The sequence below is a fragment of the Magnolia sinica genome, chromosome 3 (assembly GCF_029962835.1).
Source record: "Magnolia sinica isolate HGM2019 chromosome 3, MsV1, whole genome shotgun sequence".
In the NCBI taxonomy this organism is placed as follows: Eukaryota; Viridiplantae; Streptophyta; class Magnoliopsida; order Magnoliales; family Magnoliaceae; genus Magnolia; species Magnolia sinica.
In genome coordinates this window covers 77,213,948-77,286,036 of record NC_080575.1, presented here as the reverse complement: position 1 = coordinate 77,286,036, position 72,089 = coordinate 77,213,948, and the positions used below count along the sequence as shown (strand labels likewise).

Below are 72,089 nucleotides of genomic sequence, written 5' to 3'. Positions count from 1 at the left end.
TGCATGAGAGCTTCCACAGGTGGTCCTGCTAATCTCACCAAACTAATCAGGTAAATGGGCCTCCTAAGCTCGGCCCAACCCACTATTTAATAATCAGATGGCGCATTAATTGGACAAGGCTCTCTTGTATGGCTGGCCCACTGGGCCCTAGGCAAATAACAAACCCTTTCTTTTGTAGGGCTGGCCCACTGGGCCCTAGGGACAGAACAAAAATTTATGGCTGTCAATGGGCTGAGATAGCACTAAGGCTTGTGGGCCCAGATCAACGTTAAAAGGCCTCAATTTATTGATGTGGCCCACCAAAGAAATAAATGAGGCAGGTGCCATGTACCAAGCTTGTGTGACGTCCAGCTCCATAGGTCAGGCTGACGCCTTAATTTCAGACCCGCAAAATAAGGGGGAGTTATTTGATACTCTGGCATGGCAAAGTATGTTGCTTAATACACATGCACTCATAAATTGCACACGTGGCACATACAGCTAAGTCACAGTCCTCACGTTGGTTGAACAATCGTAACCTCTAATTAATGGACATTTGTTTGTTGAAACAGACCATATGTTTTTTTTTTTTTAAACGTCCAATAAATATCCACCAATCCAATATTTATATAATTAAATAAACTTAATTTTTAGTTCATGATCCATCTACATTAGGACGTAATTTTTGAATTAGTTGAGTGCTACCTGTGCAATTTCCAAGTAGTTTGTAAGTGGTGCATCGTCTATCATAGCCTACCAGATTATCAAAGATTGGGCAAGCCTATGGCTGATGGTTCCAGCAACTTGGCCCATCTAGACAGCCTCAACAAAATTAAATCTCACCAGATTGGAAGATCTTGCCATCAAGTCTTTTGCCTTTCTCCATTGAATATGTAGCGTTCCTTTATTTCCTTTTAAAAAAAAAATAAATAATAAAAAAAAAACCTGTTTTAGGTAACCAAATGGACCGTTTTGAGACTCTCTAATCTGGAAGATTTTGGTGAGGTGCCCATCTAGAGGAGGAAAATCATATTAGCGATTTGGAACGCTTAAACATGGATCCCACCTTATAAACTTTCTCGTTCATCATTCTACATTGAGCCCAGTTCCTATTATAATAAGCTTATTATACAGTTCATCATCCACTCCTTCAGTAAGAAGTGGCCCATTCAAGTTCACCCCATGACAACACTCAGGCAGATCCAAAACAAGGGTAGGTCACACCAATAGTTCAAAACTCAACTCGACTCAATGTCTATCAGGTCAGGTTGACTCGAGAGACTCGGATTAATCTTTACTTTGACTCCAATCAATATTTTAATGAATTCGGATCCTTTGTTTGCCACAAAATCCTACTTGTTGCAATCTAATTGGACCAAATCATCACACGCTGCATTTACCGTAGTAATAATGTGAACCAATCACAATGTATGAAAGTAGAATTTTCCTGGCTATGGCAAGCAGAGGATCCTAATTCTATTTTAATAACCTTAGGGGTTGTTGGGCACCGCGGATTTGAGGGGGTTTCAAACCCCCTGGTTGTTTAGCAGCATAAAGTAACCCGGGTTTCAATTTCAGAGGGGGTTCAAATCCCCGCTTTGAGGGGGTTTCAAATCCACAGTGAGAGCTTAGATTACACCTAAAATCATTTCAATAGTTGCAGGTGTAACATGTGGGTCACTATACCATCATTCTATTGGGCACATGACCTACTAATGATGACCAGCACCATCTAAACATTGTCCAGCACTGTCCAAACATTGTTCATGTAATCCCGAGATATCTTATTGTAAAAGGTGTGGGCAAACCTGAAAAAAAAACGTCATGACTCGGATCTCATAATCCATTGAGGCCGGGTCCACCAAAAAGCTTCCTGGGTTAAGCTTAACCTGCAATTCTATTTGTGGGGCCCACCGTGATGTGTTCACGAAATCTAATCATTCCATCATATGCGACCCTGATCTTCTCCTTGTTTCCAAAAGTCAGGCCGACTCAAGACTCAAGTGTGCCGTACCAAAGGTAACAAATTGGAATGGTACACCTACCTTAAAATTCCTTTAAGATTGTGTGTGGGGCCATGTGTTTTGTATATACGTTTTCACTTTTAACGGTCCAATAAATGTTCGCAAATCCAACAGCCAGATTATTAAATTAAATAAGAGAAATTTTTTGTTCATGATACATCCAAACTTGAAATCATAGTTTGGACAGTTTAATTTAACTTATATGCCACATAAGCAATTTCTAAATGCCTGCATATCATCCATTACATTATGCCACAGTACCCAAGATTCCCATTTGCTGTTGTCACTCATTACTACTACTCTCAATCATGTCCAAAAAATATTCTTTCATTTTAAATCCATGTCTGGGTCTCATGGTTCTTGTTTGTACGGCATCACGTGAGGTTAGGTTGATCTGCATGCTCTCTGGAGTACATAGCTTAGGTGGACCGTACTACACGATACCATCCAAGAAATTAGGGTTGATGAGGTGGGTCATCTTCATCCACCTCAAAAGGGAAACTAAAACTAGGTGGACTTTGGAGCTTTTATTTACTTTGGATGCACATGGTAGATGATACCATAAATAGTGCTAGAGACCCAGATATTAACTAGTATGTCAATGTACTGAAGTCTTCCCACGCACCTAGTTGTATTTGGATGTGTTCTTCAACCACGTTGCCCATCTCGAACGTCCATTTTGTCTGGAGATCTTTTCTTAGGCTGATTAGATGATCCAAACCATTCAGTCATCTTTTCATAGGCTGATTAGATGATCCAAACCATTCAGTCAGTTGCATGCCAAAGTGAATGGACAGGATCGTTCATAAAAAATAGGTCATTCTCGGATGTTTAGATCTAGGTTTGGTGTGATCTTGCACAATAAGGGACCCAACAGACAGTTCAGATCGGGGAGATACATCCAAGTGCTTGGATGGGAAGATTTACATACACCAAGGGACTATTTGGGAGTGGATTTGGAACCCCTAAATTGGAACCCCTGGATTTGAAATCCTCTTGTTGTGTTTGGCACCGCCTCAGAATCCCTTGTAATCCAAATGTAGGTATGTGTAATATATTTACAGAGTTTGAATTTAATTACTAAATCAACTTTAATATCTCTAATTAGTTTATGTATATAATGTTTGACATAATTTTTATTTTTGTACACACTCACACACAGCCCCACACACTCACGCCGCAGTGGAGTTTCACCACCTATGGATGCTTGAACCCTTGATCCGGTGTTGAAACTCCCGAGAGTCTACCACCGGAGCAAGTGTAAGGATCCGCATGTTTGACATAATGATTGTAATAAGCCAGTTGAAATATATACTTTGCCCGAAAATGATGAAATTCTAAGTTTGGGATGGACCATAAGCACAAGATCACATCCAAGTGACTAACCAAAGATTTTTAACCGTTGATTTACATAGACAATGTTTAGATGGCATAGATCATTGTATTAAAGTAATTATGATGATGCAATTGATAATCCAATTGTTTTGAGATATCATCAGTGGACCATCTATCCAATAGATTAATAGCCTATTGACACACATGTTACACATGCAACTCTTGGAAGGATTTTAAATGTAATCCAAGCTTTGACCTTGTATTTCAAACCACCTCTTTGAGGGAATTAAAAACCACTGTATTTGTAAACCCATATTACTTTCTGTGCCAAGCATACTACGGGATTTGAAATCCCCTCAAAACCCCCCAAATCCATGGTGCCAAACGACCCAGAGCCTACTTGATCATTTCTCTTGTAAACAAGATGTTGATGCATTAGAGCTTCCACAGGTCCTGGTTAATCTCCCCACATTGATTGTGTAAATGGAATAGCTGGGCTCAACCTGGCCCACTAGTTAACGATCAGACCTAGGCTAGAGCCCATCTGTAGTGTTGAATAGTTTGGATAAGGCTTGCTCAAAGTGGGCTAGGACATTTAAGCATGGCCTACTTGGGCCACCCCACACAGTCAAGTCCCATCATGTCTGGCACTATGAGTTGTCGAAAATATGCTTAACTCAGCTGAGTCATTCCAAGTTGCCAAATCCAGTCCATGTATTGCCCATGCCGGGGATTAGCAAGGGATTCTTGACTCAGAGCTTTTGTAGTTTTGCAATAGGCCCAGTTTGGATTGGGGTTGGGGGGCCCGAGTTTGACCATTTCACTAAAAAGACCAAGATTTTTGGCCCAAATCTGATGTCACTCCCTGAAATACGGCACCTGGGTATATCCGACCCTGATTCCGTACCCGCAGGCATGACTTATGTTTTATATGTTTACATTTCATATTCCACGCATATATTGACAAAATAACCTCATTCATAAAATATAACAATCCAAAAATTTAATAATTAAACATTTATTTAAAGAAAAATGTCCATGTTCTGACTATTCAAGATTATCATCAAACACATATCATCATAATGTTGTCATACTAAATGTTCATTACACTTATTTAGAAAATAGTAAAGAAATAAAAATAAATAAAAGAAAATCTCTTTAAGCTCCTCCATGTGATCCTGATCCTAAAATTTTAAAATCCCAACAGGGTAAGCTGTGAAGCCTAGTGAGTAATCTCAACACAGGTGTCAAAATAACCTCATATAACATGAATAAAAGTATTAAAAGATACAATACCTATTTAGGTAAAACAACAAATGAGGAGATTTAATAAACAAAATGTTTCAATGTAAATTCAAAGAAAAATGGATGAATAAAATCAACATATGTTATACTCCATAATAAAGGTGTGGTTTATTCTTTTTAACACCAGGGCCAGTTTAGACCGGTTGGCCAACACCCGCGCCAATACAACACCTAGCCTAGTAATGGGAACCTCTTGTATGACATGCTCACCCATCCAAAGGGCACTTGGTGAGGGACCCATTTGTACGTTAGCTGGTCAAACTACTACCCTACCGAACCTGGTAGTGGGAACCTTTTGCAATCCTGACATGCTCACCCACTCAAAGGGTACGGTAGATGTTCCAAAAGGTACCAGCTGGGTTTCTGGGACTTTCAACCCAAGGGTCTTGATCGCCCCACCTATTTACGCTTTAGGGATTTTCAACCTAGAGGACTTGATCGCCTCACCTATTTTCTAGTGTTTCATAACTGTTTTAATGATGCATGATTTTAATATTGCATAAGTCAAATATTTCTAAATATCTTCAATGACTACTATTCTTCGGTCAATCCATAATACTTGATGTACATGATTTAATAAATTAAAAACAAAATTTTCAATCAATGTAAATTGTATGTAGATAATTAAAATTTTACATAAAAATAAAATAAACATTCAACATAATCTATTAGATCGTGGTTATAATACAATGAAAAAAATAAACATGCAACGTGATTTATTAAATCTTGATTAAAAAGATAAGCATGCAACATGATTTATACGATTTAAGATCTATATAAAAAATATATATAAACTCAAGATTTTGTAATAACTTTTAACAAAACAAAATCTAAATACAAATAAATAATTTTTTTTTTGATAGGATTAACAATAAGACTATAAAAATTCAATGAAATCATATTAAAGTAATGACAACAAAAATAATAATTTAAACAACATTTTAAGAAGCAGGGTAAGTAATTACGTCAAATTAAAAAGTACATCCAAGATGGCAATTTTGTATTATAAGTACAATTGAATTAACAAATAAAATGAATTAAATTAAATTATATAAACTTTTCATAAATATCAAGTGAGAGAAAACTCACTTTTTCTTAAAAGTAATTTCTTTTTCTTTTTTTTCTTTTCTTTTCTTCCTCTCTCTTCCTTTCTCTCTCTTATTTTCTTTCTTCCTTTCTCTCTCTTCTCTCTCTCCCTCTCTTTCCAACGTGAATGTCCAGCAATCTACTTCTCTTTTGTAAGAGTCACACCACAAGAGTCACACCACATCCCACTTCTCTTCCTTTGCTCCATATTTATAAGGATAGCATCTCACGTGTGCTATTAATGTCTTTTAAAATTTCAGTTTTCTTTCGGTTTTTTTTTTCTTTCTTTCTTTCTTTCTTTTGGTTTACACCATGTGCACAAATCTAAATGCTTCACATGCTTTTATGTTTCCGTTTTGCAATTCTTTTCATAACGTTTCTTTTTTTTTTCTTTTACAACATGGGCTGGTTAAATGCACACATTCACCATGCATCTTATGTGCACCACATGCATGTGCCACATGTATGTGTAAGCTATGATGCATGCATGGCTACTTGTGTGTGCGTGAGAGGTATGTATGTGATGTGTTTGGTGTATTTGTGAAGTATTCATTGGTGCATAAGTGTGTGATGTAGATGGATGGACGGATTAATGTATGCATAGATGGACGGATAGATATATGTAAATGAGTTATTGTACGATCAATGGCTAGACTCCAAGGTATAGTTGTGGATGGACGGGTAGGATTGTGGGTGGCCATATGACCGATATTATGGGTGGTCAGTTCAGATGCAAAGGCAAGTGTTCCAATGATTTTCAACATATGGATGGTTAGATGGTTGTATTGTTGGGTGGATGGTTACATATATGGTTGAATTTATTAGTTAATGAATAGTTGGATTAAATATGTCTAAATCAATGGTTGAGATTGAATCAGTTGATCTTATAGATCATCGGTCATATCGGACTAAATGGGTATGTCGATCAATGGTTAAAATTTGACGGTTAAGATTTATTTGGGTTATTACATTCTACCCTCCTTAAAAGAAATTTCGCCCTCGAAATTTACATACCTATAATACGAATAGGTGAGGGTATTTCTCTTGGATCTCGGTCTCTCGTTCCCATGAAGCCTCTTCCTCAGTATGGTGACTCCACTGAACCTTGATTAACGGTATAACCCTGGATCGAAGCAATTGGTCCTTCTGGTCAAGAATACATACTGGGTGTTTGATGTATGAAGCGTCTTCTTGGATCTCTAATGGTTGCCAGTCTATAACATGCGAAATGTCCCGCTCATATTTCCTTAACATCGACACATAGAAAACATCATGAATACCAGACAACTGAGGCGGTAAAGCAAGCCTATATGCGACAACACCAACCCTCTCTAGAATCTCAAACGGACCTATATACCTTAGAGCCAACTTTCCCTTTTTACCAAACCTCATAACGCCCTTCATAGGAGAAATCTTTAAGAAGACATGATATCCAACTACAAACTCTAGATCTCTTCTGCGATTGTCTGCATAACTCTTCTGACGACTTTAGGCTGCGCGCAAACGGTTTCTAATGATAAAAATCTTCTTCATTGTCTCTTGCACAATCTCTGGTCCAAGCAAACTACCTTCTCCAACTTCTGTCCAACAATTTGGAGATCTACAAGGCCTCCCGTTCAAAGCCTCATATGGCGCCATGCCGATACTTGTCTGGTAGCTATTATTATAAGCGAACTCGATCAATGGTAAATGATCATCCCAACTCCCTTTGAAATTAAACACACAAGCTCAGAGCATGTCTTCAAGGAACTGATTCACTCTTTCAGTCTGCCCGTCAGTCTGAGGGTGAAAAGCGGTGCTAAAATCAAGAGTGGTTCCCAGTGCCTTCTATAAACTTCTCTAAAAATGAGATGTAAACCTAGAATCCCGATCGGATACGATGGATACAGGCACTCCGTGCAGTCTAACTATTTCTTTAATATATAGTTTACATAATTCTTCTAGGGGATAGGTAGCATGTATAGGAAGAAAATGTGTGGACTTAGTTAACCGGTCGACGATGACCCAAACTGCATCATGATTATTACGTGTCCGTGGCAATCCCATAATGAAATCCATGGATATGTGCTCCCACTTCTACTCGAAAATCGGTAGTGGCTGTAACATCCTCGACGGCTTTTGATGCTCTGCTTTCACCTGTTGACACGTGAGACATTTGGCTACAAAATCAGTGATCTCCCTCTTCATATTATTCCACCAATATTGCCTACGCATATCATGATACATCTTCGTACCTCCAAGGTGGATTGTGAATTTAGTGCGGTGTGCCTCGTCCATAATTTCCTTCTTTAATTCAGCCACATTTGGTATACATAATCTTCCTTGGAACCTTAATCCACCATTAGTACTAACTTTCCATTCTGACTTACCACCTTTTTCAGCTTCTATTACCTTAGCTTGTATCCATGAATCTTGTTGTTGAGCTTCTATAACCTTACTAATTAAGGAAGGTTGAGCGGCTAGGTTCAAGAGACGAGCTACAGACGTTTGCGGATTCAATTGGATGTCAAAATCCTTCACTGTATCTAACATTTTCCATTGCTGAATCATGAGGTGAGCGATTACTCCGTGTGGCTTACGACTTAAGGCATCTGCTACTACATTGGCTTTACCTGGATGATATTGAAGGATGAAGTCATAGTCCTTCAAGAATTCCATCCACCGACGCTGCCTCATATTTAATTCTTTCTGAGAGAAAAGATACTTCAGACTCCTATGGTCTGAAAATAGCTCGAACTTCTCCCCATATAGATAATGCCTCCATACTTTGAGAGTGAAAACCACGGCTGCCAACTCCAAGTCATGAGTAGGGTAATTCTGCTCATGCACTTTCAGTTGCCTAGAGGCGTAAGCTACAACCTTACCTTGTTGCATAAGGACGCAACCTAAACCTCTATATGAAGCATCACTGAAGATTACAAACTTTTCACCACTCGAAGGAATGATGAGGACAGGCGCTGTCGTCAACCTAATCTTTAACTCTGAAAATTCCTGATCACAAGTATCATCCCAAATGAACTTTACACCCTTCCTGGTCAATCGAGTTAACGGTGGCGCAATTCGAGAGAAGTCTTTGATAAATCTTCGATAATACCCTGCTAAACCAAGAAAACTACGTATTTCGGTCACACTCGTGGGCTGTTCCCACTTTAATACTGCTTCTACCTTTGATGGGTCTACTGATACACCCTTCTTCGAAACTACATGGCCCAAAAATTTCACTTCCTCCTTCCAAAAGTCACACTTTTCAAATTTAGCATATAATTGGTGTTCCTACAGGGTTTGAAGAGTGACTCTAAGATGTTGCTCATGTTCTTCCTGGGTCTTTGAATATATAAGAATATCATCTATGAATACTATGACAAAACAATCTAGGTGTGGCTTAAATACTCTGTTCATCAGGTCCATAAATACTGTTGGCGCATTTGTTAGTCCAAACGGCATCATGAGAAACTCGTAGTGGCCATAATGAGTCCTAAAGGCCGTCTTTGGTATGTCTACTTCTTTAATTCTAAGCTAGTGATATCCTGACCGCAAATCTATTTTGGAGAAAAACTTGGCTTTTTTCAACTGATCGAAAAGATCATCTATCGTAGGAAGTGGGTATTTGTTTTTAATGGTCACCTTGTTTAGTTGGCGATAATTAATATATAATCTCATTGAGTCATCTTTCTTCCTTACAAATAAGACTGGTGCACCCCACAGTGATGTACTCGGCCGAATGAAACCCTGCTCCAATAACTTTTGAATCTGCTCCTTCAGTACCTTCAACTCTACTGGTGCCATACGGTACGGTGCCATGGAGATTGGTGAGACTCCGGGCATAAGATCTATACCAAATTCGATCTCCCTTCTTGGAGGCAACCCTAGTATGTCTTGATATGCATTGGAAAACTCACATATGATTGGAATTTGATCGATACCTACTTCATGTGGTTCTTCCTCCAAAAGTGCTAAGAAATCGCATAACAGTCCATTCTTTTGCTTTCCAAGAAACTGGAGTCTCGATCGCCTAGGAATAGAGAATGTCACGGTCTTCTCAAAACAATCCAAATTTACATGGAACGAAGCTAACCAATCCGTTCCCAGAATAACATCGAACTCTTGCATGTCCAATACGATAAGGTCGGCTAATAATACGGAATCTCCAACCATGACAGGGCAAGATCTACATATCTAATTTTACACTACGGAGCTTCCTATTGGTGTAGCAATTACTAAATTCTTATCTAGGAGTTCAGAAAATAAACCCAGTGTATGCATGAAAAGAGTCGAAATAAAAGAATGTGTAGCTCCTGAATCAAATAAAACTTGAGTGGGTGAGGAATAGATAATTATGGTACCTTCCACCACTGCTCCATTAACATTTGCATCTGATGGTATTATAGTAAACACACGACCCTGGCCTGGTTGTCGAGAAGCCTGAGCTTCCTGCCTCAGCTGGTGGTGTTGTTGTTGTGGGCATTGATGCTGCTGAGGGGGTCTTTGTTGCGAATTTCTCTGATATTGTTCTGATACTTGATGATATGGGGGTCTCTGGTATTGCGGTTGAGGTGCTTGAAACTATGGCTGAGGTCTCGGGTGCATCTGCGGGGACGCCTAATAATGTGGTTGCTGAGGTGGTTGTTTACAAAAACGCGCAGAGTGACCCTCCATTCCGCAGTTATAACATTTACCCGTAAATCGATTCATTGGCTGAGCAGGAGTTGAGGTGTTTGTTACCATCGTCTTTAGTTTCTTAGAAACATCACCCTGTGTTTGAGATGTATTCGATGCAGCCCTAGCATTGCTCTTCTCTTCTCTCTTTTGGTTACGACTCTTCCAGAATTCTTCGTTGTCTCGCTCTATCATTAGAGCCCGTTCTACTACATTGACATACAAGCTAAGCTTAAGTGGAGTCAACTTGTTACGAATTGACCCTCTCAGACCTCGCTCAAACTTCTTAGCTTTGCGAGCTTCATCCTGAATCATAAATGGGGCAAAACAGGATAATTCAATAAATTTAGACTCATACTGGCCTACAGTCATCTCCCCCTGTTCTAAGCTTATGAATTCCTCTGCTTTTTGTTCCTATACACACTCAGGAAAGTATTTCTCATTGAACTTCTCATAGAACATATCCCATGTCCATGCAGTATCTTCTTCAATTATTCTAGCAATTGTCTCCCACCAGTGGTCGGCCTCTCCCTCTAATATGAAAACTGCAAGTGTAACCTTTTACTCCTCATCACATCCTAAAACAGTGAATATCTTTTCTATTTGCTTTTTCTACTTTTCTGCCTCCATAGGGTCCGACAAACCCTCAAAAGTAGGCGGCTTCAATCTCTTAAATTTCTCTATTAAGCCCCCAATGCCATCCTGCACAACTTGGGCGGCTTCTCTATTATCACGACGAATGTGTTGTCCAAGAATGGCTGCCATGTCACTTAAAGCACGAAAGACCCCATCCAGTGATTGGCCACTTTCAGTGGTCCCCAGTGTGGCTGCCATAGGACTAGCTCGACCTCTACCTCTATTTCCACGCCGGCTCCCAGACATGTTCTAAATTAAACAATAAGCTTTAGATATCACATAAGGATGGATCACTAAAAGACAATACTACAAGTTAAGTTTTGATCACAACAACACTTGCAGGAGATATATCCTAATTTTCAAAGTGACTAAGTTTTCAAGTAAAACCCTAGGTCCTCAATGATTCTAAAATTGAGCTCTGATACCAATCTGTCATGCCCCGAAATCCGGCACCTGGGTATATCCGACCCCGATTCTGTACCCGCAGGCATGACTTATGTTTTCTATGTTTACATTTCATATTCCACGCATATATTGACAAAATAACCTCATTCATAAAATATAACAATCCAAAAATTTAATAATTAAACATTTATTTAAAGAAAAATGTCCATGTTCTGACTATTCAAGATTATCATCAAACACATATCATCGTAATGTTGTCATACTAAATGTTCATTACACTTATTTAGAAAATAGTAAAGAAATAAAAATAAATAAAAGAAAATCTCTTTAAGCTCCTTCATGTGATCCTGATCCTGAAATTTTAAAATCCCAACAGGGTAAGCTGCGAAGCCTAGTGAGTAATCTCAACACAGGTTTCAAAATAACCTCATATAATATGAATAAAAGTATTAAAAGATACAATACCTATTTAGGTAAAACAACAAATGAGGAGATTTAATAAACAAAATGTTTCAATGTAAATTCAAAGAAAAATGGATGAATAAAATCAACATATGTTATACTCCATAATAAAGGTGTGGTTTATTCTTTTTAACACCAGGGCCAGTTTAGACTGGTTGGCCAACACCCGCGTCAATACAATACCTAGCCTGGCAATGGGAACCTCTTGCATGACATGCTCACCCATCCAAAGGGCACTTGGTGAGGGACCCATTTGTACGTTAGCTGGTCAAACTACTACCCTATCGAACCTGGCAGTGGGAACCTTTTGCAATCCTGACATGCTCACCCACTCAAAGGGTACGGTAGATGTTCCAAAAGGTACCAGTTGAGTTTCTGAGACTTTCAACCCAAGAGTCTTGATCGCCCCACCTATTTACGCTTTAGGGATTTTCAACCTAGAGGACTTGATCGCCTCACATATTTTCTGGTGTTTCATAACTGTTTTAATGATGCATGATTTTAATATTGTATAAATCAAATATTTCTAAATATCTTCAATGACTACTATTCTTTGGTCAATCCATAATACTTGATGTACATGATTTAATAAACAAAAAACAAAATTTTCAATCAATGTAAATTGTATGTAGATAATTAAAATTTTACATAAAAATAAAATAAACATTCAACATAATCTATTAGATCGTAGTTATAATACAATGAAAAAAATAAACATGCGACGTGATTTATTAAATCTTGATTAAAAAGATAAGCATGCAACATGATTTATACGATTTAAGATCTATATAAAAAATATATATAAACTCAAGATTTTGCAATAACTTTTAACAAAACAAAATCTAAATGCAAATAAATAAATTTTTTTTTTTGATAGGATTAACAATAAGACTATAAAACTTCAATGAAATCATATTAAAGCAATGACAACAAAAATAATAATTTAAACAACATTTTAAGAAGCGGGGTAAGTAATTACGTCAAATTAAAAGGTACATCTAAGATGGCAATTTTGTATTATAAGTACAATTGAATTAACAAATAAAATGAATTAAATTAAATTATATAAACTTTTCATAAATATCAAGTGAGAGAAAACTCACTCTTTCTTAAAAGTATTTTCTTTTTCTTTTTTTTTTCTTTTCTTTTCTTCCTCTCTCTTCCTTTTTCTCTCTCTTCTTTTCTCTCTTCCTTTTTCTCTCTCTTCTCTCTCTCCCTCTCTTTCCAACGTGAATGTCCAGCAATCTACTTCTCTTTTGTAAGAATCACACCACAAGAGTCACACCACATCCCACTTCTCTTCCTTTGCTCCTTATTTATAAGGATAGCATCTCACGTGTGCTATTAATGTCTTTTAAAATTTCAGTTTTCTTTCGTTTTTTTTTTTCTTTCTTTCTTTCTTTTGGTTTACACCACGTGCACAAATCTAAATGCTTCACATGCATTTATGTTTCCGTTTTGCAATTCTTTTCATAACGTTTCTTTTTTTTTTCTTTTTTTTTTCTTTTTTCTTTTGCAACATGGGCTGGTTAAATGCACACATTCACCATGCATCTTATGTGCACCACATGCATGTGCCACATATATGTGTAAGCTATGATGCATGCATGGCTACTTGTGTGTGCGTGAGAGGTATGTATGTGATGTGTTTGGTGTATTTGTGAAGTATTCATTGGCGCATAAGTGTATGATGTAGATGGATGGACGGATTAATGTATGCATAGATGGACAGATAGATATATGTAAATGAGTTATTGTATGATCGATGGCTAGACTCCAAGGTATAGTTGTGAATGAACGGGTAGGATTGTGGGTTGCCATATGACCGATATTATGGGTGGTCAGTTCAGATGCAAAGGCAAGTGTTCCAATGATTTTCAACATATGGATGGTTAGATGGTTGTATCGTTGGGTGGATGGTTACATATATGGTTGAATTTATTAGTTAATGAATAGTTGGATTAGATGTCCAAATCAATGGTTGAGATTGAACCAGTTGATCTTATAGATCGTCGGTCATATCGGACTAATTGGGTATGTCGATCAATGGTTAAAATTTGACGATTAAGATTTATTTGGGTTATTACATCTGAGCCACAGCCCATTATCCTGTGGTCTGATCCAAACCTGACATGGCCACACTTGGGTTAGATTACGTACCTAAAGATATGTAGGGCATGACATGGATACATTCCTAGCATGGTTTGATCAAAAGAAGGTGAATAGTAAATTGGCTATAACTTTTGATCCGGTTATTATAACGGGACGCACAATCTATCAATCTTTATTGTAATGGGGCATCCGAGGTGAATTGGCCTACAACGTGGGTCACATATGTCTGTTTTGTCAGAAAACACGCGCTTTCAACTTAAAAACAAAAAATTAAGAAAAAAAGTACTATTTTTTTTAGTAATTCCTATTTTTGTAATATATATTTATTTTAGAGTTTTAAATTTTCTTCTTTTTAAAAAATAACTTTTAATCATGCTAAGACTCTTTAGTAAAAATTTATTTAGACTTTTTATTAGAGTTAGAATTTTATTATTCTTGTAATTATGAATTTTGATTTAGTCTTTTTTCTTTATTAATGGTGTAACAGAGACATATATACATTAGATAATTACCAATCAATTTATTTTCAAATTTATTAGAATTTATTTCTATTTTTCCTCGTGGATTCGAAGAATCTTCGTGAGGAGTCCAAAAAGTCTCCATAAATTCGGAGTAATTATCCCATGAGGAAGACTGTGCTAACCCAATTAGTGGATATGATCAAACATACATACTTACATGCGTGCCTCCCGTGTATGCATCTATACTCATCAGTGGTTAATTTGTGTTCAGGTATTAGTCCTGGTTTGGATTGGGTCATCTGGCCCAGCCCATTGATAAGCTATACATTCCACTAGGGTAGGGTTCAACCCAACACAGATCCATTTACTTAAATGGGTCAGATTTTATAACTCAAGACCAACCTGCTATTCTTCACCCAAACCGGCCTCACAAGCTGTATCACTTCGGCTTCTTGGCCATACGTGCTGAATATCACATGCCATGAGCTTGATGGTCACTCTTGCAGAATTTACAACCATTCACTTGAGAGGTATGGCCCACTAACCAACACAATGTATAATGCTTTATTGTAAGACCCGTGTCCTAGTCCGTACCGTTCCATTAGCTTCCGCGGTCATTCCGGTCAAATTTTGGCAACCTTCGCACTGTATCCGATGTTTAAGTACGATCCTAAGCCAAGTCTCGCACACCGACATCGGCTCGAACCAAAACCTATATCTTGGAGACCGCGTCGTCGCCGCGGTTCCAACCCCATGACTTGCGCACCGAACTGATACCCAGGCTAGAAGATGTCGATCTGCGTTTATTCTGAAGAAACATCGCGCGTGGCGAATTTCGAGGGAATCTCTACAATTAGTCCCATCAATCAACCATAAATGCAACCATACCTCAAGTACTACAATCCATTCCCTCCTTTTTCAAAAGTCTACCCTCTTTCCACCTCACCGCTCCTCTTTTTTCAAATTTCAACTACAACCATACCACTTTTACAAATTTGTCAACTCAACCCATCACCCATCACACCTCACCCATCCATATCAACTCTCTCTCTCATTTCTCAAATCTTCCAAGCAACTAAGAACCCCTCTCACGTCCAAGCTTTCCTCTCCCTCTCGAGTGTGGTCCACCTTCTCATCTTCCATCTCCACCCTCTCATCTCTCATCCACACCATCAATCTTCCATCAACCTCCATCAAAAAGCAAGGCAAGGAGCATTTAAGGCCAAGGGAGCAAGGAGGAGGCTTAAAGGTGGGTGATCCACCGTTGAAATCTTGATCTTTAGGGCCCACTTGTTGTGGGACCCATTTTGATGTATGTGTTGTATCAATGGAGGGCCCATAGTGGCGGGGTCCCTCCTCTCTATCGCACCGTATATTTCTCTCTCTCTTTCGTTGTGATGGTGTGGATCCCACCAATATGTGTTACATCTACCCCGTCCATCTACATCAGATGGTGTGGCCCACCCTATTGCAAGTGATGATCCACACCATCCACTGTTTGGATGAGCCCAATGCATTTATATATATATATATATATATATATATATATATATATATATATATATATATATATATATATATATATATATATATGTGTGTGTGTGTGTGTGTGTATATATATGTTATATTTTATATAATATATATAATATAATATGTATATTTATATCTATATAATATAAGATATATATTATGTGTATATGTACATATATTGGTGGGCCACGTCCATGTGGGACCCACCATAATAATATGTTTATGCATGCCGTCCAGGACGTTGGCAGACAGACAGTGAAGTGTTAACTGGCATGGATGTGAGCTTTAAAAAAAAAAAGAGAAAGAAGTGGTGGGCCTCTTATGCAAGCCCCACTTTGATGTATAAGTCAAATCCAAGCCGTCCATCCTCTTCCTCAGATCATTTTAGGCGTTGAGCCGAAAGTTGAGATCAATCTGACAATCATACGGGCCATACTATAGAGAATAGTAGTGTATACCATTAAAACACACCTTGAAGCTTCTATTCGCCCAAAACGGGGCGCATATTAGACTCTTTTGGTCGGTCTTGGACCAAGGAATCCAATGGCTGGTGTGGATCTTGCTGATGCGGGCCCCATCTGTGAAAAACCGCAGAAAAATGATGTTTTTTCAAAAAAAAAGTCATAGCAGCAACTGCTGCCGCCACTGACAGCAGGCGCTGGCAGCGCCTGCGCTGGACCGCCTGACGGACAGACGGGCTGGGGCTCACGGCCCCAGCTGTGGGACCCACTTTGATGCATTTGGACCATCAGAACCGTGCATTTGATGGGTCCCCACGGACCAACCGTCCATCCTAAAAATCTGCCTTATACGGAACTCATGTGGGCCATACCATTTAAAATCATGTGAAGACACGCCAAAACATATAAAATTACTTGGTGGGGCCTACCTGAGTTTTGGATGTTACTGAAATTCAGTCTGGACCGTCAGTCAGGTGGGACACATATAATGGGTGGGCTGGATTTGTGAACCACATTTCGGTGGACCCCACGTCCACCCCCATCCAGGTGGCCTTATAAACAGGTTGGACGTCAAATAAACGTCACCGTGGGCTCCCTGCCCACGTGACCTGATCAACAGGTTAGATGAAAAATAAACATTACGGTGGTCCCCTCCCTGACCGCCTTGCCCTCTGAACGGGTTGGGTGGAAATAAACATTTCCAGTGGGCCCCAGTCCAGTGGGCCCTACCCCAGGTCCACGTGACCCTTTGAAAGGGTGGTGTGGCAAATAAATATTACAGTGGGCCCTACCTAGTCCAAGTGACCTTATGAATGGTTGGATGGCAATTAAACCTTACATTGGGCTCATGTTGGGTGGAAAATAAATATTATGGTAGGCCCCACTTGGGACCCACTTAAGTATATATTGTGATCCACACCCTCCATTAGTGTGGGTCCTACCGTGATGCATATGTTTTATCCAACCGTCCAATCATTTTGGAAAATATTTTAGGGCCGTGTGATAAGGCCCATCTTGGTGTGTTTGTGGCTGGTCTGTTGAGGCCCACCTTGATGTATTGGTGGTCCTTGTTGAGGCCCACCTTGATTTGTATAAGGCCCATATTATGAGGCCCATTGTGATGTATGCAAAGCCCATGTGACCAGACCCATCTTGATGCATTTGTGGCCCGTCATTGAGGCCCACCTTGATATGTATATACGAGACCCATGTATGAGGCCCATTTGATGTACTGGAGGCCCACGTGTCAAGGCCCAAAAGGACGTACATAAGGCCCAATGTAGTGTAATTCCACCATGGTATATGTGTTGATTTTGTAACGGGCCACGCCTTGAGAGTAATGCTGGTTTGACGTCCACATTGAATGGATAATGTTGGTTAAATGTCCGCATTATAACTCTCCCTAAGGCCCACTGATAGGCCCATACTGGTGGTAAGTAGGCTGTCTAGGCCCATCTCCGTTATACACAGAGCCCATCTCTTTATACATGTTTAGTATAGATCCATGATTCATGATCATTCGCATCATATGTATGCCTGATATGTGGAGTGACCGATCATAGCATATGCCTTCAGGTGGACTGTTTATGGGCTCCCTGATAGACGGAGTTGCCCCATATAAGTGCATGGTACACGCAGGACTGTTGCATGACTGATAGTGTGATTCATGCACTTGCATTTGTATGATTGTAGTTACTGTATGCCCTAGCGACATCAGGCCATAGCCTCCACAGACACATCGTGGATGGCAAGATTGGATACCGGAAATAATTGGTTCTAGCATACGGGCGCCATAGATGTCCCTGGATGAAAATTCCTAAACCCGATGGTACCAGAGGATGACTCCAACGTCGAGACCGAGTGGATATACGAGCGCATGAGGGCTGAATACCAGGAGGCCGCGTCTCTCACTGTGTCGTGGTTGTTTGGAAAGGAGTGTGGCCTTACTCGCCCGAGGGTAGGGGGCAATACTAGGCTGAGTTTGACCAGCTCGCAAATGGGTCCACTATCGACGTACCGGATAGGTATTGGCAGACTATTGGCCAGGGGGATAGTGAGGTTTCTTACGCTCGCTTGGACTATGCGGCTAGGAGAACGACAGTGTCATTTGGAGTGTATTGAACCCCGGTGATTATCCAGAATGAGAACTGCACTGATATATGATGAGGATTGGCATGCTTGAGTTGCATCTCGCATCGCATGGCCGTGTTATAGCTGATGACATTCATATCTTGTACTACATAGCCTTGGTACGACTGATTGCATTCATGTGCTCATCACCATGATTCTGCATTACTCTGACCTTGCATTTTGAGCACGCTTATATTGCGCACATACTTACACCACCCTCTAAGCTTTCTATAAGCTTATGCACGATTGATGCGTGCAGGTGATGCCAGGACGCAGTCTTTGCCTTAGTCTCGCAGTCGTTGGAGCTTGCAGCCGAGCTTCTGGAGTTTTATTTCTTTCGTTACATTGTATTTCTCCTTTCAGACGCATTGTACTCAAAAGTTTTTAATCATGGTGGATTTTGTGGTGGTGTTTTTGTGGTTATTGTTCGTGGGTTATGCTTTGGTTATGCTCATTATGAATCAAACTGATGATTATAAATCCTCCTTGTATTATCCCAGGATCGAAACCTAGTGAATGGGTGCCGAGAGCCAAGAATGGGGTTCTACGAAGGCTGTCGGCGCCGGATTCGGCGATAAGGAATTTTATGAGCCCGATTTTCGAGTTCGGGGCGTGACATTTATGGTGAGCCGAAAAGTCTTTAATTAGTTTGTACACACTTGGGATTGTTTATTGATTGAAAAGGTTGAGATGACGGGAGCGGATTGGATACTGAATGCTTCGGTCGCCAAAAGGCTACTAAAGTGACGTGGCTGGCAAAATAGCATCGGTGGATACCAATCACTACGCCAAAACTGTGAAAAAAGGACGGTTCAAAACTGTCTCAAATGACTAAAAAGGACGGTCATGGACCGTCGCAAGGGACGTCAAATTTTGACGTGTCGTATTACTTAAAGGACGGTCGAAAACCGTCATTTTTATTGACGAAAAAAAGACGATCATAGACCGTCCTTAAAAAGGACGGTCGTGAACCGTCCTTAAAAAGGACGGTCTTGGACCGTCTTTTATAACCCTTTAAAGGATGGCCACCGACCGTCCTTTTAAAGGACGGCCACCGACTGTCCTTAAAAAAGACTGTCGTAGACCGTCTCTGATGAGCCTTCAAAGGACGGTCATCGACCGTCTCTTATGGGCCTTCAAAGGACGGCCTTAGACCTTCCTTTAAAAGAACGGTCCATGAGGGTCAATATACACCTGTTACAATATATTTCATCTTATTCTTCCTGATATACACCTGTTATATAATATATTTCATCATATTCACATTCACATCCATCTAAACAACCCAAACTACATAAATCCAACATAAACTACATTCATCCAAACATAAACTACATCCATCCAAACACAAGCAATCTTATCCACATTACATTCATCCACACATAAATACATATAGGTTTAACATTATAAATAAAAAAAAGAAAAAAAATCAGCAACAATTTTCTTTTTGTGTCTTTCACCTGAAAAAAAAAATATTAAACCAACAAAACATTATAATTCAGAATCATGAAGAATTGCATAAACTTCTTCCAAAAAAGTGGACACTTTTTTAAAATAAAACTGATCATTAAAATAAGTTTAGGTTTATGTTTTAGGTTTTAGGTTTAGATTTAGATTTAGGATTAGGTTTTAGGTTATAAGTTTAGGTTATAGGTTATGGGTTATAGGTTAAGGTTTAGGTCATAGGTTTTGGTTTAGATTTAGGTTTAGGTTAAGGTTTAGGCTTAGGTTATAGGTTTAAGTTAAGGTTTAGGTTTTAGTTATAGGTAATAGTATATAGGTTATAGATTTAGAGAATTGAGAATAGGTTAAGGTTAACATTTAGGTTTAGGAAATCTGGTCCGAGTTCGGGATCAGGTTTAGGTTTGGGTTTTCAAGTTTAGGTTTAAGTTTAGGTTAGGGAGTTGAGATTAGGATTAGGCGTAGGTTTAGGTTAAAGGATTTGAGAATACATTTCGATTTTAGGTTTAGGTTTAGGTTTTAGGCTTATGTTTAGGTTATAGGTTTAGGTTATAAGTGCAGGTAAATAGGTTTAGGTTTATGTTAGGTTATAGGTTAAGGTTTAGGTTTAGAAAATCGGGTTCGGGTTCGGGATCGGGTTTAGGTTTTGGTTTTCAAGTTTAGGTTTAGGTTTAGGTTAGGGAGTTGAGATTAGGATTAGGTGTAGGTTTAGGTTTAGGGATTTGAGAATACATTTCGATTTTAGGTTTAGGTTTAGGTTTTAGGCTTATGTTTAGGTTATAGGTTTAGGTTTAGGAAATCGAGTTTGGGTTCGGAATCGGGTTTAGGTTTGGGTTTTCAAGTTTAGGTTTAGGTTTAGGTTAGGGAGTTGAGATTAAGATTAGGTGTAGGTTTAGGTTTAGGGATTTAAGAATACATTTAGGTTCTAGGTTTAGGTTTAGGTTATAGGTTATAGGTTTAGGTTTAGGTTTAGGTCATAAGCTATAGGTTTAGGGAATTAAGAATATGTTAATGTTTAGGTTTAGGAAATTGGGTACGGGTTCGGGATCGGGTTTAGGTTTGGGTTTTCAAGTTTAGGTTTAGGTTTAGGTTAAGGACTTGAAATTAGGATTAGGTGTAGGTTTAGGTTTAGGGATTTGAGAATACATTTAGGTTTTAGGTTTAGGTTTAGGTTTAGGTTATAGGTTATTGGTTTAGGTTAAAGTTAAGTTTAGGTTTAGGTTTAGATTTAGGTTATAAGCTATAGGTTTAGGGAATTGAGAATAGGTTAAGGTTTAGGTTTAGGAAATCGGGTTCGGGTTCGGGATCGGGTTCAGGTTTGGATTTTCAAGTTTAGGTTTAGGTTTAGGTTAGGGAGTTGAGATTAGGATTAGGTGTAGGTTTAGGTTTAGGGATTTGAGAATAGGGTTTAGGGTTTAGGGTTAAGGAAGAAACCACTTCTACTTGAGGAAGAAACTCCACATAAACTCTTGAAATGCTGAGAAAACACTAAATTTTGAAGCTTTCGACGGATGCTACCATCGCAATGTAGAAAACTACGGAAATAACAAACCTAACCTCATTTAAAGCAGCAAAAAAGGAGTAAATCTCACTTTATATGAAAAAGACAATACCAGTAATGGCTGTAAAACAAAATTCAGATTTCCCAACTCATCCAACCATCAAAATCTATCTTGAAAAAAGATTGAAAACATTGTTAAATGAGGAAAAACAGTAAATGAGGAAAAATCAACCTCAGGGAAAAAAATACCCAACAAAAAATTCAAAAATAAAAAATTAATGGCATCTCCCAACTTCAAAAAACAGTAACTTGAAAGCTTTCAGCTTCAAAGCTAAACCCAAGAAAAAAACTTTAAAAAAAAAAAGGACACCTCAGAAGAATCAGTGATAGAAAAACAAACCGATTTCTCAGTTTCCGCCACAAACCCAAAAATAGAAAACTCTCTCTCTCTCTCTCTCTCTCTCTCTCTCTCTCTCTCTCTCTCTCTCTCTCTCCATTACAGAAGCAGTAAAATTCAAAGCTCCCAATTCATACAGAAATAATAAAAAATAAGAAAAAATGCAAGAAAGTTGTCCTAGTTGATAACAGCAGTAAATTCAAAGCTCTCAGCTAAAACTACCATCAAAATCTACTGCTAAAAAAGTCCAAAAACAAATACCCACCTCAGAAAAGGAATCCGAAGATAAATCCATGCTAAAATTGATTTTTAAAAGAAAAAAAAAAGACACTTCAAATTAAAATTACCCAAGAACAAAATGCCACCTCAGCAAAAATAAAAATAAAAAATAATACCCGTAGAATTTACAAAATAAAAAAGAAAAGAAAGAAAAACCCAAATCTCTCTAAAACAAAAACCCACCTCAGAAAAGGCAACGAAAAGATCACCCAAACAGAAATTTTGAAAAGAAAATAGAAAAAAGCAAAAAATTCGAACTATCATTTAATGCTAAAACCACCCAAAGAAAATCAGGAAAACAGAAACTTCACAAGAAACTTCACAAGAGACGTCAGAGCATGGAGATCCGATTTGGTAGATTTATAGGGCATCTATCATCCATGTTGGGGTCCATCAGAGTAACTTTACTGGTCAATGAAAATGAGTTTCCATTCATAGGGATTGAAGGATGGCACATGCAAACGCAATAAATTTTAGAAAGAGAGAGAGAGAGAGAGAGAGAGAGAGAGAGAGAGAGAGAGACTAAGTTTTTGAATTCCCAAATCTGGAAATTAAGTTTTTCAGATGTGAATCCCCAAATCACAAAATCAGGGATTTTCAATTCAGAATCCTCAAATCCGTTAATTAGGGATTTTCGAATCCCATACAGGTTGATTAGGGATTTCGAATCCCAAATCCAGCAATTAGGGTTTTCTGATTTGAATCCTCAAATCAGAAATTAGGGATTTAGAATCCCAAATCCAGCAATTAGGGTTTTCTGATTTGAATCCCCAAATCAGAAATTAGGGATTTCGAATCCCAAGTCCCATATTGGGGATTCCAGTCATATTACCCCATAATTCAGTTGAAATTAGGGATTTTTTTTTTTGGATTCAAATTAGTCAATTAGGGATTTTGAATTCGAACCCCAAATCCAGTTACCAGATTGGAGATTTTAATCTGGAATCAGATTGGGGATTCCATTGTCATACCTGGAGTGAACTTCGCTCGATCTCATGATGGATGTGGAACTCCTCGCCATCATCCACGTTTGTCACATATGGAAATCCTCCATTCAAGCTCCGGCAGCCATGTCCGAGGCGAGAGAGAGAGAGAGAGAGAGAGAGAGAGAGAGAGGGCAGAGGGAGGGCGACGAGAGAGGACAGACGGCAGGGGTGAGAGAGAGAGAGAGAGAGAGTGCGGGGGGAGGGCGCGTGGCGAGTGAGAGAAATGGGGGGAGATTAGGCGCGGCTCTGCGCGGCGAGGGAGAGAAATGGGGGAAGATTGGGCGCGGCTCTGTTTTGAGCACGCGCCCAATTTTGGGCGGGCCATGGACAGTGCTCTGTGGGCCCTACCATGATGTATGTGTTTCATCCATTCCATTCATCCATTTTTAAAGATCATTTTAGAGCCTCATACCAAAAATTAGAGGGATATAAATCTCAGGTGGTCCGCACCACATGAGAACAATAGTGATTGGATATCCACCATTAAAGTCTTCCTAAGGCCCACTGTACTATTTATTTGACATCCAATCTGTTGATTTGGTCATACAGGACCAGATGAAGGGAAAAAACAAAAATCAGCTTGATCCAAAACTTTTATGGCTACCAAAATGTTTTTAATGGTCGACGCTCATTCAACACTGTTTCCTGTAATGTGGTCCACTTGAGATTTGGATATATCTCATTTTTGGTCTCATATTGTAAAATTATCTGTAAAAATATATGGACGGCATAGATGACACACATACATCATGGTGGGGGCCACAGAGCACCGTCCATGGGCCATTGGTTGGTGTCAGGGGAGTAGTCAATCCGTTCCCAAGCGTATTGAGTAAATCCTATGGGGCCCACCATGATTTATTCATTTTATCCACTCCATCCATCCATTTTAAGATATAATTTTATTACATAAGCTAAAAAATGAAGCCTATAAAAATCTGAAGTGGACCACATCATAGGAAATAGTATGAACTGAACGTCTACCATTGAAAATTTTTGGGAGGCCACTGAAGTTTTGGATCAAGTTGATATTTTAGTTTTCCCTTCATCCATGTATTTGTGATCTATTGAACAGGTTGGATGACAAATAAAAATCACTATAGGTCATAGGAAGATTTCAACGATGGAAATCATTATTCCCACTGTTTCTTGTGGTATGGTCCACTTGAACTTTGGATATGCTTTAATTCTGGGCTCAACCACTAAAATGATCTGGAAAATTGGATTGACAGTGTGGATAAACCAAATACATTCACTGTGTTATTGCTAACTGGATACAGCAGGGTAGGATGCAATGTGCGTTGAAACCCTTTCGGGGGTCACAAAAGTTTCGGATCAATATGAAATTTGCTTTTCCTGTTCATCCAAGTATTTGGTCCACACCACATGAAATGGTGTTGATTGAATATCCAACATTAAAAACTTCTTGTGATTGAGCCAAAGTATGAGGCAGATTCAAAGTTCGAGTGGACCCCATCACAAAAAACAGTGGGGATTGAATGCCTACCGTTAAAACCTTACTTTGGGCCGTAAAAGTTTTCAACCAAGCTAATATATATGTTTTCCCTTATTCCATGTCTGTATTAACTTATAAATAGGTTGGATCTCAAATAAACATCGCGACGGGCCCTAAAAAGGTTTCAATAGTGGGTGTCACTATCCCACTCTTTTCTATGGTCGGTCCACTTGAACTTTGGATTTGCCCTGTCAGTCAGATGCACCATTCCATGGTGAGCCACGAGCTCAAAAATAAAGTCAATCCATGACTTGGGTGGGCCACACCACATACTATAGTTGAGAGGGTTACCCTCCCATTAAAACATTCATAATCATTTATTGGGCCCACCTAGATGTGGTTCATAGATCCAACCCATTCATTATGTGTGTCCCACTTGGATGAGGAGTCAGACCAAGTTTCATACACATCCAAAGCTCATGTGGGCCCCACCAAATGCTTTTATATATATTTTAGGGATGTCTTCACATAGTTTTAGATGCTATGGCCCACCTAAGTTTCATATATGACTGATTTTTGGACTTAAAGGGGACACATCAAATGCATGATGTTGATGTTCTACACACATCATGGTGGGGCGCACACAGATTAACCTCATGGGAAGTTCCCATGAGGTGACCTTATAGTACCATTTCACTATTTTAGGTAACTCCTTTATGGGTGTTACTCTAACCATGTAGAGCCCACTTTGATATATTTGATGTATATCGACACCGTCCATATATTTTTCCATCATATTTTAGGATGTGATTTCAAAACATCAGAACTAAATAATCTTAAGTGGGCCATACCAATCAAAACAATATGACGAATAACCATTAAAAACCTTTTGAAGGCCATAAAAGTTTTGGATCAATTTAATCTTTGTAGTTTACCTTCATTTAAATTTTCTTTACATTATCAACAAGTTGGATTGCAAATAAACATTATTAAAACCTTACGATGCGCTCTTTATAATTTTTAATGGCGAGGTACTATATTATCATTCTTTCCAGTGGTGTGGTCCACTTAAGATTTAAATATACACATTTTTTTATACCCGGCCCAAAAATGGGTTGGAGAAACGTATGGACGGCAAGGATATACAACACATCATCAAAATCTCACTTTTGTTACCTAACTTTTCAATTTTTCTTGTCAAAATATAAAATTTAGTTTTTTTAAAAAAAATATATATTTTTTACAATTTGATAATTTTTTCACAATTTTGTTTATTTTTTAAAATTTTCTTTTTCAAAATATCATTTTTTTAATCGAAATCTCACTTTTGTTATCTAACTTTTCAATTTTTTTGTCAAAATACAAAATCTAGTTTTCTTTTTTAAAAAATATATATTTTTTACAATTTGTCAATTTTTTCACAATTTTGTTTAATTTCTTAAATTTTCTTTTTTAAAATATCATTTTTTTAAATCTCACTTTTGTTATATATAACTTTTTTAATTTTTCTTGTCAAAATACAAAATCTAGTTTTCTTTTTTAAAAAATATATATTTTTTCAATTTGTCAAAATTTTCACAATTTTGTTTAATTTTTAAACTTTTCTTTTTCAAAATATTATTTTTTTATCGAAATCTTTTTTTTTTTTCAAAATTTAAATTTTTCTTAAACATTGTTAATTAATTTTCTAAGCTTCTTAACTATTTTCTTTTTCGAAATTCACAGTTATTTTGAGTAAGTTAATTGAGCATTAGAGACGGTCCTTGACGGTCTCTATTAAAGACGGTCTTTGACAGGGTTGTATGACGGCTAAGGACCGTCTCTATTAGAGATGGTCTTTGACAGTCTCAGATTGCAAGTAAAAGACGGCCAATGACTGTCTCTATTGCAAATAGCCAACGACCGTCTCAGATGACCACATATAAGACAGTCAAGGACCCTCTCTAATGCGGACGGCCAATGACCGTCTTAGATGACCCATATAAGACGGTCAATGACCGTCTTAAATGATTTGTGGACAATCAAATTTTTGAGACAATATTAAGGACGGTCAGGGGCCGTCTAAAATTTTAGAGACAGTTTATGACCGTCTCTAAAGCGTCGTTAAACTAAGCAATTTTAGAGACGGTCCAGAACCGTCTCTAAATCTGTCATTTTTTTCCATTTTTCACGTAGTGAATGGGCTGTTTCCTTCTAATAAATGCTCTTCCAATGGAGATCCTTTAGCCAATGTTTTTCCGTTTGGGTCATAAACGCACTCGACCATGCAAAGATAATTGTTTATTTTAAGAAAAAAAGGATGTCGTTTACGAGCCAAAGACTTTCCCATGAAGTTCCTCTACTAGGAACTCAGGTTTTTTTGAGTTCAATTCAGGACATGAAGCCAAAAATGAACCATTTCGAGAGCTCAAGTGGGCCAAAAACGTAATAATTGAAAGTCCACAGTTGAAATATTCATGGCCACAAAAGTTTTGAGTCATGCTAATATTTTTTATTTCAGTTCATCCTAGTTGGAATGAAGTTATTAAGGGTACGGATGTCTTGTAAACATCACTGTCGAACCCAGGTAGATTTTAATGGTAGGAATTTCCCTAACTACATTTTCTTTTAGTACGGCCCACTTGAGCTTTGGATATTGTTCTTTTTTGACATCATGTCCTGAAATGAACTCAAAAAATGAATGGAAGGAGAGAATTTCTCACAAACATCACAGTGGACCCCACCTGGGTTCAGGAACTTCCGAAAAAATGTACGTGGAGTTTACCGGTAGGTGCCCAAAGGAAGCGGATTGCGTACTGAGTAAACTCTGTAGGGTCCACCATGATTTATGTATTTTATCCAGTTTGTCCATCTATTTTATAAGATAATTTTAGGGCCTTAGCTCGGAACCTAAGCATATAAAAGGTTAAAATCGACCACACCAAAGGAAACAGTGTGAATTAAATTTATATTATTGAAAAATTCTTGGGGGCCACGGAAGTTTTGGATCAAGATTTTATATATCTATATATATATATATATATATACCTTCATTCATGTTTTTTGATCCATTGAACAGTTTGGATGAAAAATAAACTTCACTGTGGGGCCTGGAAAGGTTTCAACAGTGGAAATCATTATTTCCACTATTTCCTATGGTATGATCCACTTGAGATTTTTATAAGCTTCAATTTTGGGCTCAACGCCTAAAATTAGATAGAAAAACAGATGGAAGGTGTGGATAAATCACATAAATTCACAGTGGGCCCAACTGAATTTTCTTAGCATGACAATCCGATTTCATGGCCGAGTGCGCACGGTGGAAACGGAGAAAGAACCGATAACGGATATAACAGAGTAGCATTTATACCCAGGGAACATGCCATTGGTATCCAAGCAATGGCGTTTTGCCACATCACTTGAGTAGCGTTTTCGCTACCGAAGCGTTCAGTATCCAATCCGCTCCCTGAGATGACAGGTCCTACTATCATTGATGAGCCATGCAGTAAATATTTATGGCTGTCAATGTAGTGAGATATCACTAAGGCATGTGGGCCCAGATTAACATAACAAGGCCTCAATTTATTGTTGTGGCCCACCTCAGAAATAATGAGGCAGGTGCCATCTACCAAGCTTGTGTGATGTCCAGGCCCTTAATTTCAGACCCACAAAATAGGGGCCCCTGATTCACAGGTCTCATCCACTCCCTCTGTAAGAAGTGGCCCATCGAAGTTCATAGGTTCAAAACCCTTTTATTAGGTCATAGGTTCAAAACCCTATTATAGGTCAGGGGCCCCTATTTTGTGGCTCTCTGTGCTTGCAGAAGTGGCCCATTGGTTTATCCTTACAGAAGTGGCTCTCTGTGCTTACAGAAGTGGCCCATTGCTTTAACCTTACAGATGTGGCTCTCTGTGCTATAGGTCATAGGTACAAAACTCTTTTATTAATTTCTTCTAACAAACGTACTTAAGCAAGTTGGATTATAATCTTACCGAGGCATGACTACATCACCAAAGGTGGCCCACACCATATCAAAACAAATAAATTGCCTGAAAGAAAGTTTAACCGTGAATTTAATTTGCATGTATGGGCCCACTCAAAAAGAAATTTATTATTATTATTATTGTTATGCGTATGTACAAAATCCTAGCCGAAGATCTCCACTACAACACTTATCCGTCGGTAATCTCAGTTGAGAATTTAGGAATATCCTTATGACTTGTAGTAGGATCTGAATCCTATTACATGTTACCAAATAAGGAGATCCCTCCTACGCCACTCTTCTTCTTGATTATAAATAACAGTGTCTCTAATGGTGCATGTACAATTTCTAGCCTAAAACCATTTACTCAATGTTAGATTCAGATTTTCTTTTTGACTTAGGCATCGGAGGGTCCTTTGCACTAACAAGAGTCTCTTTTGCCGGTTTCTTGTACAGGTACGCAACGCTATAAGGCTAATTAGATTTCTACATTAACAATTATTATTTTTTTAATTTTATTTAAGGTGATCTCACGTACGTGCTTCAAGTTTTCATGTGTTGTAACAGGTGGATGGGGGCCTTGTCTATGACCACTTTTGGAGATTGACAGACCTTGTCTATTACCACTTTTGGAGGCTTTTTTAAAGAGATAATGCCGTATACAAAACCCGGTGGGCCCCACACACAATATTAAAGGAATTTTATGGTATGTGTACCATTCCCATTTGTTACCTTTGGTGCGGCACACTTGAGCTCAGGGTCGCATATGATGGAATGATTAGATTCCGTGAACACATCACGGTGGGCCCCACAAATAGAATTGCAGGTTAAGCTAGGAAGCTTTGTGGTGGACCCGGCCTTAATGGTTTATGAGATCCGAGACGTGACGTTTTTTTTTACAGGTTTGCCCACACCTATTGCAATAAGATATCTGGGGATTGTATCTGTTGAATCTGGTTTTCTTCTAAATAATCCAAACCGTTTATTTGATAGGGCTCCCTATCTATGGTGTATTATCAAATAAACTTTTAGATTGAATATTTTAAGCCTTTTATCACATAAAGGTTACCATCACTTCAAGAAAAGGGGGCTTTAGCCTCAGTTCAAAACTGTGGCTAAAAAGGTTAAAAACTAAGGCTAAAGCCTTTAGCCTCAGTTTTGCCTCAATTATCCAAACCGAGGTTGAAACCCCCGTGGCTAAAGGCTTTAGCCTCAATTTTAGCAACCGAGGCTAAAATGACTTTTATAGCCTCAGTTCTTCAAGTGAGGCTAAAAGAACCTTTCTACCTTCAGTTTTCTCAAAATGAGGCTAAATCAAAATTTTAGCCTCCATTGTTTCCAACTGAGACTAAATTCAAATTTTAGCCTCAATTGCCTCCAACCGAAGCTAAATCTATTTTTAACCTCGGTTCTCAACAACCGAGGCTAAAGCCTTTAGCCACAGAAGTTGTAATCTCAGTTTAGATAACTAAGGCAAAATTGAGACTAAAGATAGATTTAGCCTTTGTTGGCATCAACTGAGGCTAAAATCAATTTTTAACATCATTTATCAATAATCAAGGCTAAATCTAGTTTTCATCAACAAAAGCTAACAATATTATAATCAACCAATGATTAAACTTGTGCATGTTTCACCCATTTAACATCCATCAAGACAACAATCAACAAAACAATTAATGTTAAAGTTTTCAAAATAAACAAACTACCACATAGCCTTCCACATGAACTGTTTCAGTATGGTCCCCTTCCACGTGACTATTTTCTCTCGGATTGGAGCATCACAGCCAAAGAAGCATCATTTCCATGAGTTACCATCAATCCTGTAAAAAGGAAAACAGAAAACATTTACATATGTAGCTAGTTTCCTAATAAAATACTTTACCATGGAAAGCATTTACATATGTTAATGGTTTGCACAAATGTATACCCTAAATGCTGCATGCTTCCACATATCATATTTACATTTATTTTTTACTGTACAGTAATTGGTTATGCAAAAGATGTAAATCTCTCAAATTTCTTGCAAATGATATTAGAATACCTGGGGATCTGATCTCAGAATTGTTTGCAGAAATAAATGATAATCAGGCGTATATCCAACCTGTATTAAGGTAGAAAGCATTGCTATCATGTGAATACATAAAGACATGAAGGTGTATAATGAAAATGAGTAAGAGACTGTGCAGGATATAGTCTCAAAGAAAAAGAAAGCAACAGTGAGGACAAGATACAATAAACAATTGTGATAATGGCAAATAACAAAATTTAGGTTGTGTGCAAGACTAGATGGAGAGTAGAGATAAACACAACAGAAAATTGATAATTATACCTGAAATTTAGCAACAGTGTCAGGAGTACAAAGGATGCCTTGTGGAGATTCAGCTGCAAGCTCTGCTACACATAATGTTACAGGCTCCAATCTTCCAATAGCATTCACAAATGATGCTATCATCAGTATAGTCATTCATAACACTGACCTCATGGCTTTGGGACTCTCACGAGAATTCGACTTCTGCATGGTTGGAAATTGAGGCAGTGTTTGTGCTTAAGACCAATTGCTCTTGCAACTCATTAGTCCCATACCTGCATTCATACGATGATTACTAACAGAAACTGGACTGAGAATACATATAAGAACAGGTACCCTAATAAAGAAAGAAATTGCACATCAGATCCAAAGTACCTTTGATTTTGTTCCGAGCTGCCATAGGACCAGAGAAGCAGGAAGAGCATTCCCATTTTAAGTACACAACTAGAAGCAAGCTTTCTGATACTCAAAAGATATCATGGTCTGGTTTCCACGTGGAAAGTGCATAAATGATCCGCCCCTTCCACCCCTGAAGCATCCACTGGCTATCTTCATCGATGACGAAATCCTTATGGTAGCAGCTCCTCACCCTATCCCTCGCTTTCCCCACTCCATCCACAAAAAGTATAGGGTATTTCGAAGTACCATAGAGCAATGTATGCTAGAATATGCCGGGATGGAGCTCTGCACATATAAGAAAGCACCATGTACTCTAACACTCCCTCTCAAGCTGATGCATGGATATCATATATGCCAGGCTTGCCGATAATGTGCTTGAAGTGGTGAGATGATGATGCCTTGGTGAAAATGTCCACATACTGATCTTTGGAACAAACAAATGTAGTATGTAGAACTTTAGCTGTCAGCTTCTCTCAAACAAAGTGACAATGAAGTTCTATATGTTTGGTTCATTCATGGAAAATGAGAATAGAGGCAATATATATGGCTGCTTAATTTTCACAATGAAGTTGAATTTATCTTTGTTGAAAAGAGAAAAAGGACACTATCTTCATCAAATGGAGAAGTTGGCAGTGAAGAGCAATTAAAGTCACCAAGGTTTGGCTTTGTACATATGGCATTGTTATTAATTAACATCACAGATTGCAGAAAAAGCTAACTCATGCATGTCTCTTTGGACAGTCGACACTTTAAAAATAGTAATAATCAGCTTTAGATCTAAAAACCAAGCATATAAAAAGACATTACTAAGTAGAGAAGCATACTTTGAAAACAGAACCTGTTGATGCAGTTATCTTTGTTTTCTGCAAGGGATGCTTGTACGAACTCAAGCCCAGGGATAAAGCTTCCTTATATCTTGGCAATATGTCAACTTCATAATTCTGAGCAGAAATGCCTGCATGAACTGAATTTTTTATGTCATCATTCATACTGTCGGTTATCTTTTCTTCGGATATTTTCTGCATCCAAGGGAGATGGTGCTTCTCAAACAAGAGAATATCAAAGCAGATAACATAGTACATGAAGTGCAATAAATGCAAATGTCAGCTGATACTGGCAGTATAACTAATAAAACCACCAGAGCACATGGAAAAAAGGATCATGGCATCCAGCCAAGACATGGCCTGGTTGTCACGACTCAGCCAAGTTGACTCAGTGTCAAAGGTCACCAATATGAATCGCCTATGTAACCAGCAACTTGTATATAAGATGGCTGAGATTATGTGATGGGGGAGAAGTTTGCCAATCCTAATCCCAAATGAAAAACCCCAATTCCAATCCCAATCCCAAAAGAAATACCCTAATTCCAATCTAAATCCCAATCATAAACGAAAAACCAAATTCCAAACCCAAAAGGAAAAACCCTGATTCCAATCCCAAATTGAAAACACTAAGTCCAATCCCCACTACAAGCATATAAACAAGATGAAGAAAAAAAAATTACCTTCCAGGGTAGAAACCCTATTTGTTAGATGTTGAGGTATGGTTGGATCTCCGTCACGATGCGGCTGATGCGCCGCTGGGTTGCGGTAGAACGTCGCTGGCCAATGTAAGAGGGAGAGGAAGAGGGAGAGAGATTGATCAAAGAGAGAAGGGAAGAGTCGATCAAGAGAGAGGGTTTGGGGGGTTTTCGAAGGGTCGAAGTACAAACGCTGGCTAATGCTGGTACAAAAGAATTTGGTCAGCTCCTAGCTGAGCATGATAGAGAAAATACTCATCAATGTATTAACAGTAAGGTTCTAAAAGGCGATTATACGAGTGAAGCACTCAGCTGCTGCAAGGGAATGGAAACGAACCTGTTATTTGGGAGATTCTTCAAGGGAAGCACTCAGCCTAACCAGTCAGTTCTAACCTACAAAACAAATCTTAGCCATTAGCCATTGTTCCAGGTTCCACGAAATCAGATACAGCATTAAGTAACAATTTTTGAATTGCAAACATCCAATTTAATCAAGATGAAATAACAAAGAGAAATAATGTAATGAGAAAGTGCAGTATCATGTTTGGACCAGATATCTGTGCAGATGATCATGATAAGCACAAACAAATACTTGTGTACAAATAAACAAAAGAACTACAACATGAATAAAAGACAATTATGGCTATTGTTGCTCCATCTAATAGAAGTCAGATGATCATAATAAGCACAAACGATATGGCATGACCACATGCAGACAACTCTGGTTTAATCTGGCTACTACCAAAATAAAGACAAAAGCTCTCATCTCTCTTTGTTTGAAGTAGGTCTAAAAGAAACTCCCTATATTAAAAATTGGCAGCAACAATAATTAAATGATATAGTACAGGAACACTGAAATAATGAATAAAGTCACAGAAAGGAATGCTGTGATGAGAAGAAAATTTTAACAAGAGAACTATATTTTCATTTATTCAATAAACAACTTCTTCATTGTTAAGTATATGAATTACAAGGTAATGGGTGCCCCCAAAAAAAGGGGCATCAATTGCAAATGCAATGAACGCATGGTATTTTGGATTAAATAGTGGTTTTGGAGTGTGACTTGCAAGGGGGCTGGAACAATTTTCCCCAAATTGTTTGTATCAGTTCCCTATTGGTTGGTTCCGGTCTTTATTAGCCTGGTGACTCGTTTCACAACAAAACAGGACTTGTCCAAATTGGTTCCCTATTGGTCGCTCTCAGTTTGTATCAGCCTAGTGATTTGCTTCAGTCTGGGATGAAACTAGAATAACTCGGATGACTCATCCACTACAAAATTAAATTTTCAAAAAAAAATGGAATCACCACAACAAAAATAAATTGCCATCATCTTTCCTTAAAATAATAATAATAATAATAATAATAATAAATAAATAAATAAATAAATAAGCTGATCGACACTGCTTTAGGTTTTGTTTGAATGCACAAGAGAATTAAATTGCAAACATTCTTTTGAAAAGATTTTTGTTATTTAAAAAATCAATGTTTCCAATATTCACCGTGGAAAAGTAGTTATAAAGTTGCAGCTATGTTTCTATCAAGTCCAACTTCAAAGTAACATATTTGCATTTTGGAGCTCAAATCATGAACTTGAATGTTAAGTAGATTACAACTTGACTTTTTCCACTTTATTATCAAATTAAGAACTGCATCCAAACACACCCCTAAGGATTAACAGCTGACCTTAACAGTCTATACCATATAACACAACTAATTTGGGCAGTCTCAAATCAATTGGAAGTTCACGACAAGTGATCGCTAGACAATTAACTGAATTATCAGGCAATCTGAACCCCAGGAAACATGTCAATCATTCGGACCAAGTAGATAACGGACACTTCAAAATGTTCCTCAACATCTCTTTAAACAACAAACCAATCAATTTCACTATTTTTTTCTTGGTTTTCAGCTCATTCCTACATTGTCTACCGAATTTAACTCATAATGTGGTAAGCAATGCGTACTAAGATATCTATTGAAGGAATAACCAGAACAGATTCTATACTTACTGTGTAACAAGAAGCACATCGATGGTGGACGGATCAATCTCATCAAAGTAAGGCAAAGCAGCCATTCCCAAGTAAGTTGGATGTATTCCACAATCAAACTACAAATCAAGAAAACACAAACTGTGTCAAAATCTAATGCATGTAAGTAAAAAGAGAGAGAGAGAGAGAGAGAGAGAGAGAGAGAGAGAGAGAGAGAGGCAGAATTTTCTATTTAACAACAAATCCAGAACCTCCATGTCATGGGGCCCATGGTTCAGTGATCCATACCATTGATTTGCCACAAGGAATGACAAGGGCACCCGTGGAAATAAGATGTAGAGGAAAAGAAAGGCCATCCCCAATGTGAAAGTGGTGAAATTGGAGAGGATTTCATGGTGAGGGAGGCCAACAGGGAGATCTGAAACAATCCCAATGGCAGCAGCCATAATAAGAAGGAACGACACCCACCAACAAGATTTTTGGGCTCTTAGCACAAACACAGTGCGACCCGCTTGATGAACAACACAAATGCAAGATTGTACTTTCATCTCGCAAGAGCACTTTGGGGATGTATCACCCATCCACCAAAGGGCACGGCCATACCAACGATCCAAATCACCGTAATGTGGACCCCAGATGCTAACTATACACTAAAAAATATAAAATTAGAAAAAGAAAAACCCTAAGTAGATGTTGATGCACTCGATATGGAGATCGGAGTTGCCGCTGTACATGTCGATGGGGTACATGCCATGCTCGTCGCAGATAATCTCCCATAAGGCCCTGATCTGATTACCACATTGCCCTCCCTAGATGTGGAGGATCTCTCTCATCTTCTCGAGATAACAGAGGCAGAAGGAAAACAGGGGCTGACAACCGAGAAGAGAGAGAGAGAGAGAGAGAGAGAGAGAGAGAGAGAGTGAGGGAGTGCGAGCAGAGAGGGAGAGGCAGAGAGAGTCCGGGGCGGGGAGAGGCGTACAACGGAGAGGGAGAGCTTTTATAACTGGGCTTACAGGAAATAACGAAAACGCAAGGTCGAAAGTACCCTTGCTACTTTCTCAGTATAACAGCACGTGCTTGGGGCGATATTGGCCTCAGTTTTCCATAACCGAGGCAAAAAAAAAAGGCTCCAACGAGCTCTTTAGGGCCGATCATGACATGGCATCTACTCCATCCATCTCCTATGATGATTATTTTAAAATGGGATCCAAAATAGTAGGCAGATTCAACACTCCAATGGGCCATAATGCATAGATCAGTAATAATGAGACCATTTACCTTTGAAATCTTACTGTGGCCCACCGTGATGAGTTCGGTAGCCTCAAAAAGGCTCCAACGAGCTCTTTAGGGCCGATCATGACATGGCATCTACTCCATCCATCTCCTATGATGATTATTTTAAAATGGGATCCAAAATAGTAGGCAGATTCAACACTCCAATGGGCCATAATGCATAGATCAGTAATAATGAGACCATTTACCTTTGAAATCTTACTGTGGCCCACCGTGATGAGTTCGGTAGCCTCAAGAAGGCTTCAATGATAGAATGAGGCAAAAGGGCAAACTTTTAGCCTCGGTTGCTCACCAACCGAGGCAAAAGGGCAGAATTTTAGCCTCGGTTGCTCACCAACTGAGGCAAAAGAGCAAACTTTTAGCCTCAGTTTTCAATAACCAAGACAAAAGGGTAGACTTTTGGCCTCAGTTTTCAATAACCATGGCAAAAAGGTAGGCTTTTGGTCTCAGTTTTCAATAACCAAGGCAAAAAGGTAGGCTTTTGGCCTCAGTTTTCAATAACCGAGGTAAAATGACAGACTTTTGGCCTCAGTTGCTCACCAAACGAGGCAAATGGGTAGACTTTTGGCCTCAGTTTCTCACCAACCAAGGCAAAAGGGCAGACTTTTAGCCTCAGTTTCTCAACAACCGAGGCAAAAAGGCAGACTTTTAGACTCAGTTACTCACCAACTGAGGTAAAATGGTAGACTTTTGGCCTCAATTTCTCACCAACTGAGACAAAAGGGCAGACTTTTGGCCTCAATTTCTCATCAACCGAGACAAAAGGGCAGACTTTTGGCCTCAGTTCTCAACAACCGAGGCAAAAGGGTAGACTTTTGGCCTCAGTTCTCAACAACCGAGGCAAAAGGGTAGACTTTTAGTCTCAGTTGCTCACCAACCGAGGCAAAATGGCAGACTTTTGGCCTCAGTTGCTCACCAATCGAGGTAAAAGGGTAGACTTTTGGCCTCAGTTCTCAACAACCGAGGCAAAAGGCAGACTTTTAGCCTCAGTTGCTCACCAACCGAGGCAAAAGGGCAGACTTTTGACCTCAATTGCTCACTAACCGAGGTAAAAGGTAGACTTTTGGCCTCAGTTCTCAACAACCGAGGCAAAAGGGCAAACTTTTAGCCTTAGTTTCTCACCAACTGAGGCAATAAGGCAGAGTTTTGGCCTCAGTTTCTCATCAACCGAGGCAACAAGTGAATTTTTAACCTCAGTTCCTTTACAACCGAGGCTAAAAACCACATTTAGCCTCCTTTTTTTGAATTGAGGCTAAAAAATTGAGGCTAAAGGCCTACTTTCTTGTAGTGCATGGCCAACCATATATAAAGCAATAGAGCTAATTTACAAAGGGTTGAAGTAATACAATTTAAAAACATTATTTACCATGGCCCACAGTGATGTTTTTATTTTATATCCACGCCGTCCATCTGTTTTTTCCAGATAATTTTAGGAATGAGCCCCAAAATGAAGTTTATATGAAGCTCAAGTGGACCACACCACGGGTAACAGTGGGGATAATGACACCCAACTATGAAACCTTCCTCGGGTCCACTTAACGTTTATTTTCCATCCAACCCCTTGATAAGGTCACGCAGACCTGGATAAAGGGAACATATGAATACCAGCTTTATCCAAAACATTTGTGGCCTCCTAGAAGGTTTTTATGATAAGGCTTCAATCACCACTCTTTCCTATGGCGTGGTCTACTTGAGCTTTTGATCACCTGCTTCATTTTTGGCTCATGCTCTAAAATAAGCTAGCAAAACGGATGGAGAGCATGGATAAAACACATACATCAAGGTGGGGACTACAGCGCCCAACACGTCCTAGATGGGTGTAAATGGGTGGTGGATGGATCACCACCCAATACCATTTGGGTGGTGTACACGGGTAAAAGCCACGTCTACTAAGTGATATAATGATAGTGACGCAGGATGAACCTGATGACGTGGATCACTGTCTTACCACTTACTATTTATGAACTCTCATGATGTCGAACACTTTTTACATTGGGCACCGAAGCTTAAGAGTTATAATCAAACCAAAACTTACAATTTATATTTATGGTAAAAACAAAATTAAAATAGTCAGTATGATGGTATTTTGCAAATTCAGGGTGAACAATCTGACATAGTGGGGTTGGGTAGCTAAAGTACCCCGTTCTACCCCAAAATCATATACGGTACATGGAATAACACATTTCAGATACACCTGATTTAAGATCCGACGGTCTGGATCACTTTGTCGTTGACCAGGCTTTTTCTGATACATGATGACCATGAAACTGACCGCAACCCACTCTACACCATATAGCCATTTGATTAGTTTTTTTTTAAAAAAAAAACCGTGTGACTATGTACTTTTCTAAGCTAAATACTAGATCAAATCCCATCTGATCAAAGAAGTGGACCATTTATGATCTTGATCAACGCCTAATATTCAACGATTCTAACCTGCAATTGTTGGACACTAGTTCGTTGAAATACGACTACATGATATGTTTTCATTTTTAACCATCCAATAAATGTTCACCAATCCAATAGCCATATTATTAAATTAAATAAGAGAAATTTTTTGTCCATGATACATCCAAACTTGAAATCATAATTTGGACAGTTTAATTTGACTTATATGCCACATATGCAATTTCTAAATACCTGCATATCATCCATTACATTATGCCAGAGTATTCAAGATTCCCATTTGCTGTTGTCACTCATTACTACTACTTTCAATCATGTCCAAAAAATATTCTTTTATTTTTAATCCATGTCCGGGTCTTATGGTTCTTGTTTGTACGGCATCACGTGTGGTTAGGTTCATCTGCATGCTCTCTGGAGTACATAGCTTAGGTGGACCGTACTATACTATATCATCCATGAAATTAGGGTTGATGAGGTGGGCCATGTTCATCCACCTCAAAAGGGAAACTAAAACTAGGAGGTGGACTCTGGAGCTTTTATTTACTTTGAATGCACATGGTAGATGATACCATAAATAGTGCTAGAGACCCAGATATTATCTAGTGGGTCAATGTACTGAAGTCTTCCCATGCACCTAGTTGTATTTGGATGTGTTCTTCATCCACATTGCCCATCTTGAACGTCCATTTTGTCTGGAGATCTTTTCATAGGCTGATTAGATGATCCAAACCATTCAGTCAGTTGCATGCCAAAGTGAATGGACAGGATCGTTCATAAAAGATAGGTCATTCTCGGATGTTTAGATCTAGTTGGTGTGTTCTTGCACAATAAGGGACCCAACAGACGGTTCAGATTGGGGAGATACATCCAAGTGCTTGGATGGGAAGATTTACATACACCAAGAGACTATTTGGGAGTCGATTTGGAACCCCTGAGATGGAACCCCTGGATTTGAAATCCTCTTGTTGCGTTTGGCAACCTTTATTCAGAATCTCTTGTAATCCAAATGTAGCCATGTTTAGTATATTTAATGGGCTTGAATTTAATTATTAAATCAATTTTAATATGTCTAATTAGTGTATGTATTTAATGTTTGATATAATGATTATAATAAGCCCCTTGACATATGTACTTTGCCTGAAAATGATGAAATTCTAAGTTTAGGATGGGCCATAACTACAAGATCACATCCAAGTGACTAGCTAATGATTTTTAACTGTTGATTTACATGGACAATGTTTGGACGGCACAAATCATCGTATCAAAGTAATTACAACGATGCAATTGATAAGCTAACTGTTTTGAGATATCATCAGTGGGCCATCTATCGAATAGATTAATAACTTATTGACACACATGTTATACATGCAACTCTTGGAAGGATTTTAAATGTATAATCCAAGCTTTCACCTCGGATTTCAAACCACCTCTTTGAGGGGATTTAAAACCTCCTGTATTTGCAGCCCCTAGTTACTTCCATGTGCCAAACACCTCCTGTATTTGCAGCCCCTAGTTACTTCATGTGCCAAACATACCAGGGGATTCCTCCTCCTCCTCCCCCCCCCAAATCCATGGTACCAAATGACCCCAGAGCCTACTTGATCATTTCTCCTGCAAACAAGATGTTGATGCATGAGAGCTTCCACAGGTCCTCCCCACACTAATTGTGTAAATGACTAGTTAATGAGCAGACCCAGGCTAGAGCCCATCTATATAGTGTTGAATAGTTTAAGCATGGCCTACTTGTGCCACCTGACACGGTCAAGTCCCATTCGGTCTGGCACTGTGAGTCGTCGAAAATATGCTTGACTCAGCTGAGTCATTCTGAGTTGCCAAATCTAGTCCATGTATTATCCGTGCCAGGGATTAGCAAGGAATTCTTAACTTTGAGTGTTTGTAATTTTTCAATAGGCCCAGTTGGGGTTGCTGGTAGCCGGAGCTTGACCATTTAACTAAAAAGACCAAGATTTCTGGCCAAAATCTGAGCCACAACCCATTATCCTATGGTCCGACCCAAACCTGACACGACCACATTCGGGTTAAAACATGTGGCTAAAGATACAATGTAGGACATGGCATAAATACGTTCTTGGCATGGTTTGACCAAAATATTGTGAATACTAAATTGGCTATAACTTTTCATCCAGGTATCATCACAAGACGCACAACAATCTCTACTATAATGGGGCATCCGAGGTGAACTGACCCATAACATGGGTTGAATCTCTATGTTTCGCCAGAAAACTCACTTTCAGCTTAAAAATAAAATTTTGAGAAAAATATTATTATTTTTTAGTAATTCTGATTTTCGTAAAATTTTCTTATTATTAGAGTTTTAAATTTTCTTCTTTTTATAAATAATTTTTAATCATGCTAAGGCTTTTGTAGCAAAAGTTTATTTGAAAATTTTATTTTTAAGAAATTAGGATTTGGAAGAGTTTTACTAGAATTAGAATTTTTATTGGAGTTAAAATTTTACTATTTTTGTAATTATTAATTTTAATTTAGCTTTTTTTCTTTATTAATAGTGTAACTAAGACAGATACAGATTAGACAATTATCAATCAACTTATTTTTTAATCTATTAGAATTTATTTCTATTTTTCCTCATGGATCCGAGGAATCTCTACAAGGAGTCCAAAGAAACTCCGTGAATTCGAGTAATTATCCCCTGAGGAAGATGGTGCTCGACCTCATAACGTTCTTCTTCCTGCGTCAGGATATGCGGAGCCTCACCCAATTAGTGGCTATGAACAAACATACGTGCATAATGTGTATGCATCTATACTCATCATTGGTTAATTTGTTTCAGGTGTTAGACCTGGTTGGATTGGGTCATCTGGCCCAGCCCATTGATAAACTGTTCATGCGACTGGATTAGGGTTCAACCCAACACATACCCATTTACTTAAATGGGTCAGATTTTATTTCTCAAGACCAACCTGGTACGCTTCACCCAAACCAACCTCACAAGCTGTATCACTTGGGCTTCTCGGCCGTGCAGAAATATCACATGCCATGAGCTTGATGGTCACTCTTGCAGAATTTACAACCATTCAGTTGAGAGGTATGGCCCACTGACCAACGCAGTGCATAATACTTTATGATAAGCTGAAAAGTCTTTAATTAGTTTGTAGCACAAACACTTCCATAGACTTTTTTGCATTTGGCTTGTGTTTGATTCAAATTTGTCTTGAATTTAACCAAAATTGTGGCTTTTGGGTTAGGCTTAGTTTGGCTGTAAAAGAGACTAAGGCTTAGCTAATGAAGTAGTGGCTATGCTTAGATAGCAGCTTCGATATGGCTGAGGTTTGGGAATGACTTGAGGCTAGAGGGTTTGGGCAATAGGTGCTTACTAGTCATCCATGCCACATTTAAGTTGCTAGCCTGAGTCGGGTGTCTAAAAGAGGAGACAATGTTCTTCTTCTATTCATTTTACACCCCTTCCCTGTGTCAAGGTATAACATTTACATGTGTTGCCATCTAACAACAACTTTTTCAGTGTTACATAACTCTCTTTATCTGATTTTATTTTTTTTAAAGCACAAATAAAAAATGTCATATCCAATCACGGTAAAATGATTCTTGTATGTGATTGGGTATTTGGATGCCCCAGATATACACAAGACTCTCTCTAGCAGGGACACCATGTCTCTACCGATTATATATATTTGGGATGTTATAGTTCAAAGAGATGAGAAGATTCCTGATCAAGCCATTCATAGCCTTAAACTCTCATCTCTGTCCCCTTGGACTTGACTTCTTAAGAATTTTTTGAAAATATGTTGATATCAAAATTTGGATATCTAATCAACACTAAAAGGAATAGATCTTCATGTTAAAATACTGACCTATGAGTTCATTACATCCTGAAGACAAATGCAATCTCTCTTCTTTTGCACAAGTTGAAATATTCATAAAAATATTAATATTAGCAAATCTGTCTTAAGATATTAACTATTCAACTCAAGACTTGAACTCATAAATCTAATATTTTTACATCGAATTTCTTAGTTTTCTTTATTGTGTACTACTTTCTTTTTTTCAATATCGTAAGCCCACATGCATGTACAAATCAGTTAATGAACACGCCGTCGACACACAATGAAATATCCAAGCCATCCATTGTGTGAACATCACCGTGTTAATACTACTACTACAAGATAAAGGTTGTCCACTCATAAGTGTCCCATGATATTAGTAAAAAGTGGATATGTTAGAAAACTTGGGAATTTTCCACAACTAAACATTTTTCCCAGTTAATTTGCTCCAACTTGATTGGTGGACCAACCTAATTCTTGGGATAGGGAATCTACATAATGGTACTCTTCTGATGGATGGCTTAGATATTTCATCTATATGCCATGGCTAGAATATGTAATGGCATTTGCATTAGTTGGACTTGTTTACGTGTGGCTTCAAAAAGCTCTCAAAACCTAAAGTGGATTAAATCATAGGTCCAAGCTACTAGTGTATTCTGATTAACTAGGACCTAGATGTTTTCAATTATCTAAGACCATATTTTGTTACTGTTGATGCGGAAATCTAGTTAGCCCTCCCTAGGCTCGTAAATCTGCACAAAGAACAAGCAAAGATGACCGTAGCTCGTGCTGGGGACCCTTTAATGCCTACGTCAGGAATCTGTGTCTAGTTTAGTGTCGAGAGTTTAGGGCTAGAGATTGTGTGTACCTTTCACCATTGGGGGGGCTTATTATTTATATGTGAGGAGAGGCGGTGTCGTAGAGGGCACATATCCCTATTTGGTAGGAACTGACTATAGTAGGATTTAGACTCCTTGAGCGGCGGATCTTTCTAGATACTTGGCTAGAATTTCAGGGTGATCCGTGTGGAAGTCGATTTTCGTGATCTTCGGCCGAAAACACTGACTGACCTAATTGAGGTCAAGTTGGATCTCATAGAGGGCGGGTTCAGTTGCCTTGGAGTAGTCTGGGCTAGGTCATGGTTGGAGTTAGTGCTGTGTTCGCCTAAGGATGGGTCTCGCCATCTTGAGGCGAGCTTGCCTTATATTGCAGTTGATTAGTAAATGTCTCGTGTAACACCCTGGTTCTCATAACCCGAGGACGATCGCTCAATTATGAGAACCCAAGTATTACACTATGAAGTTGTAACGTCTCGGAAAAATCTGTGCAAAGACCTGAGTATCACCTCAGGTAGAAATTACTAATGATTGAATTATGTAGAAATTAGATGAAAATTAATTAAGTATTAAACTAAAATCAGTGAAATTAGATTGGACCACTATCTATACGAACTGCAAGACCTATAACTATTAGAATCGCTAACTCAACATTACTTAAAAACCTAGGAGAACTCTCAAAACCTAGTTGCTCTCAGGAACACATTGAAACTCTGTATCGGACTTAGACCGCGCGTCAAAAGTCCGATTACTGCGAAACTATAAGGTTATGACTGCCTAATTGGGCTTGACTACCATCGCGGGAATCGAGCCCAAATGGTATCCAGAAACACACAACTTGAGCCTGGAGCGAAATGTGTGAGAAACGCGAATATCTTTAGAAAATGAATTCAAACTTAAGTAAATTGGACCATTCGCTTGTGGGTGAAACTGAAGATTTTAGACCATTAGCTTCTGACCAAACATTACCCGTGGATCAGGGAAATTTTCCTGTACATGTTAGTATACTTGTAGCCCTGATCAAGTGACGATGACCGTTGAACTGATACAGGCCATCCATGGTCGATCCACAAATTCGATCAGACCGAAATCATATCCTGGCTTAGATCTATGGTCAGAGAACTAGCGCCGTAACATTGACAGGTAATGGACCTCCAGATGAGCTCCGTTTGCCCGAAATAGACACCTTTTGGCTATGCCGTAAGTATACCATGGCCCTGGGGCCATTTGAACCAGTTTAGAGCTTATTTAAGGACCTTAAACCACCCCTCTCTCATTCCATACGAATTTCTCTACCCCTAGGAGAGAGAAGAAAGAAAAGAGGAGGAAAGAGTGAGGAGAAGAGAGTGAGATAGAGAGATCGTTGCTAGGATTCACTCCCACTACTCCACGTACCGAATCTCCACCACACCATCACTACACCATCAATTCTAGCTTCGAATTGGGTAAGAAATCCTAACCCTAATTTTGTTTTAGGAATCCAAATAGAGGAATCGACGAAATAGCTAACCTATTTCGTGATTTAGGTTGCCGTTGTACTGTAGACAGGGACGTAGTGCACAAATAGAGTTTGTAACGGGCGTACCGACGAAAGGTGTGGACTATAAATGATTAGGTTATGATTTTCAAGGCTTTCAATGTCAGTAATGATTTATGCTTGACTTAATTGCTGCCATATGATATTAGTTACGACGTTTTTGATAAACTATACATGTGTGAAATAGGTGAATATAAAATGCATTCTATGTGTTTGTTGAAATGTTTGAATGAATGTGAAATCCTAGTTTGTGTTTATAGTAAGTTCTAATCTTAGCTACATGTATGTTATATACTTTATAACCGATGTTGTGAAATGAATCGCTATAATTCAGGTCGTAACAAGTCTAGCCTATATATTTGGAAATGTGTAGTCTAAATGTTTGTTAAAATGTCTGAATGAGATTTTGTTGATGGATTATACTTATTAAGTATATTAAGACAGGATTCTTAGTTTCCTTAGTCATATGAATAGTTTTCTTCATGTATTGTAAATTGTCACTATATGATTTATGGATGAAATACATATGTATGTTAACTTGTCGAATGTGTTTGATAAAGTGCTCAACTGAGATTTATGTTTGTATTGTTTGTTAAATGCTAATATGAGTAATATATGTGATTCCCTATTGCATTTGAGTATGTTTGGGACTGCCACCTAGTCCAGGAAATCGGTAATGGTGTAAGTGATATGGTCTCATGCTCCTTTGGTTGTCAAATTTTGTTGTGCCAGTGGTTAGGCCACACAGAGTGTTTACATGCTCTATGTCGATCAATTCAACGTACACTCATACCAATCGCACATGTTAAGTAACCCGATTGGCCTATTGTGTGTTTATCATGTATGGACGCTACTGTTTGAATCTAAGGTACCGCTTACCATTGTAAAACTTATTTCAACCATGGTACCACGATCTGCTAAGACTCATAAGCCAGCCATGGTGGTATGAGATGCCATGGTCGAGTTATCAGCCTACGCTGGGGTGACGAGCCTCCCTGTAGTGACCAGTGAGAAACCCAAACTCGTGAGTTGAATACGGTGGTATGGGACACTGTATTCGAGTTGTCGGCCTACGCCGAGGTGACGAGCCTTTCTATAATAACCTCGAGTATAAACTAGGCCTACGTTGAGGTGACAAGCCTCTCCTGGTAACCTTGAGTGTAAACTCATGAAGTTACCTATCCACTACTTTCATCAGGGGTGAGGCCTTACAACTTGTCTATCGTATGTGATTAACTAAGATCAACGACCCTAGATGGATCCTTCCTTGGGTAAATGATATAAATGGATGTACCTTAGCTTCCCGAATCTGCTGTATAAATAAGTCTAATAGATTATTTGGCTAACACGACCATGCACTGCATTGCATGTGCTTTGGTGAGAAAGCGCACGTTTAGGGAGTTTGCCATGTGTGATCGTGAGATGATGTCGTTGAGGGAGTGCAGGTGAGGGCATGCATCATTATAACATCAATTCTTGCATTAACAAGAGTACTTAGGATATGATTGTTGTACTGCTTTATCATTATTACTTGACTGAATTAATAACTTGTTAACCTTTGCCTTATAGTACCACTGAGTTGATCACTCACTCTCACTCTGGGACGGCATTTTAAAACACTAACCAGACTCTGTTTTAGATGCAGATTATGGTGAGGCTTATGTGACAGATCCAGACTTCTTCGACGAGGAGGAGTTCTCCTATATGCAACTCTCAGGCGGGTCTATGTAGACTTAGAGTTGTGTCGCCCGGATTGCAGGACTATGGATTAGTCAAACATTTACACTTTAATACTTTGTAAATTTTGGAACAACTCATGTATTTATTTAGCCTGGTAACATACTCATACTCTGGGGATTGATAAACACATACATACTTTATATATTTATCTCAGTGTTCTGCTTGCTCAATTTAAGTAACTTTAGAGTATGATATGCTGATTTAGTATAATCTCACTCATGTTTAATGCATTAATATATACAACATTTAATCATCATTATCTATGTTGCATAAGTGATGCGTTGGATCTCGGGAGTTGAGCTTTGCTCGACCCTCAATTTTTGGGGCGTTACAAGTTGGTATCAGACCATGATTTGGATTAAACTGGACTTGTGTTATGGTTACACAATGCACACTGACATACTTTAACTTAGGTGGGGGTGATAAAACGTAGAAATGATCATAGGATCCCAAGTTTCACCAACGGGCGAAACTGATCGTTGAAATGTGACCCGTATGCATATGTGGTCATGTGAAATGATCTCAATTCCTTTTTAGACCATCAATTGATGGGTTTGAATAATAATTCAGTGAATCCCACACTCAAATGACTTGGAAAGTGTGAATATGCATGAGATGGAACCTGAAAACACCTCAAACGGGCGTAGGGGCCCAAACCCCATTTTTCGACAGGACCCAGGGGGTCCCCTGCATCATTCCAGCACCCTGGGAGGGGGAGGCCACTGGCCCTAAGGCGAAGCCACCGCCCACGGTCCAGCAGATCACGTTGCCACCGCGCCACGCCAATGTTTAGCTGGCCGCAGCGGGCCCGCTGGTCCGGCGGCCCGCCGCCCCTCACACAATCATGTGGGTCCCGCCCACATGTGGGACCACCCTATTTCCTCTCCTATGCTTCATTTCACCCCCACCTAGCTTCTAAACCTTTCCAACCCTTCTAAAATCTGATTTTTCTTCTCAAATCTCCCTTCCATTCTCATATCTTCTTCTTCTTTTACAATACATACCCATCTCCACCATTTTCCTCAAAACCCATCACCTACCACTTTCTATCTCCCTATTTCTTCTCATTTGAGCACACAAATCCCTCTTTATGTCTCATAAACCCCAAAACACACCAACCTATCTCACCTTGCGAGCTTTTCCAACCCTATGACTCTTTTTGAGATAGTGGCCGCCGTATTCTCACTCTCCATACTCCTTTCTCTCATGGAAAAGAGAAGGACGTCCACAGATGAAGTCGGGCCTAGCCACCCAACTCGTATGAGGAAGAAAGCGGGTGCATAGGCAAGTGCAAGCGCCGAACGAGAGCGAAGGACGAAGTGGGATCTCCATCCCCAGATTCCACTTGAAAGATCTCTACTACCGGATATCGGACATGGTAAGTTTTGTGGCTGTAAAGTTGTGTTTGAAGCACATGTTGATAAAAGGCTATTTGGGCTATATCCGGTAATGGACCTCCTGTTGGAATTCGGGTGGGGTCCCATATTTGAATGCAAGTCTCATGTGTGCGAGAGCACTGTCCGACTCTTCTATGCCCACACACGGGATCCATTACAAGAGCCTCTACGGTTCACTATTTCCGTGGGAAGGCGAGAGACCATAGTCGATGTAGATGTGATGGCCCGAATGATGGGAATTTCACGTGGTGAAGTGCATGATAATGAATCTCGTCTCAAGAGTATACAAGAAAGAAATCGCCGCACACGGTTTCCTTGCGGCCGACTGGTTCACTGGAAGCGAGACAATTGCCTTTCATCGACTAAGCTGATGGTAGACTTTCGCCTACTCCACCACATCTTTACATATAATGTGTATCTTAGGTGGAGCAACCGTACCGAATGCACTCGTTTGATGGTGAACTTTGTCACGCCCCAAACTCGGAGACCGGGCTCACAAAATTCCCGATCGCCGAATCCGGCGCCACTCTGTTAGGAGAGATGTTTCACTCCCATTCAGACGACTTATATGTAAGATTGCTTGAGAGTTTGGCTATAGAATTAACATAGATGAGCTTGTGCCGATTCACTTCATTAATGACACTACACTTAACAACATGAGAATTGACCCTCGACAACGTCAAGCCTGACTCGATGAGTATGGGGGCGAGACAGAAAGTGAAGAAGAAGAAAGTAAGGAAATAGAGGAATAAAGTAATGAAGAAGAGGAAGAAGATGAAATAGAAGAAGAAAGTGAGGAAGAAGGAAGTGAGGAAGAAGAGGAGGAATCCCAAGATTCTGGTGAGGGACCTCCTACTGCTACACTTGAGCACCACCATGATCGGACCACCTTAGAAGCCCGGATGGCTCAGATTGAAGAGAAACAGGCCGCCTTGAGACAAGAGGTTAAGGAGACCCAGGCCGAACTGAAGCAAAATCTTAAAAAGAATTAGGCTTATATGAAACAGAAATTTAAGAAGATATCTCGCACCTTGAAGGCTCTCCTGTGCTGTATGCAGGACAAGGGTGTGCCTCCGCCTTCACCAGAGTCGGACGACTAGTCGTATTTTGTAGTCATCTTTTGGGTTGTTCTGTTCCTTGCTTTCTATGTAATAGCCCTTGTTGGCTTAGTTGGCTATTAGTAGTTAGTTTTAAAGCTTTGTTAGGTTAGCTCACATGCATCTTCTGTCATGATCCATGTAAGACTACATCTTATGTATTGTGACAATTTTGGTAAAATGAAATGCATGAAGCTTCTTTTGATTTACAATGTGTAGAATGCTTGGAAAATTTGAATGTTGTCATTTGAAATCTTACACGTGTTGCACTCGGAGCACTACACGTCTCACACTTGGCAGATTGTTTAACGGGGCACCTCCCCTAAGTGATAGCCACACGGACCCTAGTTTGGGCCCTGATAGTGGCACCATGCCGGATTCTCAACCGGACACTGGCCCCACAAATGGGCCAACACCTAGTGCACCACCGGTTCCAAAACAGAACCGTGCGTCTACCTCGACGCCCCACATGCCTCAGGCGGTCCTCCCACTAATAGGTTGGAGTAGATGATGCTCCTAATGCAACAGCAGTAGGAGGTTTGGACCATGATTGCGGGGGCCCTTGCCCAAAACATGAATATGGTCCCACCTGCACCACCTGTGTATCTTGTGGGAAATACGAATGCCAGCGGTCTGTTCGAACGCTTTCAGCGTTTTCAACCTCCCACCTTTGCAGGCACTCACAAGCCCGAGGAGGCCGAATACTGGCTTGATCGCATCTCTAAGATGTTGAGCCGTTGCACTGCATTAAGGCAAAGCAGGTAGAGTTGGTCACTTATATGTTCGAGAAGGAGGCTAGTCTCTAGTGGGACAACGTCCTACGAACAGTTGCCCTTGGATACGTATGGACGTGGGACGCGTTTGAGACCTGCTTCCATGGAAAATACTTCCCCCTCACTTACCGTAATGAAAAGGAGGGTGAGTTCCTTCGCCTTCGACAGGGAGGAATGTTTATGTCAGAGTATGAGAATAGATTCACGGAGCTAGCTAGATATGCTCCTTTGATACTAGTAGATGAGCCGATGAAGATGCGGCGATTTTAAGAGAGTCTGCGGCCTGAAATCCGCACAAAGATGTGTTGCACTAGCATTCCCAATTATGTTGAGCTAGTGAACATGTCCCTACGAACTAAGCAGGATGGGAACAGACTGTCCCGTATGCGTATGCCCATGGGCCTGAGCCTCGACTGGACTTGCCGAACCGACTGTTCCTCGGTAAGAGGCCACGTGCCCATTCGCCTCTTAGGCTTATTGCTCCACCAACCTAGCCAAGGCGATCAGATTTGTGGTGCACCTATTGTAAGAGCATGGGCCATACAGATACTTATTACTTTAATAAGATGAGGGATAACGACTTTATGCCGCCTCAGAAGATCAACCGTCAGTTGCCACAAGCCATTTCAGCTCCATCTTTACGATCAGCACCGCCAGCACAACCTTTTTACAGACTACATGTACCTCGAAGTAGGCCACCTCAGCGACTTATGACAGCGCAACTGAATCGTCCACAACAAGCGCGAGTACATGCGCTTGCAGCTGAAGCATTCGAGTCAGCAACGCAACACCATTAGCTTTCGAAGTCACATCACATATCCAAGGTACACCAGTCTTCCTATTGGTGGACACCGGGTCTATTATTTCGATAATATCATGTGCAGCAGTCAAGCGACCAGGGTTGAAAACTACTCCTATGATTGGGGTGAGACTCCTTACCACTATAGGGACTTTCTCAGATTCTATCAAGATTTGTAAGGGTTGCTCAGTAGATTTAGGAAGCATAACAGTACTCGTTGACCTAATTGTTGCCCCACTATGTCATTATGATGTCATTCTCGGTATGGATTGGCTCACCGAAATGAAGACAGAGATCGTGTCACGCCCCAAACTTGAAAACCGGGCTCACAAAATTTTTGATCATCGAATCTGGCACCGACAACCTCTATAGAACTCCATTCTCGGCTCCCAGCGCCCATTCGCCAGGTTCCGATCCTGGGATGCTACGAGGAGGATTTTGAATATCAGTTTGATTTATAATAAGTATAACTAAATGCATAACCCACAAACAACAACCAAAAACTTCATCACATTTTCACTATGATAAAAAACTTTACAAGTATAATGAGCATAAAAGGAAATACAATGATAATGGATAAAAAGCTCCAAGATGATCCGCTATGCGCTCCTGCCTCAATGCTGCTGTGGGAGCGCATAGCACATCATCTTGGAGCTTTTTGTCCATTATCATTGTATTTCCCTTTATGCTCATTGTACTTGTAAAGTTTTTTATTATAGTGGAAATGTGCTGATGACCTGGTGAATGGGCGCTGGGAGGCGAGAATGGGATACTACTGAGGCTGTCGGCACCGGATTCGGTGATCAAAAATTTTATGAGCCTGGTTTCTGAGTTTAGGGTGTGACACAAGTTGATATCAGAGCATAACTTGGGAATAACTAAGAATAACATTACATATCTGCTATGAATGATTAAGTCTTAAGTTCGGTTAGCCTAACAATATTTTATTATAGACCCTTAGCGTGCGTGCCTTCGAGAGTTTTCAAAGTTGATAGGCGCCTTCGCTCTTTCTTGCAGGACATGCCGTGCAGGAGAGTTACCCGATCGACTCCCGCTTCACCACTTGAGACACTCATTCCACCACCTGCGGCTCCCGCCCTACCACTTACGATCCCCACTCCACCACCAGAGGTTCCTACCGCCCATCCTGAGGATGCTGCTCCTCCACCAGAGACCAGTGTGGATCCGACCGTATCTGTGAGTGTCTCCCAGTTACAGCAGATGTTGCAGGCGGTGACGGCCGCTCTTCAGGGGCAGGTCAAGCACCTCTTCGTTTCGCTAGCCCAGGTAGAGCAGGAGCACGCGAGTGCCCTCCTTCGAGAGTTTTGATGGCTTAATCCCCCACATTTCAAGGGTGAGCCAGACCCGACAATAACTGAAAGATGACACTCTGATGTGGAGAAGATGTTTGATACGATGAGATGTATGATCAAGCGGTGAGTCCTATTAGCAGTATTTCTCCTCTATGGTGAGGCTGAGCACTGGTGGACATCAGTCTCTCGAGCAGCAGGCACCAATTGTGTGTAGTCTTGGGAGGATTTTGTGGATCGGTTTGATTGACAGTATTTTCTTGATCACATCCGACAACATTGAGTGTTGGAGTTTGAGGCCCTAGTGTAGGGTGACATGATGGTAGCTCAGTATGTAGCTCATTTTGTAGTGTTGTCCATATTTGCACTATATCTAGTAGATAATGAGGAGAGGAGAACCCACCGATTCAAGGACGGCTTGCATTACGGTCTTCGAGGTCGTGTTATTGGGCATGAGCTCCTGACTTTTGAGGGGGTGGTACGGAAGGCCCAGATTTTTTAGGCTAAGTGGCTGGTTCTCAGAGTGATCGCGGTCAGAGGAGAGACCGAAAGAGGCAAGCTCCTTCTAGTGATCCCCAGCAGCATCGACCACACCAACAGAGGTGCACAGGTCACCCAGCCTTCCGAGCGCTAGCACTACCTCCGAGGTAGTTCACTGGCACTTGTTTTGGGTGTGGTGCGACGGGGCACCGTATATGAGAGTGTCCCCGCCCACAGCAGCAGCAGCTGCAGCCAAGAGGTCCACAGAAGCAACAGAGACCCCCACATCAGTAGCGACAGCAACCCCCACCACTGAGGCCACCTCAGCAGCAGCATCAGCACTAACTCCGAGATTGCAGCAGTTTTGACCACCTTAGCGACCTCAGTAGCAACAGCACACTCAGAGGGGACAGACACCTCCCCAGCCAGCTCAGGCTAGGTTCTATGCAGCTCAACAGGACCCATAGTTATCCGGAGGAGTCGTCGAGGGTATACTTTTAGTCTCTGCATGCACTGCACGTGTGTTGTTTGATTCTGGTGCATCGCATTCATTTGTAGCCGAGAGTTTCTGCCGATCGACTGGCTTGCTGTTGGAGTCTACTCGTGAGGGCCTATCAATATCAACTCCCTTGGGAAAGACTGCAGTGTTGGGCCGATTTTGCTCGTCTTGCCCTGTTCTAATTGGGGATACCTTTTTACCTGCCGATTTATTTGCTTTGCCGATGTCCGAGTTCGATGTTATCTTGGGTATGGATTGACTTGCCGAGTACTATGCCATATTGGACTATTCTGCGATGATAGTCACGTTTTGTATACCCGGTGTACTGCAGTTTCAGTTCATTGCAGAGCCCAGAGGAGAGCCGTTGTCTTGTTTGATGTCATGTGCCATAGAGGAGCCCATAGCGGTGAGCATCGACCAGTTGCCTGTGGTTTGCGATTTTCCCGATGTGTTCCAGGAGATTTCGGGATTACCGCCTCACCGACTCACCGAGTTTCAGATTGATCTCGTGCCCAGTACTGCGCCTATTTTGAAGGCCCCGTATCGTATGACACCGTTGAAGTTGTGGGAACTACAGAAGCAGTCGGACGAGTTATGCGAGTTGGGCTTTATCCGTCCTAGCAGTTCATCGTGGGGAGCACTGGTACTCTTCGTGAAGAAGAAAGATGGCTCGTTGAGGCTCTGTGTAGATTACCGTGAGCTCAACAAGGTCACGATCAAGAACAAGTACTTGCTGCCGAGGATTGATGATTTGTTTGATCAGCTGCAGGGTGCATAGTTCTTTTCGAAGATTGACTTGCATTCTGGTTATCATCAGATTCGGGTCCGAGAGGAGGATATTTCGAAGACAACATTCAGCACGCGTTATGGTCATTTTGAGTTTCAAGTCATGTCCTTCGGACTGACCAATGCGCCCGTAGTGTTCATGCAGTTAATGAATGAGGTCTTCCACCCTTATCTCGATCAGTTTGTTGTAGTCTTCATCGACGACATTCGGATCTATTCGAGGACCTGTGAGGAGTATGAGCAGCATCTGGAGGTTACATTATAGACCTTCCGCGCACACCAGCTGTATGCGAAGCTGGAGAAGTACGAGTTCTGGCAGGAGGAGGTGAAATTCCTCAGTCATGTGGTGACGAGGGAGGGCATTGTAGTAGACCCCTCGAAGGTCGAGGCAGTGCGTCAGTAAGACCAACCCACGATCACATCCGAGATCCACAGTTTTCTTAGTTTGATGGGCTACTACTGGCGTTTCATTGAGGGCTTCTCTCGTATTGCAGTCCCATTGACCAGGTTAATCGAAAGGGAGCAGAGTTTATTTGGAGCGACGCTTATGAGCGAGCATTTATGGAGTTGAAGGACCGCCTCACGTCTGCTCCTGTTCTCACAATTCCCTCTGGGAGTGATGGATTTATTGTATTTACCGCTAGCTCTCATATTGGTTTGGGTGCTGTCCTGATGCAGCACAGGAGACCAGTGGCCTTCGCATCTCGTCAGCTCAAGGTCCATGAGCTGAACTACCCCACGCATGATTTGGAGTTGGCAGCAATTATCTTCGCATTGAAGGTGTGGAGGCACTATCTCTATGGGGTGAGGTTCGAGCTCTTCTCCGACCACAAGAGTTTGAAGTATTTGTTCTCTCAGTTTGAGCTGAACATGATGCGGAGGCGTTGGATGAAACTCCTGAAGGACTATGATTTTGATCTCCAATACCACCCGGGTAATGCGAACGTGGTGGCGGATGCCCTCAGCCGCCAGCCACGAGGCCTGGTGGCACACATGATGATTCAAGAGTGGAGGATACTCGATGATATAGCAGAGTACGACTTCGAGTTTGGTTTGCAGTCTTCTATCGTTCAGCTATCGAGCTTGTCGATTCAACCCTCTCTTGTCGCACGGGTGATCAAGGCTTAGTAGACAGACGAGTCATTATAGGATTATCGAGTAGAGGCAGCATCTGAGAGTCAGACTGATTAGCAGATTGGTTCTGATGGTGGATGGTTCTGATGGTGGACTTCGCTTCAGGGGCCAATTATGTCCCAGATATTCCTGAGTTGTGCAGAGATCTTATGACCGAGGCACATCAGTCACGGTTCTCCATCCACCCTGGCTCGACAAAGATGTATCACGATATGAGGCGTCAGTATTTCTGGTCAGGGATGAAGCGCCAGATAACCAGTTTTGTGGCCGAGTGTGACACGTGCTAGCGTGTGAAGGCCGATCATCAGAGACCCCTTGGTCTATTGCAGCAGCTGAGTGTCCTGATGTGAAAGTGGGAGCACATATCTACCGATTTTGTCATGGGTTTGCCGAGGACTCAGCGCGGTCATGACGCCATCTGGGTTGTCGTGGACCGTCTGACGAAGTCGGTACATTTTCTTGCGATTTGTGAGACTTGGCATACAGATCGGCTCGCCAAGATGTTTATTGATGAGATCGTGAGATTGCACAGTATTCCTGTCTCGATCATTTCAGACCGAGATCCGAGGTTCATGTCTCGATTTTGGAGGAACTTCCAGAGAGCGATGGGTACTGATTTGCAGCTCAGCATGGCGTATCATCCGCAGACCGATAGGCAGACCGAGAGGATTAACCAGATACTTGAGGATATGCTTCGGGCCTGCGCAATTGATTTCGGGGGTAGCTGGGATGAGCATTTGCGATTGACTGAGTTTGCATACAACAATAGTTATCAGGTAACCATAGGCATGACTCCTTTTAAGGCACTATATGGTAGACCATACAGATCACCGAGTTGTTAGACCAAGGTTGGAAAGCACCGTCTCCTAGGTCCCCGAGCTTGTGCAGGAGACGTCTGAGGCTATTGATATCATCAGGCAGAGGATGCGCACAACTCAGAGCCGATAGAAGAGTTTTGCTGATCGCCGGCGTCGTCCCTTGGAGTTTGATGTAGGGGAACATGTGTATCTCAAGGTATCGCTCATGAAGGGCATAGTGCAATATGGAACGAAGGGCAAGCTTGCCCCGAGATTCATAGGACCTTTCGAGATCATCGGGTGGATTGGTGCCATGGCCTATCGGCTTGCCCTGCCATCTCAGTTGTCTAGTGTCCACAATATTTTCCATGTCTCTATGTTGAGAAAGTGTGGGTTAAACATCGTTCTCGTTATTGATTGGCAGCCATTGGAGGTTCATGAGGACGCTTCTTACATTGAGCAGTCAGTTCATATCTTTGATCGGAAGGAGCAAGTCCTCAGAACCAAGGTCATTCCCTTGGTGAAGGTACAGTGGAGCCATCATAGTGTGGATGAGGCATCCTGGGAGTGAGGCGGAGATTCGAGAGCGTTATCCTCATCTTTTTTATGTTTGATTATATGTTGTATTGTGTTTGATCATATATGATGATATTTTTTCTATTCCGTTATGAGTTATTATTAGTTGCGATGGTGGTGTAAATTTTGAGGATGAAATTTTTTATTAAGCGGGGAGAGTTGTAAGGCCCGTATCCTAGTCCGTACTATTTCGCCAACCCCCGCGATCCTTCCCGTCGAATTCTAGCAATCCGCGACCTATAATCGACGTTTGTGCGCGACCCTGAGACGTATGCCATTAACCTGAGTCGACTCAACCCAAGACTTGTACCATTGTGACCGCACCATCGTTGGGGTTCCGATGCCCCGTCTTGCATACCGATCTGATACCCTGGTAGGGAGATGTGGACCAGCGTTTAGTTTGAGGAAAACACCGCACATTACGAATCTTAAGAGAATCTCTACAACATGTCAGATCCATCAGTCCCATCAATCACTCCATCAATTAATTAATCACCACATGTCAAGTACAAGAGTAACCCATGCCTTCTCTCTCCAAAGTTAACTCTTTCTCACCCTCTCTCTTACACACCCATACATGTCAAGTACCATATCACCTCACATCCATCACTCCATCACACATCACCTCTCCTTACAACTCTCTCTCTCTCTCATTTCTCAACACACTTTCCAAGCAAGGGAAGAGAGTGCACGTCCAAGCCATTTCAAGAGAGAAAAGAGTGAGTTGTGTGGCCCACTTTTCCATCCCAAATCCATCATCCTAACCATTCAAACCTCATCTTCCACCATCAAAGTGAGACACAAAGAGATTGGCTTTCCAACGGACCGAGAAGATCGAACGGTGGGTGCTTTTATAGGGTAGTTTTCACATTTTTAAGATGGGCCAAGTGAGGCCTACCGATCAATGGTATGGATCTCACTTTGGATCCTAAGATGTGGTCGATGGCCCACCTTGATTATCAATATCATTCCATGATGGGGCCATTCTCCATGGACCCCATCATGATGTTTACCTTCCTAGCTTGTATATGGGTCATCTAGACCGTCTATTTTTGTGGAGAAGGAATCTCCACCGTTGAATTTTTTTTTGAATTAATGGGCCCACATATAATGGGACCCACTTGATGTATGATTGATTGCAACGGAGGGCCCATAGTGTCGGGGTCCCTCCATCACACGCGTGTCCCACTCTCTTTCCCTCTCTCTCTCTCCCTCTTTCTCTATTTTTTTATGTGATGATGATGTGGTTGTGTGGCCCACCCAGATGGACCCCACCACGAGGTATGTATTTTATCCAAAGCATCTAGATGTGGGGCCCACCTTATGTGTTGTACCCACACCATCCATCATGAGGTGGCCCACTTGAGCAAAGCCCACCTCCATGCATGTGCTGTGAGAACCCGTCCAGCGTCCCTGGACGCTGGACGTCACTGGTAAAACACAAATATTAGCTTGTTTCCAAGCTCATGGGGTAGCCCACTCATATAGGCCCCATCTTGATGTATGTTTTTAATCTATACCGTCCATTCCATTCCCTAGCTCATTTTAGACGTTGAGCTGAAAACTGGACTCAATCCGATGGTCTGGCGGGCCATAGCATAGCAAACGGTGGTTTTTACTTTTAAAAATTCACCTGATGTTTTAATACACCAAAAGATATTGAATATTGGGCTTGTTTGGCTTATCTCGAGATATGGGAACCAATGGGTGGGTTGGATTCATCTGATGCGGGCCCTACGCGTGAAAAAATGTAGAAAAATAGTTTTCTTTTAAAAAAAATAAATAAATAAAGAACAAGCAACAGCTGCTGCTGCTGCCAGAGGCGCAGGCAGCGCTTGCGCTGTAGGCGAGCGGGCGGAAGGCAGGGACCCACGGCTCCTGCCGTGGGCCCCAGCATGTTGTATATTTGATATCCACACCGTTCATTGGGTGGGCCACTCCCTGAAGTGGACCCACTCCAAAAATCAGCTTAATCTAGAGCTCAAGTGGCCCACACCATAGGAAACAATGAGATTGAATGTCCAGCATTGAAACCCTTTTCTGGTTTTTTTCTTGCCGTCCAGGTCCGTGCGACCTTAGCAACAGGTTGGATGGAAAGAAAACGTTATGGTGGGCCCCACGTGGGACCCACATTGATGTATGTGTTTTATTCACACCGTCCAGGTGGACGGTGGAATCCCACAGTGATGTATGTGCTTTATGCACACCGTCCACGGACGGTGGAACCCATGATGTATGTGTTTTGTTCACACTGTCCAATGACAGTGGGACCCACCATGATGCATGTGCTGCATCCCATCCACCCAACCATTTTAAAAGCTCATTTTATGACAGGAGTTAAGGAATGAGCCAGATCTAAAATTCAAGTGGACCCCACCATTCAAAGTAGTGGTCAATGACGCCCACCGTTCAAAATTTCCAAGGGCCATAGCAGTTTCCCATCAAGTTGATATTGTTCCCACTTCATCTATCACTATGTAAATTATGAAAGGGGTTGGATGGGAAACATATTTCATGGTGGACCTTAGGAATTTTAATGGTGGAAATCATCACCACCACTTATGTTGGGTGTGGCCCATTTGATGTGCATGGGGCCTAATTGGTGTGGCCCATTTGATATACATAAGGCCCATGTGATTAGGCCCATTGTGATGTATTCTAAGGCCCATGGGTTATGGCCCATTGCAATGTACATAAGGCCCGTTGGTGAGGCCCATTAATGTGGCCCATTTGATGAATGTAAGGCCCATTAATACGGCCCATTTGATGAATGTAAGGCCCATGTGATACGGCCCATTTGATGTATTGAAGGCCCAATGGGATGTACCTAAGGTCCATTGCAATGTGTAATCCCAACATGGTTTATGTAATGATGTTTATGACGGGCTATGCCTTGGGAGCAATGATGGTTTGATGTCCACATTGCAAGTATAGTGTTGGTTAAATGTCTGCATTATGACTCTCCCTAGGGCCCATTGATAGGCCCATATATGTAATGTGTAGGCTGTCTAGGCCCATCTTCGTTGCGAATAGAATTCATTGCCATATAACATGTTTGGTATAGTTCCATGATTCATGATCATGCGCATCATATGTATGCTTGATATAAGAAATGACTGATCATAGCATATGCCTTTGGGCAGATTGTTTAGGGACTCCTGGATAGGTGGTGTCGTCCTACATGAGCGCACGATACGCGCAGGATTGCTACATGACTGGATAGTGTGATTCATGCATTTGCATTGTGTGATATGGTTACTATACACCCTAGTGACATCAGGGCCGTAGTCGCCACAAGCATATCGTGGTTGGTAGGATTAGATACCGAAAATCTTATTCTATATGGGGTGCTATAGATATCCCTGGGTGGAAGTCCCTAAACCCTTATGGTACCAAGAGGTTGCTCCAACGTCTAGACCGAGTGGGTGCATGAGCGCCGAGTGTCGATTACCAGACAGTTGCACTTTCCACTATGTCGTGGTCGGTTGGAAGGGGGTGCAGCCTTACCTGCCTAATATGAGGGGGCAAAGCTAGGCTAAGTTTGACCAACTCGAGGAATGGGTCCGCTATCGACGAGCCGAGCCCGATATTGGTAGGCAGATAGTGAGGTCTCTTCCACTCACCTTATTGTGTGCAATGGGGCGGCAATCAGGTATGGATCTGCTTGGTACACGATATTAGTGACATCCTATATAAGAAAAAAATTTCACTGCTTACTTGAGGTGCCTACAACTAGATGAAGCTGAGTACGTTTTAAGAGAAATCCATGAAGGTGTTTGCAGAAATCACTCAGGTGAGAGAGCCCTGACACACTTACACCACCCTCTAAGCTTTATATAAGCTTATGCACGATCGTTGCATGCAGGTGACGCTAGGACGTCGCAGCATCATTGAGCTTGGAGTGTGCAGTTATCTTGGAGCTTTTTGTCCATTATCATTGTATTTCCCTTTATGCTCATTGTACTTGTAAAGTTTTTTATCATAGTGGAAATGTGATGGAGTTTTTGGTTGTTATTTATGGGTTATGCTTTTGGTTATGCTTATTACGAATCAAACTGATGTTGAAAATCCTCCTTGTAGCATCCCAGGATCGGAACCTGGCGAATGGGCGCTGGAGCCGAGAATGGGGTTCTAAGGAGGCTGTCTACGCTGGATTCGGCGATCGAGAATTTTGTGAGCCCAGTTTTTGAGTTTGGGGTGTGACAAATCGATTGCGATACCTGAGTGGTGACATCTCACGGACCTGAGGGCACAACCTTTACTTTTCCAGTTCTAGTCAGTTAGTACTATCACATTAGTTGTCATGCTACCTTGCAAGGAAATGTTGATGGTCCGACAATTGGGAACACCCCCATAGTCCAAGATTTCACGGACGTGTTCAGGACGATACTTGGACTACCTGCTCGGCGCGAGATCGACTTTACTATCGACCTTGTGCCTGGTGCGACACCCATTTCTTTACCAACATATCGCATGCCTCCATGTGAAATGGAGGAATCGAGGAAACAGATCGACGATCTGTTGGATTCAGGCTTCATACGACCGAGTGTATCTCCTTAGGGAGCACCTGTATTGTTTGTGAAGAAGAAGGATGGATCACTACGATTGTATATTGATTATCGCAGGTTGAACCAAGTGAGAGTGAAGAACAAGTATCCCTTACCTAAGATAGATGATATGTTTGACCAGTTGAAAGTGGCACAATATTTCTCAAAGATTGACTTACAATCTGGATACCATTACTTACACGTCATGGATGAAGACGTGCAGAAAACGGCATTCAGAACCAGTTTTGGGCACTATGAATTTCTTGTGATGTCGTTTGGGCTCACAAATGTACCGGCAGTGTTCATGGACCTCATGAACCAGGTGTTTCGGCCGTACCTGTACCGGTTCGTCATCGTATTTATAGATGACATTTTGATATACTCCAAGAGCCGAAAGGATCACGAAGAGCACCTTTGAGTAGTCTTCGATACTTTCAGGAAGAATCAGTTATTTGCTTAGTACAAGAAATGCGACTTCTGGAAGGAAGAAGTTAAGTTCCTGGGACATGTGGTTTCCAAGGAAGGTATCACTGTGGACCTTGCTAAGGTGACCGCAGTTCAGGACTAGGAGCAGCCCGGTTCGGTTACAGAAGTGAGGAGTTTTTGGGACTTGCTGGCTACTATCACTAATTCATTAAATACTTTTCCAAGATAGCCAGACCATTGTCTCAACTCACTCGAAAGGATCTTAAGTTCGCCTGAACGAGAAGGCAGAGGCAGCCTTTCAGGAAGTGAAGGACAAGTTGATGTCTGCACCCGTGCTAATATTGTCAGAGCAAGGGGTCAGGTATACGATATACACTGACGCGTCTCGTGTTGGTTTGGGTTGTGTTCTTATGAAGAAGGACAGTGATTGCCTATGCATCGTGACAGTTGAGGAAACACAAAGAAAACTACCCTACGCAAGACCTGGAATTGGCAGCAGTTATCTTCACATTAAAGCTCTGGAGACATTACCTTTATGGAGAGGAGTTTGAGCTCTTTTGCGACAACAAGAACCTTAAGTACATATTCATGCAGAGGGACCTGAATATGAGGCAGCGGCGATGGATGAAAACCTTGAAAGACTTCAAGTTTGAGGTCTCCTACCATCCTGGTAAGGCTAACCTCGTGGCAGATGCGTTGAGCCGCAAGAAGATGATAGAATTTGTAGCTTCGCTAATGATTGAGGAATGGAACATGGTAGAATTTGTGCGAGACTTTGAACAAAAAATTATAGTAGAGGAGCCGTTCGAGAGTGTCACACACATCCGCATGCAGCCACTTATTGATAACCGAATCATTGTGGCTCAAAAAGAGGACGAACTATTGGTGAAAATGAGAGGGCAAACAATTGACGATGAAGACTCTGAATGGAGAGTTGGTTTGGATGAGGGTTTACATTATCGTGGCCGCTTATGCATCCTAAATCTTCATGACTTAAGAAAGAAAGTTCTCGAAGCTGCTCACAATTCGAAGATGGCGATGTATCCTGGTAGTACAAAGATGTATCGAGATATGAAGCGTTCGTACTGGTGGGACAACATGAAGGCCTACATAGCAGATTTTGTATCCCGTTGTCTCACGTGTCAACAAGTTAAGGCCGAGCATCGCCGACCTCCTGGATTGCTTCAGCCCATGTCTATAGTTAAATGGAAGTGGGATTTCATATCTATAGATTTCATTACCGGGTTGCCGAAGACAAGGAAGGGACATGACTCCATTTGAGTGATTATGGACTGATTGACGAAATCGGCTCATTTCCTCCCGATTAGAGTTTCGAACTCCGCAGATGATTTAGCCAAGTTATACATCAAGGAGATTATACGGCTGCATGGAGTTCTTATGGAAATTGTGTCGGATTGAGACACGCGATTCATGTCTATATTCTCGACTTGAATCCAGGAAGTAATAGGGGTAAAACTGAAGTTCAGTCCCGCGTTCCACCCATAGACTGATGAGTAGACGGAACGGGTAAATCAGGTGTTAGAAGATATGTTGCGGGCATGTGTGCTCGATTTCAAGGACAGTTGAGATGTTTGTCTTTCTTATGTAGAGTTCGCTTATAATAGCAGCTTTTAAGCAAGCATTAGCATGGCTCCCTACAAAGCACTGTATGGGTGTCCATGTCGAGCACCGCATTGTTGGGCAGAAGTTGGTGAGAAGAGTCTAATTGGCCTAGATCTAGTACAGGCGACCTCAAAGAAGATCGACATTATCAAGTGTCGACTTCTTGTAGCACAGAGTAGATAGAAGAGCTACGCCAATACTAGACGACAACAGTTAGAATTTGAGGTTGGGGACCACGTGTTTCTTAAGGTTTTCCCCATGAAGGGAGTCCTTCACTTTGGCAATAAAGGGAAACTCACGCCGAGGTTCATTGACCCATTTCAGATTCTAAACCAAGTGGGTGTGGTAGCATACCGTCTTGCTTTGCCTACACCACTCGCAGGTGTGCACAACGTATTTCACGTATCGATGCTGAAGAAATATGTTCTTGACCCTTCCCATATTATTAAATAGGAGCAGGTATAGTTGAATGAAGATGCTACTTATGTACTACGACCAATAGTATCCTGGATAGGAAGGAATAAGTGCTGCGCAGCAAAGTTATCTCTCTTGTGAAAGTATTGTGGACTCACCACACTGAGGAAGAGGCTACCTGGGAAACGAAAGTCGAAGTCCGTAAGAACTACCCTCAGATTCTAGAGGAGTACGAAAATGTACTAATTTCGAGGACGAAAATTTTCTTTAAGGGGGGTAGATTGTAACGTCTTAAAAAAATCCGTGCAAAACTCGAGTATCTCCTCAGACAAAAATTACTAAGGATCGAATTCTGTAAAAATAAGACGAAAATTAATTAAGTACTAAACTAAATAATCAGTAGAATTAGCTTGGACCACTATCTATACGAACTGCAAGACCCAAAATCATTAGAATCGCCAACTTAACATTACCTAAAAACCTAGGAGAACTTTCAAAACCCAGTTGCTCTCAGGAGCACATTGGAAGTCCGTATCGGACTTGGCCCGCGCGTCGAAAGTCTGATTATCGCGAAACTATAAGTTTATGACTGCCTTATTGGGCTTGACTACCATCGCGGGAATCGAGCTCAAATGGTATCAAAAAACGCACAACTTGAGCCTGGAGCGAAGTGTGTGAGAAACGCGAATATCTTTAGAAAATGAACTCAAACTTAAGTAAATTGGATCATTCACTTGGGGGCGAAACTGAAGATTTTAGACCGTCAGTTTCTGACCAAACGTTACCCGTGGATCAAGAAAATTTTCTTGCACATGTCAGTATACTTATGGCCCTGATCGAGTGACAACGACCGTTGAACTGATCCAGGTCCTCCAGGTCGATCCACAAATTCGATCGGACCGAAATCATATCCTGGCCTAGATCCATGGTTAAAGAACTTGCTCCATAACATTGACAGGTAATGGACCTCCAGATGAGCTCCGTTTGCTCGAAATAGACACCTTTTGGCTATGCCCTAAGTATACCATGACCCTAGGGCCATTTGAACCAGTTCTAGGCCTATTTAAGGATCTTAAACCACCCCTCATTCCATACGAATTTCTCTAAACCTAGGAGAGGGAAGAGAGAAAAGAGGAGGAAAGAGTGAGAAGAAGAGAGTGAGATAGAGAGATCATTGCTGGGATTCACTCCCACTACTCCACGTACCGAATCTCCACTACACCATTGCTACACCATCGATTCTAGCTTCTACTTGGGTAAGAAATCCTAACCCTAATTTCATTTTAGGAATCTGAATAGAGGAATCAATGAAATAACTAACCTATTTCGTGATTTAGGTAGCCATTGTGCTATAGTCGGGGATGTAGTGTATGAATCGAGTTCGTAATGGGAGTACCGACGAAAAGTGAGGACTATAAACGTTTAGGTTATGGTTTTCAAGGCTTTCAATGTCAGCAATGATTTATGCTTGACTTGATTGCTGCCATATGATATTAGTTACGACGTTTTTGATAAACTATACATGTATGAAATATGTGAATATAAAATGCATTCTATGTGTTTGTTGAAATGTTTGAATGAATGTGAAATCCTAGTTTGTGTTTATAGTAAGTTCTAATCTTAGCTATATATATGTTATATACTTTATAACCGATGTTGTGAAATGAATTGCTATAATTTAGGTCGTAATAAGTCTAGCCTATATATTTGGAAATGTGTAGTCTAAGTGTTTGTTAAAATGTTTGAATGAGATTTTGTTGATGGATTGTACTTATTAAGTGTATTAAGATAGGATTCTTAGTTTCCTTAGGCATATGAATAGTTTTCTTCATGTATTGTAAATTGTCACTATATGATTTATGGATGAAATGTATATATATGTCAACTTGTCGAATGTGTTTGATAAAGTGCTCAAATGAGATTTATGTTTTATTGTTTGTTAAATACTGATATGAGTAACATATGTGGTTCCCTATTGCATTTGAGTATGTTTGGGACTACCACCTAGTCTCGGCAATCGGTAATGGTTTCCATTTAAGTGGCCAAACTAGATTCGCCACATTAGATATATTTGATGAATTCAAGTTGCACGGTGATCGTCGACAGTGGTTAGGCCACGTGGAGTGCTTAGGCGCTCTATGTTGATCAATTCAACGTACGCTCGTACCAATCGCACATGTCAAGTAACCCGATTGGCCTATTGTGTGTTTACCATGTATGGACGCTATTGTTTGGATCTACGGTGCCTCTTACCACTGTAAAGCCCGTTTCAACCATGGTACCACGATCCGCTAAGACTCATGAGCCGGGCATGGTGGTATGGGACACCGTGGTCGAGTACACCTACGCTGGGGTGACAAGCCTCCCCGTAGTGACCAGTGAGCAACTCAAACTCGTGAGCCGAATATGCTGGTATGAGATACTGTATTCGAGCTGTCAGCCTACGCTGAGGTGACGAGCCTTTCCGTAGTAATCTCGAGTATAAACTAGGCCTACGTTGAGGTGACGAACCTCTCCGTAGTGACCTCAAGTGTAAACTCGTGAACTTACCTATCTACTACTTTCATCCGGGATGATGCCTTACAACTTACCTATCGTATGTAATTAATTAGGATTGACGACCCTAGATGGATCCTTGCTTGGGTAAATAATATAAAGGGAGGTACCTTAGCTTCCCGAATCTACTGTATGAATAAGCCTAATAAATTACTTGGCTAACACGACCATGCACCACATTGTATGTGCTTTGGCGAGGAAGCGCACGTTTAGGGAGTTTGGTATGCGCGATCGTGAGATGATGTTACTGAGGGAGTGCAGGTGAGGGCATGCATCATTACAACATCCATTCCTGCATTAACAAGAGTACTTAGGATATGATTGTTGTACTGCTTTATCATTACTACTTGACTGAATTGATAACATGTTAACTTTTGCCTTATAGTACCACTGAGTTGATCACTCACTCCCACTCTGGGACGGTGTTTTAAAACACCAACCAGACTCTATTTTAGATACAGATTATGGCGAAGCTTATGCGACGGAGCTGGACTTCTTCGACGAGGAGGAGTTCTCTTACATGCAACTCTCAGGCGGGTCTATATAGACCTAGAGTTGCATCGCCGGGATTGTGGGACTATCGATTAGTCGAACATTCACACTTTGATATTTTGTAAATTTTGGAACAACTCATGTATTTATTTAGCCTGGTAACATACTCATACTCTGGGGATTGATAAACACATACATACTTTATATATTTATTTCAGTCTTCCGTTTGCTCAATTTAAGTAATTCTGGAGTATGATATACTGATTTGGTGTAATCCCACTCATGTTTAATGCACTAATATGGACAACATTTAATCATCATTATCTATGTTGCATAAGTGATGCGTTGGAACTCAGGAGTTGAACTTTGCTCGACCCTCGATTTTCGAGGCGTTATAGAAGTAAACAACCTTACATCTAATTACTAGAAAATTTCAGGACGTAAAACGAGGCAACTACCATGTAAATTAGAATATCAAGAGTAACAACAAGGAAGTTTAATACAAGTAAAATGAAAGCAACATGGAATCCCTCAGCAGGGAAATTGTTATTATAGCTCAAACAAAACTTAAAGTCTAAGATATGAAAGTAAGTAAAATCTTAATATATCAATTGAGTTCCAACAACTCAACTACATTCACATAGAGTACTTCCTCGCCAAACTCCACCTCAGCCGCCCTGGGATCCCGTCATAGGGGTCTCCACCTGTCATTAAACCTGCATCTATTTGGTGCAGCCGCATGATTGAGTGAGTGAAAACTTAGTGAGAATTTTTCGTAAGGATTCATGCATACCATGTCATTCCAAAACAGTTTAAACCAAACATAATCAATCATAACGAGGATAATGTGAATTTAAATGTAAATGTATGGATATATGAATGTATGCTAAAGTCACAGATCTGGGGATGCACATCCAACTGTCAAAACAAAGGGTCGCCCAAGGAAAACTAGTTACCCGAAAAAATACTCATAGGTATGCCCAAGGAGAACTAGCTGTCCGGAAAAGACCATGTAGGTGAGTGCGCCCAAGGATATCTCCTGTAAAAATACACATGATACGCTCGAAGAGTGTACAATCCTGGAAAAGCCTCATGTAAAGAAAAGCGCCCAAAGTGACCCAAATGCATAGGTTCTGTCAGTTAAACTAAAGTGTTGGAACTTTCAGTAAATTGAACAGAGTGTGGCTTACATTGAGCACTCGAAAAAGCTCATATGTCATGCGTGAATGTCATGTACCATGATGCTCATGCACATTCCATAGAATTAACAAGATTACTCTCATAAGCATGATTAAGACTTGTAGTCCTTTAATAGGATATCTAACATTCAAATTTGAGTTCAATTTAAATTCATTTACTTTCCCAAGGTTCAAAGGAGGCCCAAATATGACATTTCAAACACATTAGGATAGTAACAGGATTACTACTCATCTTAAGAAAAGAGATATTCATTGTACATCTTATGAGATAGAAGGAATATATGCATCACGATTCTTTTCTCCACTAATAAAACTATGTACAAAATTGAGAAATTGCTAGGATAGCATAAAGAATGCAATTCTAAGTCCTAGTCATATAATTATTAATCATAGGACTTGAGTGATAGAAGTTAATGAAATAACTCATGTTCACCACATCCAAATGAGAAACTAAGGAACCAAGTTATTATCTGTAACATTCTAATACATCATTAACTTCCATTTTAAAACTAATCTAGCATATATATGGAATTAATGGAGCAACCTCATCATGGAAACAAGATCCGTTACCTCTTAGTGCAGATAATAGAAGTATACATGTACGTAAGCAAATTTCAAATGTGGCATAATGTGTGTAATACAATCTTTATAAGATGGATTGAAACAACAAGATTTAAAACAATCCTACATGATTATCAATGTCAATTCAAGATTAAAAGAAACAAAATTAATATATACACAATTAAAATATCTTTATACCTTTAGGCTTAACTATTTTAGAATTCAATGAAATGAGGAAGTCATGTGGGATATCCCTCACCTTGGATGGGTGTTGACCTTGATGAGTTCAAGCGTCTTGTTCTTAGAGTTGATTGAAGGGAATTGTCTTCCAAGGTGGACCATTGAAATCAGCACCTGAATGAGACGTTACTAAATCCGGTGAGTCATGACTGAGTTGACTCGGTTGGATTTCTCAACCCACAACTAGTTGTGTTTCAATTTAGGAAAACTACCTGTTGTGGTAATCGACTATTGGGATTGTTGGATCTATGGTGATAATCCAGATCGCCAGTAAAGGATATGCCCTGGTTGTGCTATTTCAGGGGTTTATTACGGAGTTAACTCAGTTAGGTACTTATGGAATTAACTTGTTAGTGAGTTAGGTGCAAACTTACGACAGAGATGAGTTTGATTATGATACCTGCACTAGTGTTAGTCCTACTTGAAAGTGCTACGAGGGTTAGGTCCTGATCGGTTCGGGTTGATTCTGAGGGCCGTGACTTGGCGCTCGACTAAGTCACTTATAGGAGGTTGATTCGAGGCTCACTTTCAGTTACAACTGAGTCGGAGATCTGAACAGGGGTGTTCTTGACTGCTGGAAGAGGTGGGACGAGTTGTCACTCGTTCAGGGCTCGACCAGGTCACGGGACTCGGTCATGGACTCAGTTCTGCAACATGTTTGAGTTGAGCTAGTGCGGTGGACATCACTACCCAACCTTCTTCTTTCCCTTCCTTCCTCTTTTTCCTACTCTCCATCCTTTCTTTTTTTCCCATCTTCTCCTGTATTCTATCGTTGGGAGTTCAGCAGTAGGAATCAGCCGAACTCGGTCCGACTCATCAACGAGTCGCACACACGGTGCAACAGAGGTGCATACGCACCTACTCTTTTCTCGTTTTCTCCTTCATCTTCTATCCTTCTCTTCTTTTCCTTCTCCTTCATTCTTCCTTCTTCTCCTTTATTCGGCCTAACAAACCCGCCCAGTGCAAGAGGCAGAGTGAGTCGACTCAGCTAGGACAACGACTCGATAGCAAGCCGTCCATCCACTGGTTCTCTCCTTTTCTTCTTCTTTCTGATTATCTTCCTTTCTTTTCTGCTCCTCTATTTCTCTCTTTCTCTCTCGTCTTTCACTTTCCTCACTCTCAATCTTCTCTCAGCAGATTGACGACTCGGGCCAAGTCGAGTTGCTACCCGTAACCCGATCCAGGGGCGCCCAGAACTCACTCTCTTTCCTTTTCTATTTCTTTTCTTTCTCCTTTTCCTTGGGATTCACCCTAATGCACGACTATATATAGCCCTTCCCATTTCCAGACGGTTCCACAGATAATCACGAGGATTAGTGCGGAAATAACATGAGTTAGCTGAGAATGACTTGCCGTCTGGGTCTCCCTATGCATTACACCTTGGGCACGGGCCCATAAAATTTGTCCCAGATGGACTTTAAATGGGGTGGGCTCCACGATGAACGGCTTGGATCATGGAAAAGAGCACTTTCTCGAAATGCGCCGCTTGCGGTTTGATCGGAGAAGATGACCCGCTGATCATGGCATTTTTGCCATGGTTGGGTTATTCGTTGATCTGATGCGTCTATAAGGCTTGGATAATGTCAAGAGGGTCTATGTAGCCCACCCAACGGTGTGTATAAGCCGGTGATTACAACACTAATCAGGGAGGCGGTGTCTCGCACGGATGTGGTATCTCACCAAAATCTCGGCTCTGCTCTGAGATTTTAAACCGCCCTAGAGCAGATGCCCCAGACTTGTTCGGAAGAAACTTCTAGAAGCCAACGATCGGCTGGGATTTGTCTTTCCTTAATAAGGAAAGATTCTTTTCGTTTTCCAGCGAGTAGTGGTACGTTTTTGGAAACCAGTAGGGCTGACTGGGATTTCTCTGCATACGTGGCCTCCATCCGATCACTCCCAACGGTTGGATCTGCCAGAGGAGCGGCGGACGCGGAGACACTCTCTCCGTCAGCGTCTTTCTCTTGTATCGCTTAATCGGTTGATGATAGGGCTGGCAAAGGTGGTTTTCAATTGCGGATTTAAGCATGATTAGGGTCAATGGGACTCTATCTATCATATGGACGGTCTGGATTACACCTTTATATTCAGATGGTGGCCGTTTGCATCGTCAAACGGATGGTCCGTTTGAACAACGTCGGGCGGGAGGGAAATTTTTGAATTTCCTTGCTTTCGTAAATTCCATCGGGTCAAAGCTTCTTTGACCTGATGACTTGATCTCGTCCACAGCGTGTGTACGCTATCTGTGTACACGCTCGGCTTAGACGTGGGGTCCACATCATGATCTAGTCCAATCAATGCCGACCGCAAGTCTAGGAAGTTCTCCTAGTGGCTACAAATTAAAGGTTGGTATGTACAAATGGTTGGGTCTTTGTCTTTCAAAGGTTTATAACCTGTAAGTGATAGGTTATCATGGGTTCTGATCACCCGTGGTTAATCTGAGCCATACGTTCCTTGTACAGGGTTTATGAATCACCCTAGATTGATGATCAGTCTGGTTCTATTCTTGCAAAGGGTTGCACTAGAAGATTTAGTGTTGATTATTTTACTTAGACGGTTAGATCTTTTCATACGAAGGTTTAGTTATTGGTGGATTTAGTGATTAGGTCATTTAATTTAGATGGTTATTGTTGGATCTTTACATTGAGTGATGGTAGCCTAACCATAGATGTATTTAGTGATCTATGCCACAAATTCCATGATGATTGCATTCATTCAGGAGTACCTATAGTACGAAATTAGAGATTTTAAACAGGGATGTTAGGCGATCTAGTAGTTAGAAGGCTTGATTATCGACAATAGAGTTTTCTAGTTTGATCTGAGTTAGAATTTGTAGATGATCATCTAGTTTACTTAAAGTGTTAAGTGTGGATTATAAAATCTTAATTATTAAGGCCTGATGAACGGCGGGTTTGATGATTAGGGGTTTCTTATTGACGATGGACGGTTCATTCTACTTATCGAGGAAATCGATGTCCTAGAAATGAATTTTCCAGATGATGTGATGGTCCTACTTGGAATTCAATGGATGAATGGATTAATTTATGGATAACGATTGTACTAGATTATTGGATTTACGTTAGCATGAAGTTGAACATTTAAGTAGGCTAGATCTATGTTTACGCTAAGTTATGTTTCAATAATAACACTCGTGTACTGAAAAGCACGGGATATTACATCTTGACCTTGCGCTTACAGGTCGAGCTCAACCTTCTTTCACGCTTGGTCGGAGAGATTGAGCTCGGCATTTCTCCGTATTTAGTCGAGAAGGTCAAGCTTAGCCTCTCTCCACGTTTGGTCAAGTAGACGGAGGTCTAGTCACTGGGTCAAGCCAGTTGCTGTTTGAATTATTGACCTGGTCTGTCAATGGTGGGTCATTCTATTTTCCCCATAACAATTACCACTTAAAAATAATTTAATCTCATGCTAGTTAATAATAATTGCACATTAAAATTTTTTTATTTCATGTTAGTAAATAATAATTATATATTAGAGATCATAGTTTTGATCTTAAGGCCATACATGTAAAAGCAATCTCATGTACCCAGCACCACGTATGATAGGGTCGTAGACAAGTAGCAATGTACAATCCTTTCATAAGGTCAACCTGACCGTGCACTCTTCCAGATTAAAAAAAAAAAAAACAAAACTAGAGCTATATCCTTGTCAAAATCTCTAATACATAATTATTATTGACTAAAATAAGATCAACTATTTTTAAAAAAATTTAAGTGGGGCCAAACAAGCTTTAAGTCTAAGATGATAATAATAATAATAATAATAATAATAATAATAATAATAATCGAAGAGAAGAAAAAAGAGTCCTTTCTATTATAATATTAAGACTCTTTTGATGGTGGTGGGGTCACTGATGACTAGTAGCCAAAACTAGATTGGACGTGAAACTGTTGCAATTAGA

The 72,089-nt window shown here is 40.7% G+C and overlaps 1 protein-coding gene and 1 long non-coding RNA gene across 4 annotated transcripts; both read right to left on the bottom strand.

Annotated features, from left to right (window-relative positions):
- Positions 1 to 30,161: 30,161 nt before the first annotated feature.
- Positions 30,162 to 31,531, bottom strand: LOC131240051 (uncharacterized). The gene is made up of 3 exons (XR_009168589.1): positions 31,304 to 31,531; positions 30,662 to 31,203; positions 30,162 to 30,440 (listed from the first exon to the last, which is right to left on the bottom strand). It is a non-coding gene; the product is annotated as an uncharacterized LOC131240051 (long non-coding RNA).
- Positions 31,532 to 31,556: 25 nt separating this feature from the next.
- LOC131240050 (uncharacterized) lies at positions 31,557 to 33,055 on the bottom strand. Of its 3 annotated transcripts, none has more exons than XR_009168587.1 (3): positions 32,832 to 33,055; positions 32,152 to 32,346; positions 31,557 to 31,751 (listed from the first exon to the last, which is right to left on the bottom strand). XR_009168587.1 is itself a non-coding variant. In XM_058238061.1 (2 exons), the coding sequence occupies exons 1-2, from the start codon at positions 32,407 to 32,409 to the stop codon at positions 31,654 to 31,656; spliced, it is 342 nt and encodes a 113-aa protein (XP_058094044.1). In that variant the 5' UTR covers positions 32,410 to 32,774; the 3' UTR covers positions 31,557 to 31,653. The 3 variants fall into 3 exon arrangements, 1 of the variants encoding a protein (XP_058094044.1); XR_009168588.1 differs by having other exon boundaries at positions 31,557 to 31,746; positions 32,166 to 32,346; XM_058238061.1 differs by lacking the exon at positions 32,832 to 33,055 and having other exon boundaries at positions 32,166 to 32,774.
- Positions 33,056 to 72,089: the final 39,034 nt, after the last annotated feature.

Coding starts and splice junctions, on each gene's coding strand:
- LOC131240050 (XM_058238061.1), bottom strand. CDS start 32,409: ATGTACTATGTTATCTGCTTTGATATTCTCTTGTTTGAGAAGCACCAT. Junction 31,752..32,165: donor AAAGATAACTGCATCAACAG/GTTCTGTTTTCA, acceptor TTTGTTCCAAAG/ATCAGTATGTGGACATTTTC.